The sequence below is a fragment of the Oreochromis aureus genome, linkage group 3, assembly GCF_013358895.1.
Source record: "Oreochromis aureus strain Israel breed Guangdong linkage group 3, ZZ_aureus, whole genome shotgun sequence".
Lineage (NCBI taxonomy): Eukaryota > Metazoa > Chordata > Actinopteri > Cichliformes > Cichlidae > Oreochromis > Oreochromis aureus.
The window spans coordinates 57,798,930-57,871,018 of NC_052944.1; the positions used below are offsets into that span (position 1 = coordinate 57,798,930).

The 72,089-nt window shown below is 39.9% G+C and overlaps 1 protein-coding gene, 1 long non-coding RNA gene and 3 other non-coding genes across 5 annotated transcripts; 1 reads left to right on the forward strand and 4 right to left on the reverse strand.

The window, feature by feature from the left end:
- The first annotated feature begins 17,911 nt into the window (after positions 1–17,911).
- Positions 17,912–33,470, forward strand: cfi (complement factor I). Its single transcript, XM_031759671.2, has 17 exons — positions 17,912–18,176; positions 21,095–21,273; positions 21,976–22,129; positions 23,489–23,552; positions 23,646–23,802; positions 23,948–24,141; positions 25,179–25,280; positions 25,372–25,494; positions 26,169–26,201; positions 26,295–26,315; positions 26,765–26,913; positions 27,596–27,699; positions 27,976–28,080; positions 28,552–28,727; positions 30,892–30,993; positions 31,065–31,213; positions 33,218–33,470. Exons 1-17 carry the CDS (start codon positions 18,117–18,119, stop codon positions 33,284–33,286), a joined length of 1,941 nt encoding a protein of 646 aa, XP_031615531.2. The 5' UTR covers positions 17,912–18,116; the 3' UTR covers positions 33,287–33,470.
- A 1,655-nt stretch (positions 33,471–35,125) lies between these two features.
- Positions 35,126–41,557, reverse strand: LOC120435691. The gene is made up of 2 exons (XR_005609841.1): positions 41,116–41,557; positions 35,126–37,284 (listed from the first exon to the last, which is right to left on the reverse strand). It is a non-coding gene; the product is annotated as an uncharacterized LOC120435691 (long non-coding RNA).
- A 5,368-nt stretch (positions 41,558–46,925) lies between these two features.
- On the reverse strand, positions 46,926–46,997 carry trnat-cgu. Its single transcript has one exon. It is a non-coding gene; the product is annotated as a tRNA-Thr (tRNA).
- Positions 46,998–53,042: 6,045 nt separating this feature from the next.
- Positions 53,043–53,114, reverse strand: trnat-cgu. The gene has a single exon. It is a non-coding gene; the product is annotated as a tRNA-Thr (tRNA).
- A 6,991-nt stretch (positions 53,115–60,105) lies between these two features.
- On the reverse strand, positions 60,106–60,177 carry trnat-ugu. Its single transcript has one exon. It is a non-coding gene; the product is annotated as a tRNA-Thr (tRNA).
- Between the last annotated feature and the right edge of the window lie 11,912 nt (positions 60,178–72,089).

A 72,089-nucleotide genomic window follows, 5' to 3' on the forward strand; every position in this document is an offset into this window, starting at 1 on the left:
TGGCTGTTTTGATATCGCTCTCTCTCTTAACCGATCAAATCTGGCTGTGGTAGCAGCTTTAAACTCGGTATGACCCAGGTTGATGGAGGGTGCCCAGTCTGGATCGCATTCCTGCATTTTGTAGGCTGGTTTTCCTACAAAACACAACAAACATTAGACCACAAAGCCACAGTAAACAAAGCAGCATAGAGCAACGAATTCAATTCAAATCAATATAAGACTTATTTGTAACCTACATCAACAATTATGTTATGATAATTTACGTAATAACTACAACAGAAGACTTACCTTTGTGGAAATGCTTGGAGCAGACTAACATGTGAGCTGGAGTGTTCTGGAACGTTATATTTGGTCTTCGAATGGCTGCAATCCAGGCCATCCGTATGGGCTCAAATTGTGGTCATAAATATTTTGTACTTGTAAATCAGTTTTGTACTTGTAAATCAGGATTTGTATGTGTAAAAAGAATTTGTGTGTGCGTAAAAAAGATTTGTGTGTGGACTAAAAATACGTGTGAAACTCTGCACTCAAGTTTCAAGTTACAAGTACAAATTTTGACCCTATTTTTCTTCCTTTCATCTGATTGGTCAATGTCGTGTCAATCACAAATTTAACTATCCAATCAGAGAATAGATGGGTTTGGTTGTCGGAGGGGTACGGTGGCCCTGAGAGGCCAAACGGACTGCAACTTCAGAAAACACTTGCAAAAAGAAAAATGCTGCAAAAAGAAAAATGCTGCAAAAAGAAAAATGCTGCAAAAAGAAAGTTCTGAATATTATGTCACTTATTTATGTGCAAATGTTTAGTAATGAAAAACGTTACTGTTGTCTGCTACAGAGTTACAAGTATTATACTAATAATATAGCATCCACCATCTCCTGCTTGCATATTTCTGAAAATATCTTAGTGGTGTGGCAGCCGTTGATTGAGCCAGCCCTGCAAACCCTGTGGATGGAGGATGCAGTGGACAGTGGGAAGAAGCATCCTGAAGCTCTTTGCAGACCACCCTGTGTGATTCTCCACTCGCCGACCAGAAAAGACAAACTGCAGGTCTCAGTTGCAGCAGCCCATCCATCCATGTCTGAGCTTGCTCGGGTAGATTCAGCAACACTGCCAGAGACTTCCTGCAATCTATTACAGTTGTTAAAGAAACGGTCCAGGAACAGGTCACTCAGGTTAATCCTGTGTGAACAACTGAAAATATTGTTTTTCCATCTTTACATACTGTGTATTTGAAATATTCTTGTTTAATTGTTATTGTTATTTACTTTATTGCTACCAAATAAATATCCAAGTAATATTGTTCAAAGTTAGCATTATGTTCATACATGTTACAAATGCCTGTAAATCAAATTGAGTTCAGTGACAATTACTGTTTGTTTGAATCAATTTATTAATAACATAAAACCTTTAAACTAATGCAACACATATAACAATGTAACAAATATATTCAAATAAATAGATTTCTCAATACATAACTCATTTGGGAACTAATCTTTCAAGAAGTGAAAACAGTCTGTCCGTCCTCTCCCTGCTCTCCTCTCCTCAGCCTCTCTTTGCTGCCTCATGTCCTCTCTGATGAGGTCTAGCAGCTCATCATCTCTTTTCCTCTTTCTCCCTGTCATAGGTGGCTGAGCCGCTTCGTCATCGCTGTCGTTTTGGTCACCCACTGCTGCGCTTGGCCCTGGAGTGTCCTCAGGGAGAAAGGACATTAAGACAGGAGGCTTAATGGAAGGCATCTGTCCTATCACCTCATCCATGAGGGCAAACCAGGGCCTAGCAGCAGTGGGCTTCCCACTGACCCCCTCTCCTGAGCCTGGATACTTGCAATCCTAAAGGCAGAGGAAATCAAAAATGACAGCAGGCAAATAAAAACACCACAACAACTCTTAGTAATTGCACATTTATTAACTTGTGTTCTTAAGAATTATCTTCTTGATAACACACATACGTACTTTGTATTCTTTAAAGTTATTTCATGTCTTCTGGCCTGCAAGGGGGTGACTTTCCCCTGCAGGCCCATCCTCTCCAGAATTGTCCAGATCACATACAACAAATAAGAGAAGAAAGGACACCATGGCAACTATGTTAATCCCTAAGCCCAAAGTTTTTCACAGCAGAACACCAGAGGAACACCGTCTGGACATCACAGGTTCTGTACAGCAGCAGTCTGTGAGTCGTTTGGTACCGGGCCACGAGAGTTAATGCTCCGGTGTGAAATTTATGGTTTTCAGGGTTTTTATCGTTAACTCGGTTTCCCTGAGTCTTTCCCTTGTTGTAGTTGTGTCTTATTTTGAAAGAAATATTTACACATTACCATAGCGACCAGAGAGCATTAAGCGGCAGAGAGGAGGGTGTTACTCTGTTGTTATTATGTTGGCACATTTTCAGGAGGATGCTGCTTATAAAGTTACACAATTACACAGTACATTCATGTTTATTATTATATTTACAAAATACCACAGTTTTTGTCTTGGTCGGATCATTTTATGTGGTTGTATTTATCCACGATACCTTAAAGGCCGCTCCGTGTCTGACATAAACCGGTCTGTGGTGCAAAAAAGTTTGGGGACCGCTGCTGTACAGCATGAGGGTTAATAGGACCGTACTCATATGAATATGATGTGTAAATTGATTTATTCTTGTACCTCCAGGCCATAGCGGCCCAATTCTTCACCCCAGTGAAGAGGTGATTGTTTTCTCCTCGTTTTAATAAATTAAGCCGTTTGGTCTTTGTTTTCCACAACATATCACCAATTCAAAAAAATCAAAATTAGCTGTATGTAAGCGGCAATACATGAAAAACCGTGGGACCCCCGATACAAGCTGGTTTATGGTTATTTAAATTTAAAAAAAAAAACAACATATCTATGCAGATGCCCAAAGCTTAACAACACAAGCGCTATAACAATTTAACTTTTGTACAACCAGATTTTCATATACTTTCATTTGACAGTGTTTTCCTCTCCTGCTTCGACCACCATCGTTATCAGAAACAAATCTCCTCTATGACCCGCAATGAATCCTGGGATATAGCAGGACACGAAGGATACATCGGACCCATCCTTAAAATTCGGGGCAAAGTAGGACGCATTTGTCGCCACATTTTGAGCACTCTTTGAATTTGGACAGCCTTCGTCGCTTGCTGTGATGTCATTGCCTCTAAATATGGCATTGGTGCATCCTTCCCCTAAATACGGAAAAAAATAACCCTCAAATTCGCGGTGAGGTAGGACGCATTTGTCGCGACATTTTGAGTGCTCTTTGAATTCGGACAGCCTTCGTCGCGTCGCTGTGACGTCATTGCATCCAAATATGGCATTTTAAGCATCCTTCCCCTGAATTCGGACACAGGTAATGTGTCCATTCACACACACTGTGGTTATGTCCCTAAAGTATAGGTACAGGCTGTCTTTGTTTTAGTCAGTTTTCTTTAAGTTTGTTGAAATGCATTTGATGTTTATTAGGGCCCGAGCACTAAAAGTGCGAAGGCCCTATTGTATCTGCTCCGTTTCTTCTTATTATTATTCAGGCAAAACAAGGGCCTTTTTGAGGGCTTTAACATGCTCAAAAACTCATGAAATTTTGCTCACGTGTCAAGTCTGGTGAAAAATTTCGTATTTTAATCGTTTTACATATGAGCATTGGAAAATTACTCTGGAGCTCCACCTATGCATTGTTACATGCAGTCCTATGAACACATAGTTTGAGCTACATGAATGATATTTGGCCCACACATGTATCATGCTGAGACGAACAAAAAAGTCACAGGGACCATTGACTCAAACCCAACAGAAAGTCCGCCATTTTGGATTGAAGGTGACATTTTGGCTCCGATTTTGCCATTTCCAGGCCTTGTACTTTTGCGAACTCCTCTTGGGATTTGATTGAATAAGTGTCATATTTGGTCAGTGTCAACTGCACACCTGGACCATATTAAATTGCGGAGCTTTTGAGTTTTTATAATACGGCGTGGGCGTGGCAGCGCGGCGAACTTTGATCATTCGCCATGAAAATCTTATTGCCTCTCATTCCGATATGAATCATCGGATCTAGACCAAACTTCTTGCATATGATAAGGCTCCACCCCGAACATATTTCAGCTGCCATATTTGATATCAGTGACAGTGCCACCTAGTGGGAACAGGAAATGTAATGTTTTACACTTTGGGATACAGTATAGAGGTGGGTGACCTACATAGCCTCAAATTTCTCCAGGAAAGCCTTAAGGAGGAGTTGGTCTTGGCAATACATTGAAAACTGTGAGTTTTCATGAAACGGAGCTTCCCTCATGATGCTTCAGTGGGAATATTGTGAGTTTAAATTAAACAGCACACCCTGGTGGAATGTGGGTTCACTATAAAAGAGGAAGTAGCTTTTGAGGGGCTTGGAAAGCTCAAAAACTCGTGAAACATGGCCCACACCTCCACTGTGATGAAGGCTTTCTTGTTATATTGTCGTTTTCGTGCAATATTGCAAAATGGCGCCATAGCACCCCCTAAAAAATTTCAAAACACCAGCCCCTGCCCTGTGTTTCATCTATGAGTCTGAAACTTGGTGTGCTTACATAAAATATCAAGACGTACAAAAAAGTCTCCTGGAGCAATATTCCAAATCCAACAAGAAGTCATCCATTTTGAACTGAACATGTAATTTTGGCGACATTTTCCCTTCTTTTCAGGCCTCGTACTTAAACCTCATATTGATTTCATCAGAACAACATGATCTCCGGTGCATGGAATCTAAAGACCTTTGTGATGTTAAATTGCGAAGCGTTTTGCTTTTGGTGAAACGGTGGTCATGGCGTCACGTGGAGTTTCAATCACTCGCCAGGAAGCAGTAAACTGCTGTAACTCAAAGACACATTGTCCAATCTCTCCCAAACTTCACAGGCATGATGAGAGTAGAGCTCTGAAAAGTTTGATATGCAATTTGTAAGCAATGGTTAGAACGCCATCTGGTGGGAAGAGGAAATGTATTATAATCATCATTGAATCATTATTGAAGGAGATTAATTTTTAGCTCCTGATTTCACGCATGAAATCGATAAGTGTGATATCGGATCGGACCTGCTGGGCGTAGGTGTTGGGCGTGGCTCGACGCGCCTGGTTGCGAGGGCCCTCTTAACGCTGCTTGCAACTTTAATTAGGGCCCGAGCACTGAGAGTACGAAGGCCCTATTGTATCTTGCCTTTTTGAGGGCTTTAACATGCTCAAAAACTCTTGAAATTTTGTACACATGCCAGGTGTGGTGAAAAATTTTGTATTTTAATGGTTTTACATATGAGCATTGGGAAATGGCTCTGTAGCGCCACCTATGCCTTGTTAAATGCAGCCCTACGAACACATGGTTTGAGCTACATGTATGAAATCTGGCACACATGTGTATCATGCCAAGACGAACAAAAAAGTCAGTGGGACCATTGTTGCAAACCCAACAGGAAGTCCGCCATTTTGGATTGAAGGTCACATTTTGGCTCTAATTTTGCCATTTCCATGCCTTGAACTTTTTCGAACTCCTCCTTGGGATTTGGTCGTATAAGCTTCATCTTTGGTCAGTTTCAACTACACACCTGGGCCATGTTAAATTGCAGAGCTTTTGAGTTTTCGTGATACTGTGAGGCCGTGGCGCCACGGCGAATTTCGATGACTCGCCATGAAAATCTTATTGTCTCTCATTCCCTCATGCATGGTCTGACCTGGACCAAAGAGCACACATATGATAAGGCTCCACCCCTGAACATATTTCAACTGCCATATTTGACACCAGGGACAGCGCCACCTAGTGGGAACAGGAAATGTCATGTTTTACACTTTGGGGTACAGTATTGTTATGGTTGACATCTGCAGCCTCAAATTTCTCCAGGAAAGCCTTAAGGAGTTGGTCTTGGGTTATAGTGAAAACTGTGACTTTTCGCAAAAGGGTGTGACCCCAGCAGCATGGCGAACATTGATGTCTCGCGATAAAGAAACAAGTTAGTATAACTCAATGAAATCCAGTCTGATCAGTACCAGACTTTAAAGGCATGATGTCAGATCCGCCCTGAACAGATTGATGTGCCTATTTTCAGGAATACGTAGAGCGCCACCTACTGGGAACAGGAAATGTCATGTCTTATATTTTGTTGCACTGATTTTCACAGGTTCATCGTGGCCACTTCAAAAGCGGTGAATATCACCATCAGTCCCTCATGATGCTTCAGTGAGATAATTGTGACTTTAAACTGAACGGCGCACCCTGGTGGCAACGCGGTTCACCATGAACAATGAAGTGGCTTTTGAGGGCCTTGGGAAGTTTAAAATGTCTTGAAATTTAGCGCACACCTCCAATGTGATGAGCGCTTTCTTGTTATTTTACCAGTTTCATTGAATAGCGCAAAATGGCTCCACAGCGCCAAATTTCAAAACAACAGCCCCTGCTCTGTGTTTTATGTATGAGTCTGAAACCTGGTAAGCTTATGGGAGATATCAAGATGTACAAATAAGTCTCTTGGAGCAATATCCCAAATCCAACAGGAAGTCAGCTATTTTAAAATGAATGTGTAATCTTGGAGACATTTTCCCCTCTTTTCAGGCACCGTTCTTTGACTAACTCCTCCAAGGGATTTCATTAGTATGACACGATCTCCTGTGTGTGGAATCTAAAGACCTTTGTGATGTTAAATTGCGAAGCTTTTTACGTTCAGGGAAATGGGGTGGTCATGGCGGCACGTGGAGTTTCAATCACTCGCCAAAAAGCAGTAACCTGCTGTCACTCCAAAACACAATGTCCAATCTCTCCCAAAGGTCGTAGGCGTGATGAGACTCGAGCTCGGAAATGTTTGTTATGCCTTTTGACAGTAATGGTTAGAGCGCCACCTAGTGGGACGACTATAATCATGATTGAATGAGATGACATTTGAGCAGGTGGTTAAATGCATGAAATCCCTCAATGTGACATCAGATCGGACGTGCTGGTTGTAGGTGTTGGACTTGGCTCGACGCGCTGGGGGTGCGAGGTCCCTCATATCGCTGCTTGCAGCTTTAATTGTATTTTGTTTTTAGTAGTGATTTCAGAAGAGACTAAGCAAGTTCTGCAGCAAACATAGTAGTCAGCTGGAGGTAGGGTAATTTAATATATTTGACATTAAAAAAGGATATTTATCCACTGAAATGTAATTTGTACTGTTTTGTCTCCTGCAGGACGGGCTCCACATGTGATAGTGTCACTGTTTTTCCTTTTTTTTCTCCTTTTGTTCCTTTCCTCCCATTTTTTTTAGAGTAAGGGTCACGTTTTAAAACTGATTTTGTTTATTTGGGTTTAGTTGGGTTGGTTTTTGTAAACTAGCTCAGTGCAATACTAGTCAGGCGTTGTGCAATCCCTGAGCTGGGGCTCGTAGCTTATGGAAATTAGGCCTTGCATAGGTGCTCATGGTGAATGGATTTGCTGTGTTTAAGATAACCTGATTGCAGCGATACCAATTATTTTCTTGGGGAAACATTTATGTATATTAGTGCATGGGATAAGTGTTCTGTGAGGTCATATTTATCTAGGGTGGATTTTGTTTTCTGTTTTCTTCTGGTGAGAGCAAGTTACCAGGTGATTGTTACATTACTGGCAGGTTGCACCATTAAAGGTGATTCATTTCTGAACAGCAAAAATGAGTGGAAGAGGCAAGGGAGGCAACGCCTGAGTTTATCCCTTCCCTTCTGCTTGTACCCCCTTGTGTGTTTAATCATGCCCCCCTATGTACCTCTATCCTATACCTCTAAATTTGGCAACCTATGGGTGAGGTTGAAATATGGTGGAAGTAATGACCCACCTTCTCGTGATTATGTGGCAGAGGAACTTCTATTCCAGTCTTCTTGGGTAAATCCGCAGGACATCTATTCTTTCATTTCCTTACCCAATAGAAGAGAGTTTGAGTTGTGCTTTCTCCAAGAAGCCCCCTTACGACAGTTTTTGGAAATTCATCATGCCAACTTAATGCATCCAAAGTGGAAGGAATGGTCTATAGAATCTTCAGTCCAGCTAGAAGTCACAACAATTGTGGTGAAATTTTGGACAGGAAGAGTTCCAGACCAGGATATTGAGCTCTACCTACAAAGGTACTGTAAAGTCTTACAACCTCCTGTTAAGCCGGTCGATAAGTTCGGCTTATGGTATGGAGTGAGAAAATTCAAGGTACGAATGTGGAGAGATGAAGCAGGTCATATTGTTTCCATCCCTAACTCCATTTCTCTGGGACCTTTTAATGGGCGTATTATATATCCTGGACAGGCAAACAGATGTTTTATCTGCCAAGCACTAGACCAGGGGTCTGCAACCTTTTACACCCAAAGAACCATTTGTTGCTCTTATAGTTGCTCTATATAGTTAAAAACATATATGACAAAGTAATATCCGAGAAGATGAGAGATACAGTGTGGCTTATCTCTGTCGGATGTCTCCCAGTAAGAGCTGTGGTTCTGTGGAGTTGCTTCGTTACTACAAAGAAATGCCCTATGGAGAATTGTGATGAGGACGAAACTCTTGATCATCTGTTGATATAATGTTACAGGACGGTTGAAATAAGACAGAAGATAAACTCGGTTTTGATATTGAAAATAATATAAAAGCAGTAAGATATGGTCTGTTTAAAGAAAAGATGAGTGAAAATAAAAGAAAATTGTTTTGGTTGGTGATGTGCATTATAAATGTACACATATGGAAAACAAGGACTAAAGGGGTTATAGAACAAAAAAGGATAAGTAGTTCCGTAGTATGTAAAAATATTGTAGCGGACCTGAGTAGGAGGAAAACTAGAGATATGAAACTATGTAACTACTTGCCGTTGGAGTTTTTATCATTGTAAAATGTAAAACAATATAATGTGAATACTTTGTGTATGGTGTTTATGTGATGTGTATTTGTAATTGTGAATTTGATATTTAAATAAAGTATTTTTAAAAAAAAATAAAAAGTAATAAACTTTAATGTAACCTGGCTGATATTAACCCTTTGTCCAGTTTATTCTGGGCTCGTTCCTGTAAGAGCTTTAGGTCTGGATGTTTGTGCTAGTAGTATAAAGGCCCTTGGCGGTTATTGGGTGGTTTTGATCATTACACAAAGTAGGATAAATTTATGGAGCATAGTATATTACATTACATTACTATATTACATTCTTGTATTTGTGTCAGTGTTGATGGTATACTTGCACATTAACTACTATGTTGGATACTGACATGTTACTGCCACCCACTGGTCATTTAAAGTTACTATAGATGTATGACGTGTTTCATTGTAATTATTGTTATTTAACCCTGTCATGCATGAATTATGACAACCTCAATCAGGATTTTTTCTTAAGTATTTTTATTCATCTTTTCATGATGACTCTTAATGGAAAGGCCATTTTTGACTGGGAAAAAAAATTGTATAACATCAAATAAACACACCATTAGGATTAAAGTCGTTCACTGTCACATCCTTTTGTATAGAAGACTCAATTTCTCATTGTCTCAAAACCCACTCTTTAGCTCTGGGTGAAAAAGATCTTAGAGGAGGATATATATATATATATATATATATATATATATATATATATATATATATATATATATATATATATATATATATATATATATATATATATACATGTATATATACAGGGAGTGCAGAATTATTAGGCAAATGAGTATTTTGTCCACATCATCCTCTTCATGCATGTTGTCTTACTCCAAGCTGTATAGGCTCGAAAGCCCACTACCAATTAAGCATATTAGGTGATGTGCATCTCTGTAATGAGAAGGGGTGTGGTCTAATGACATCAACACCCTATATCAGGTGTGCATAATTATTAGGCAACTTCCTTTCCTTTGGCAAAATGGGTCAAAAGAAGGACTTGACAGGCTCAGAAAAGTCAAAAATAGTGAGATATCTTGCAGAGGGATGCAGCAGTCTTAAAATTGCAAAGCTTCTGAAGCGTGATCATCGAACAATCAAGCGTTTCATTCAAAATAGTCAACAGGGTCGCAAGAAGCGTGTGGAAAAACCAAGGCGCAAAATAACTGCCCATGAACTGAGAAAAGTCAAGCGTGCAGCTGCCAAGATGCCACTTGCCACCAGTTTGGCCATATTTCAGAGCTGCAACATCACTGGAGTGCCCAAAAGCACAAGGTGTGCAATACTCAGAGACATGGCCAAGGTAAGAAAGGCTGAAAGACGATCACCACTGAACAAGACACACAAGCTGAAACGTCAAGACTGGGCCAAGAAATATCTCAAGACTGATTTTTCTAAGGTTTTATGGACTGATGAAATGAGAGTGAGTCTTGATGGGCCAGATGGATGGGCCCGTGGCTGGATTGGTAAAGGGCAGAGAGCTCCAGTCCGACTCAGACGCCAGCAAGGTGGAGGTGGAGTACTGGTTTGGGCTGGTATCATCAAAGATGAGCTTGTGGGGCCTTTTCGGGTTGAGGATGGAGTCAAGCTCAACTCCCAGTCCTACTGCCAGTTTCTGGAAGACACCTTCAAGCAGTGGTACAGGAAGAAGTCTGCATCCTTCAAGAAAAACATGATTTTCATGCAGGACAATGCTCCATCACACGCATCCAAGTACTCCACAGTGTGGCTGGCAAGAAAGGGTATAAAAGAAGAAAAACTAATGACATGGCCTCCTTGTTCACCTGATCTGAACCCCATTGAGAACCTGTGGCCCATCATCAAATGTGAGATTTACAAGGAGGAAAACAGTACACCTCTCTGAACAGTGTCTGGGAGGCTGTGGTTGCTGCTGCACGCAATGTTGATGGTGAACAGATCAAAACACTGACAGAATCCATGGATGGCAGGCTTTTGAGTGTCCTTGCAAAGAAAGGTGGCTATATTGGTCGCTGATTTGTTTTTGTTTTGTTTTTTGAATGTCAGAAATGTATATTTGTGAATGTGGAGATGTTATATTGGTTTCACTGGTAAAAATAAATAATTGAAATGGGTATATATTTGTTTTTTGTTAAGTTGCCTAATAATTATGCACAGTAATAGTCACCTGCACACACAGATATCCCCTAAAATAGCTAAAACTAAAACAAACTACAAACTACTTCCAAAAACATTCAGCTTTGATATTAATGAGTTTTTGGGTTCATTGAGAACATGGTTGTTGTTCAATAATAAAATTATTCCTCAAAAATACAACTTGCCTAATAATTCTGCACTCCTGTATATATATATATATATATATATATATATATATATATATATATATATATATATATATATATATATATATATATATATGACTGCTGTAGTGAAGCCGGAAGGATCGGCTGATTTAACACACTGATGGCTTGAGGATAGAAGCTCCTCTTGAGCCTCTCTGTTTTTGCTCGGATGGTGCAGAACCTTCTGCCCGATTCCAGAAGTTGGAACAGTTTATTGCTGGGATGGGATGGGTCCTCCAATATCTGAGCTGCTCTAAATGTCATGTAGGGAGGGGAGAGCAGCCCTGCATTAGCGTTCTGCTGTACGGATCACTCTCTGATGAGCTTTTTGGTGCCTAACATAGCTGTTTCCATACCAGGATGTGATGTTCTGTGTGAGGATGCTCTCCACTGCCCCTGTATAGAAAGTCCTGAGCATCACTGCAGAGACCCTGAACTTCATCAGTTGTCGAAGATGGTACAGGCGCTGTCTAGCCTTTTTGGACTGGACCTGAATGTGGGTAGACCATGTCAGGTTTGAGGAGATGTGGACACCAAGATACTTGAAGGACTGCACCGTCTCCACTGGAGCTCCATTGATGACAATGGGCTTGTAGTCTCTGTGCTGACTCCTTAATCCACCACCAGCTCCTTGGTCTTGGTCTGAACGCCTAACTGTAATCAACAAACAGCAGTCTCACATAGTTACCATGTTTCTTGTCCAAGTGGCTGATCATGGTGTGCAGGACATGGGCGATGGCATCCTCCATGGATCTGTTGGGTTGGTAGGATAGGTAACTAGAGTGGATCTGCAGTGTTTGGGATGGAAGAAGAGATGATGTTCTTCAGCAGCCTCTCAAACACCTTCACACCTTTAAGCGCCTTGAGGCGACTTTTGTTGTGATTTGGCGCTATATAAATAAAATTGAATTGAATTGAATTACCACTGAAGTCAGGGCAACTGGCCGGTAGTCATTCAAGCATGAGGGCTTGTTGTTGGGCACAGGGACGATGGTGGATCTCTTGAAGCATGTGGGGACCACAGACTTAGCCAGGGACTCGTTGAAGATGGAAGTGAACACACCTGCTAGTTGGTCAGCACAGCAGATGCCCGGTGATGCCATCTGGCCCTGCCACTTTCCTTGTATTCACTCTCCTCAGCGCCGCTAGGACGTCATCACCAGTCCCTCACTGATGACATCACCGTCCTTAGTTTTCAGGCAGTAGTTAGTATTAGCCACCTGACTAACCTTGAAACGGACGTAGAACGTGTTCAGCTCATTGGTGAATGCAGTGTCCCTGGCTTTATAATCTGTGATGGTGCGTAGTCTATGCAACATGCTCCGCATGTCGCTCTGTTGGAAGCGAGACTCCACGCGCTCCCAATACCGGCGTTTGGCATCCCACACCATGCGCCGCATGTCATATGAAGCAGCTTTGTAGGCGCTCATATCACCAGTGGCGAGAGCGGCGTTGTAGGTGGCGTACACTACAGCGCGGATCCATCTGTCAACCAACAGTTTCTGGTTTGGGAACGTCACGACTCTTGCAGTGGGGATGATCTCCGCTTCGACAGTGGATTTGATGTTATTTTAATTTACAAGCTAATATCTATTTCCATCCTGTGCATGTTTCATATTTTAGATGCCATTTTGTACAACAGCACTCAGCCTGTGCCCTTTAGACCTAAACTTACCTGTCTTCCAAGATAAAACATGTAATGAAGCCAATGTGGATTTACCTTAAACTGCATTCTATCTGATGGCCACAACATGGTGATAGCGGTATTGCAAAAATGCTTCCTCGTCCCATGGAAGTCTAGAGAGAAATAGCTCATTGACCTCTGTAAGCAATTAGTTTATAATATCAGTCACTTAGTTTCTCAGTATTCATATTGAACAGAAAAGTAAGCAATTACTCCAAAGTAAAAATAAAAGGCTGAGGGGGGGTGGGGGGGTTCAATGTTTGATAAGAAAAGGCTTGGAGAGTTCTTGAAACAAGTGGTCAGTATAGTTTTTAATCAAGTGTCAGTGAGGATGTGTGACTTTAGTGTATTATCAATAGATTTTGAGCACCAGGGAGTCTAAATACATTAATAACAATGTCTAACATATCCATAGTTTTCCTATGAGTAGCCGGTGGGAGCCGAGCTGAAGTAGAGTGATTTTGAAATGCTGTTTTATTGATTCATCATTTATCATTAACTTGCTTGTACTTCCATCTGTTCTGTCCTTTTTTGGATGGTTTTCCCATCAGGTTCAGCCCCCCCACCCCCCTCCCCCAACGATAACATTTTGACTTGGCAGGACAGAGAAAGGGCATGTGTCACAAAAAGTGTAAAACTGTTGGCTTTGAAGAAGACCTTGTTGGAAATTAGACACATTTTCATACTATTGTAAGGTAAAATGATGACTACAGAATGAAAACTATGGGGACGTCAGCAAGCTGAGAGGGAATATTTGCTCCTGGATTTTGTTGTGAATCAAAGAAAAGTTACGCTCTACACTCTGAATCCAAACAGACTTTTTAATTTATTTTTATTGTGAATAACAATAATTCAAAAGCATTACAACTTATACCAAAACTGTATAGCAGCATGACTCTCACCACCAAGCCAATCATTTCAAAATTTTGACAGTGTTTCTCTAAAAATTATGTACGAGTTATATTGCACATTTCACAATTTGTAAACTCAAGGTGCTTAGCACAGTAGATAAAAACACAAAAGCTCATATAGGTCTTACAATGCAATTTCGCTTAATCAAAATTCTCCTAGAAAGTTCTGCTTACAGGTCTGCATAGGCAATCCTCCTGTGCATGTTTTTAAAGCTGTTATTCAAATGTATGGACAGAATTATAAATTTAATTTCTGTGGACTTTTGCCCCCCCAAAAAACAACAACAACAACAACAACAAAACAGTTTAGAATGCCTTAAAAAAAACCTCTCAAAATAAAACCTTTTTGGCTTGGTTATACTTTTGCTACACATCCTTTAAAAACCAGCTTCATTAACAGCTTCTCTCACAGCAATCCTGATTGGGTCCTGTGCTATGATACAGTAAGCCAAGAAAAACATACTTTTCATTCTACTGCTGTAATAAGCTGGCACAGTCACAATAAAAAAAAAACCAACTAAGCCATCTCCCGTCACAGTGTGCGGAAGCAGATTGTGTAGTGTGAATAGTGAACCCAAACGCAGACACAATGGAATGTGGAACGTAACTTGAATTAACAAAAGGTGAGCCATTTAATAAGGCTGATAAACAGTACAAAGAAAGGACAAAGCAAACTGATGCAAAACTAAACATTTAGCCCTTTATTCTGGAACGTGGTTGCAGGCAGGGTTGCGCAATCTCGCCACTTCTCTTTGATTTATTTATAGAAATATTAGGTCAGTCGATTCGACAAAGTCATAATATTAAGGGTAATGCATTGTCAGGAGTTGAACATAAAGTAGCAATGTTCGTCGATGATGTACTGGTCTGCCTGGGGGAGCTGGAGAGGTCGTTTAGTGAGTTGATGTCTACTTTAACTGATTTTGGGGAGCTATCTGGTTATAAGGTTAACATTTCAAAAACACAGGTGATGACTTTAAATTATACAGCTCCTGCAGCTTTACATAGGAAATTTAAAGTAGATTGGGATAATGAGAAAATTAAGTACCTGGGAATATATCTGGCTGCGGACCTCTCAGGGCTCTTTCAGGCAAACTATGAGCCAATATCTGCAAGTATAAAAGCTGATCTGCACAGATGGAATCTGGTCCCCTTCTTGAGTCTCAGCTACTGAGTAACTGCAATTAAGATGAACATGCTCCCCAGACTGCTTTACCTTTTTAGAAACTTGCCAATAGAAGTGAGCGATTACCAATTCATTGAGTGGGACAAATGGATCTCCAGATTTATCTGGCAGGGCCGAAAGCCAAGGATTAAATATGCCACCCTCCAGCTCCCGAAGGAAAAGGGAGGATTGGGTCTCCCCTGCCTCAGGAATTATTGTTATGCCGCTCAAATAACCCACACCCTTCAAGTTTGGCAGAAGGTAATCAACATTTGCAGGATAGACAAAATGTTAAGAATTTTCAGGTGGTTTGCTTTTGACTCAGATTTTATTCCAAACAGACATGACTCTAACTTTAAATCGTGGATATCTTATGGCCTTACAACATTCCTCTCTCTTACTCATAGAAACATTGTGCTCAGCTTTGAGACCTTGCAAGAAAAACACAACCTGACACAATACGACTTTCACAGATACCTACAGCTGAGATCATATATTGATCATGAGTGCAAGTTGTCCAACTTTACAGATGCCGAGTCGCATTTTTTCCACATCCTAAAAAATGCTACAACCATGACCCCTACAAAATCTATTTCTAAACTATACAAAGCTCTCTCTAGTGCCAGCGAGGATAACACTTTATATTCTACAGAGCCACCATAGAGAGCATCCTAACGTATGGCATAACAACATGGTATGCAGGGTGCTCAGCTGCAGACAGGAAAGCACTGCAGAGGGTCATCAACACAGCCCAGAAGATCTCTGGCTGCTCTCTGCCCAGCCTGGAGGTCATTGCAAACTCCCGGTACCTCAGCAGAGCTGGCAATATCATCAAGGACCATTCTCACCCCAGCAATCAACTGTTTGAACTATTACCGTCAGGCAGACGGTACAGGTCACATAAAACCAGAACAAACAGATTCAGGGATAGCTTCTTTCCCAGAGCTATCACTATTGCAAATAAGCACAAAAACAATTGAACCTGCTTAGCCATACCATACTGTCACTGTCATTATATTATGCTGCTATTCATACTGTCATACTGTCATTATATTAATGCTGCTATCCTGTAAATATCATACTTACTTTTGTTTGAGTACTTATGTTTGTTTTATTGTACCTTTTATATCTTACTATTTTTTATTTATTATATTTATTATTGCATTTTGCACCAAGGGAGTGGCACTCCAATTTCGTTGTACCCTGTACAATGACAATAAAGGCTATTCTATTCTATTCTATTCTATTCTATTCTATGTTATACATTAAAGATAAATGGGAAAGGGAATCAGGGATTGCTCCCTCTGTGGGGGAGTGGGAAAGTTTGGTCCTGCCAGTGGTCCACATCCAGTTCTATGAGCTGGAGGGAACACAGCTGGAAGAATATTATTAGACACTTCAAGACACCATATCAGGAGAGTTATAAAGGTACTCATATGCAATGCTGGAGACAATGCGGCTCAACTGTTGCTAATCATTTTCATGTCTTTTGGGACTGTCCCAGGTTAAAAAATTTCTGGATGGGTGTCCAGGCCTCCTTAAGCGCAGTCTTTAACACTCAAATTCCTCTAGATTTTAAGGTCTTATACATGGGTCTGGTCCCTTTTCTGGAACGTAGGAGTGAGATTAAGTTGGCGCAATTACTCTTGGTGGCAAGTAAAAAAACAATTACAAGAAGATGGTTAAGCCCAGTCCAGCCTACCCTGGATGACGGTTTGGGATCATTTTAGAGATATTTAGGATGGAAAAACTGACATATCTGTTAAGAGATCAAAAGGCCAAATTCTACCAAATTTGGAACAATTGGGTCCTATTCATTACCCCCACAAGAGCTGACTTTACTTGATCTCACTGTTACTTGTACTTTTGTAACCTACTTATTTAATTTCTGACCATTGTTAATTCACTTGTCTTATTTATTTTTTTATTTTTTATTTTTCGCCATGACAGCAGCACGGGCAACCCCCCAGTTCATGTTTATAGTTCCATATAATGTGTTCTATCTTTATGTAATATGAGTCCCCTTCTGAAGAACATGTGAACCTTGTAAAACTTTATTCATCAGGCAACTCTCCTAGTAATATCCATTAGAGGATAATATGCACCTGTCGATCACTGTGTTTGTCATTTGCTCTCCTGGACTTAACTCTAAAAACCTGGAAGGACTCTGTTTTCATGTTATTCATATATTGCTATGTTGATGGATTTTTCTTGTCCATTCCAATTAAATTCCAATTAAAAAAATAAAATGCTGACATGAGGAACTGACATGAACAAACCTGGAAATGAGGACATGAATCCTGGAAACATGGTATGAAACACCATAATGACGCTACAGGGGAAGTGAAACTAGAAACACTGAACATGGACACAAAATCTTCACAATAAAACAGGAAAGATAATGAGACACAGAGATGAAACCCTGCAGATTAAAGCACGCAGACTTAACATAATGAACTGACAAAGGAGGGTATAAGAAACAATGAACTATAATGGAATCCTAGGCATAATAGAAGTGAGCTTAGATTGCCTAATGACCTTAAACATAAACCATAAACATCAAAATATATTAAAACTTAAAACGCTGGGTAAAATGACCCAGGATCATGACATCTCCCACACAACACACACCATAAATATCTAAATAAATCTATTCTATTCCTTTCATTCATCCTTGTTTAACCTTTTAGGCATTACTGCACATCACTGTTTGGTGTCATTACTAGGTTAGGTTCCAGCCCAAGTGATCTATTCAGACTAAAAGAGCAACACCTTCCTGGAATTCTTACTTTAGGCTCATCATGTAAGTTGTGAACTTAGTCATAAAACCCTCCAAACACATATTTGTTATGATTGCTAGAATCTGGGTTTTCCCCAGATGCCCTTAAACAACCCCTCCCCCTATTCTTCATCATTAGCTTGATCAATAATCCTGTGTACTTATGTGTCCACACAGACAAGCTAATGATTGACTGGGGACAACATCAGTGGGCAGAAGAGAGACTGCAAGTTGCTCCCTAATAGAGAAAATAACTCTGTGTAGGGGCAGCTCCTCTTAGGAGATTTATGTAATTTTTGTTATTTTTTTCCCCTGCTGAGACATTTCTGAGGGAACAAGACGATAAAGACAAGAGCATTTTTACCATTTCATCATTGTCGTTACATTTGTCAGGATGAGATCTGCCAAAGTTTCTCTTTCCTTGCTATTTCTTCTCTTCTTTCACTTTGAAATGGTGAGTTGGCCTCTCTTTTATTAGCTTTTTTGTTCTGTTGATCAGTGATGCACTGCAGGGCTAATAAGGCCAGTATTCAGTACAGTGTTGTGTAATAACTGTAACAGAGATGGACCAAACTTACAGTGTTTACAGTTGCTACTTTGAGTTCTGTTTTAAATGGGCTATTATAAACTCACTTTTGTTAAGACAATTTGTGCAAAACTGTTGAACAGTTTTGTAAAGTCATTTGGATCTGAATACATATTTGTAAAAATAACATTTGAGGTTGGGCTTAAGGGGAATTGGAGGTGTCACTGTGGCAAAATGTAGTCAGTCAACATAACTGACTTTGATAAATCTGGACTCTTACAGTAGGAATCAAATAGGCACCTCAAGCCTACCAAGTACTATTAGCAATATGGATATGTGTCATTTACTACTGTCTAATACTGTCAAAGTGCTGCTTACTTTTGTACTGAATTTAGCTTTAATTTTGGGATTTTAGATATTTTGAAACCACAATTTTACCTTTATCGCCAACAGCATCCTGATGTTCTAGACCCAAAAGCGCCCAAACTTGGTTGAAAGCATGGGGTGATCAATTAGCCTGGTTAGCAAGTTGTTGTTTTGACCTTCTACCCACCTGAAGCAACATACTTCCACCAATGAAGCTGCCTGTGTTGCTTTAAAAAGCTGCAGAACATTTTGTAAGCCTTGTAATGGCGCTCATAGGCTAGTATTTCCAATAAGTGTAAGTAAATAAAGTGATTTGATGTGACGTGTGACTAAAATTACATAACTAAATTGCATATCTTCTTTAACTTAGTAATTATTTTCATTATTACCAAATACAGGCTTTAATGAACTTTGCACCTAGCAGCTCTAAAGCTATGCAGTCTTACCTGGGATTGATGAAATTCAAATTATAAGTAGGCTACTTTCATAATAAATACACATACATAAAAATATCTATTGCAACCTAAGAGCTTTAAAAACTGTAAAAAAAAAAAAAATAAATAAATAAAATTAAAAATAAAAATAAAAAATAATAACAAAGAACAAAAAATAAATAAACCATTTGTTTTATGAATTTTGACTAAAGTCCAGTTCCAGACTAAGCACTAAGCAAAAAAAAATAAAATAAAATTTAATCTTTTCACATACTGTTAAATTTATCCAACTTCTATCATGAGCTAGGTGAAGTCTAGACTAAACTTTCATGAAATTAAAAGGTTAAGTGATTGCCGGCCATAGGGAGCTACTGGCGATGGACAGGAGAGCCAAAGGTTTGCCATCTTTACTGATTTCTACTCTCAGGTCCAGTAACAGCTGACAATTTTCAATGAAAAAACCTCAGAAAGATTAGGAAAAGTACTATTTGTTTAAGGAGCCAAACCAAATGAACTTTCATTGGTAATCATCCAGCAGCAGTTTAAACAAACAACACAAAGGGGGTAATAGTCCACAAAAGAAGGGTATGGATTAGTTACTCTGGGTTGTAAAGTGGGGGGAAAGCTTGATATTAGCATAAAAAGTCATATCCTCAAAATTATTTTTCAGAACATACCTGCTGGGCTTCACCTGTGCCCTGGCCCACAATGCACTCAGTGCCTGTCTTTGCAAGTTGTCAACCCATTTGCAGATCCATTTTGATTGTTTGGGTTTTGCCCAGTCCCAGGCATGACTTTAGTTTCCTGCTCATTATCTAGCGACATATTTTCTGTGTCAGTGTGTTTTTTTTAAAAACACTTAGACATACAGACATGAGGCTGAAGCAGTCAGGGAACCATTAACCTTCCAATTAGTAGGTGACCTACTCTTTCCCTGAGCTACAGCCACCCCGAACAAGGAGAATGAGGAGTACAATATACAGTAGCTGCTCCTCTACATCAAGAAGTTAAGGCGGTTCAGGCATCTTATCAGGATGCCTCCCACCCTTTGCAGGTTTTCCGGGCACACAAAACTAGAAGGAGTCCTCATGGGATGGCTGTCTCTCTGGAGGTAGAGCAGGTCATCTACTAACCAAGGTTGGTGGTTCGATCCCTCCCCACTGCAGTCTGCAAGCAGCCTTTCGCAAAATACTGAACCTCAAGTTGCTCTCCGATGTGATGATCAAATTGTGAATCTGTGTGAATGAAGTACTCGGCGGTTTATATGAAAAAGATTTGAATGCTCAAGTTGAGCAAAAAAGTAATATATATATATACACACACATATATGTATATATATATATATATATACATATATTCTGTGTAACATGTTAAATTCAGTCACTTATTTTAAAATGTAATTAATTTTTTTAATTTATACAACTTCTTGTCCCACTTGCACCACCTTCATAGCCGACCAGTGTACAACTATGAAACCACACTTTGGAAACTACAATTTGCACTAAATATGTAATTGATAGAGTAAGGAATATAAATACAGTGGAACCCCGATTTACGAAATTAATTTGTTCCCGAGGGTCTTTCGTAAGTCGAAAACTTTCGTAAGTCGAAGCACCCATCGCGCCTTTTGAGTGAACGATAGGCTATAGGCTAATTGCTAACTGCAACAACAATACGTCGTTCAAGTGGAACAGCGAAGCGCAAGTACGAAAGCCAAGGGGGTTGTCACATGATTTGGAAGGCATTGTGGGCATTGTAGGCAATCTGGGCTCAGCCAATCAGAGCCAGCGGATTTCGTTACGCGGGCATTTTGCCGTAACACGGGCAGAAATATTGCCGTTAAGTGCCTTCGTAACTTGAATTTTTCGTTAAATGGGGTATTCATAAGTCGGGGTTCCACTGTAATGTGATGATTAAACTAAGCTAATGTTAAAATCTTCATTATATCTAGTGTTGTATATGAAGTTGTATATCACCCAGTGTTGCTGTGGATAGATACTACCACATTGTAACTATACTATGTTTGGGTTTTTTTGACTTTTACAGGTAAAACCATCAGACAAAAGTGACCGACCACATGTAGATGATCCGCCCCATATGACTGAACAGGTTGAGCAGAAAATCCAAATACCAAGCTTACCTATCCCATCTCCCACCCTACTGGCTACTACCAAAACCCCCAAGACACCTGAGAGCGATGAGTATCTGGAATCATTTACATGTAGGTATGTGGACTTGTTTGCTTAAGTTATTGAATTTCACCTTGGTTTGAGTTATCTTTTGCAGCTCACCTCCAGTGCTTTCCTCTCTTGATTTTTGAAGGCAAAAGTGATCTTAAGTAGATGAAAACAAATTAATAATGCAGACTTAAAGCCTTAATCCAATTTAAACAGATGTGCTGTAAAAAATATTTCCTATAGCCTGAAAACATGTTTATTTCTGCTGTGAAAGTTGGACATTTTAATATGGGAGTGACTCCCTTTTGGAGCTTAAAGTAGACTTTTGATAAATTAAATTTTTTCCGGTGATTGCAGTTGGCACTTGGTTTCACTTTAGCTACTTATCCTAGGACAAGCCATTTGGTGACTGTGGAAAGGAAACACTTCTTTTTTTATTTTAAATGTTAATGTTAATTTTTCAGCCCTGGAGATTGGGAGATGATTTATTTCTTCCTTATTTTTTTTTGTGTGTGTGTGTGTGTGTGTGTGTGTGTGTGTGCACTTGTGTGTGTGTGTGCACTTGTGTGTGTGTGTGCACTTGTGTGTGTGTGTGTGAACTTTGAAGGTTCTTCAAAGAATAATAAACAAAATAAAAGTGACATGAAGGAAACTCAAAAGACAATTCTGTTCTGCCAGTTTACTATTAATATTTTGCATGGTGATTGTGTGATTTGCAGTCTGGCTGATCTGTTGTTCTACATTTATTAGGAAGAGTCGTGCATCATGTGATGTGGCTTTTTGCCTTCCATGGGAGCGTTGCATTGACGGAAAGTGCACATGTAAACCTCCTTATCTGTGCCCCGTTGAGAATGTGAACCCAGTTTGTGGCCATGACAGCAGGAACTACCGATCCTACTGCCAGGTAACTCATCATAGTCTTAGGTATGACTGCTATATCTTCAGGCAGGAACCAGAACCAAGAGTTGTATTTTCAGAAACTGAACTAAACTACTGGATACTGATATTGGACAAGAAGGCCTAGCTCTTAGTCTTCACTGTAATTCATCCCAAAGGTGTTCTGTCAGGTTGAGGTCAGGAATCCGTGCATACTAGTAAACTTCTTTCACACCAGACTCGCTCATCCATGTCTTTATTGACCTTGTTTTGTGACCTGGGGAACAGGAAGGGGTAATCCCCAAACCGTTCCCACAAAGTTGGGAGCATGAAATTGTCCAAAATGTCTTGGTATGTTGAATAATTAAGAGTCCCTTTCACTGGAACTGAGAAGCTCAGCTCAGCTCCTGAAAAACAACCCCACACCGTAATCCCCCTCCACCACACTTTACTCTTGGCACAGTACAGTCAGACAAGTGCCATTCTCTTGGCAACCGCCAAACCCAGACTTGTCCATTGAATTGACAGATGGAGAAGCATAATTTGTCAATCCAGAGAACACGTCTTCACTGCTCTGGACTGGTGGCTTTACACCACTGAATAAGACTCTCTGTGTTGTGCTTGGTGATGTAAGGCTTGATTGCCATTGCTCGGTCATGGAAACCCATTTGACTAAGTTCTCTACGCATTGTTCCTGAGCTGATCTGAAGGCCACATGGTCTGTAGCTAATGAATCAGCAGAAAATTTGCACACTATGCATGATGTGAACGACCATCTTTGAACAGAGGTGGTGGCTTATGACACCAACTGTCTGCCATCTATAATTCAGTTTTGAGATCCCTTCCCAGACGCCTTAATGCCCACTCACATCCTGGGCCATTTGACTTCAGCAAATCACATGATAGGGTGGGGCTAGGTTTCACAATGGGTTCACCCAAAGCTTTGGCTGATTGTGACCCACACCCGTTTTCACATCTTGGCTCATGTGATTAAACAAAGGATCAATAGGGGGGGTCCATGACCCTCTTGGGGACACTCCCATAGGGCTTAAAATCTGGGACTCTCCACCAATTGCTCTCAGAACTGAAGAAGCTTTTTGGTTGAGAGGTGAAACATCTTCAAGAAACTCAGAGAAGCCCAGATGCTTTTCTTTCCAAGCTCCTTAGACTATGAGGACCTGGATGACTGAGAACCTTCACAGACATGCATTTTCGTTGTACAGTTCTTCTTAAGATTTCCTTCTGTGTATGTCAAATAGCTAAAAATCAAAACTAATCCTGACCCACAGTTGATCTTCTGTATTTTAAAATGTTACACAATATTAGAAAATTATATTGCACATTTAGGTGCCACTATTTTTTAATTGTTATTTAATCTCCTTTCCAGGTGATGGCGCTCTCATGCCGGACTAGAAAATCCTACATGTCCCACTTTGGGGATAACTGTGATGGTTCGCTCTTTCTGATACATTCACAGCTTTGTTATTCTTTCTGACATTCCTACAAATTGTTTATGTTACTTTAACCTCTTTTTCTCACAACAGTAAATGGTCCAAAGTTCAGAACTTCAATAGATGAGGTAACTGGATTAGTCAAGCTGTTTGTTCCTGACAGCAATGGTGGGGAGGAATTACTGGTGTGTAAGAAGCTGTGGAACATGGCAGCTGCTAATGTGGCTTGCAAGGAACAGAAGAAACCACTGTGAGAGAAATTACACAAATTTAGAATAATGAGGCATAAACATGAAGGCTAATTAAACATGCTTATCATCTGCTAGTCAATAAAAATGTCATTCAGCAACAAACCACAGTATTACAGTCAGACACTTTTAACATTGTGTGTACAGGGGTGCAGCATCCAAAGATGTAGTGGAGTACCAGACCTTGGCAGCCTTCATGCAGCTTCCACGCAGATGTGTTAGTATCTACTGCCAAGGTTATGAAATGTCCTTAGCTGAGTGTGTTATCTACGACAAAGTGGAGGTTCACAGAGGATTAGTTGCTACTGCAACCTGTTACCAGGAATCAACAGCACCAACAGGTCAGTATCTAATTCTACTCTATTCTTGTCTGTGGTTAGAAAACAATGTACTCTTACAAATGTGTACAAACTGGTAAGTGGTTTGTAAGGGTACTTTTAAGGTACTTATTATCAGTAAATGCATCAGTAAATAACTTAAAATTGTTCAGGACCAAAGCTATTAAGAGAATGTGTATACATTTATGTCTAATGGTAATGTAATGTAATGTAAGGGGTTTACAGAAGCTAGCTTAAACCTCCTGAACTGCTCGAAGACTAATCTGCTACTGACCCCCGATATTGACCAGTGGGTACTTTAACAACATCTTTTGGTAAACCTTGCCATGATAAATTCTTGCGGAGTCTTCCCATTTGTTTTAGAGGCAAATATTTATATCTCAGATCAACACAGAATAAATCTCTTTGTTGTCGTAGGTTTTTTTAACAGTGTTGGTTTTAAAATTGTCACAAGTTCTGTTTGGAACTTTTATGGACATGACTTCTATCTGTAACCAAGTGGCAGAGGGTTTTCATTCAGGTGACCTCAACTTACTGGTTTTTGGGGAGAATGTGATTCTTCTGCCTTCATCAGAATGTGACCTCCTCTACCTCTACTTGTCCAACCTGGACTTGGATAAGTAGCAGAAGATTAATGGACTGACGGAAAATGCAGGGGAACCTTTAGAACAAACTAATTAATTAATTACTGTTAAAAAAAAAACACCCTCCCCTTAAATTTCATTAATCTTCTCCAAGTACAGCTGCACTCAGGAGGGACTTCTTGTTGGGTATAAATTTGGAACTTAGACATTTATTTGAGCTTTCTCAAAACATTTGAGTCCCTAAATAAATGTTTCTGTATTCACAATCTCAACTGTGTTGTGCTGTGCTTCTTAAACCCAACACTGACATTTTTATCATCATCAGACTCATATGACTCCCTGAATGTGAAAATTTAGAGACAGTGATGATAAGTCTTCATTAAGTACTTTTCTTTGACAGAATCTAATGTTTTCTTCTCTACTCTAAAAGTAGTTTGACTGTTCTATTTGTTTTAGACTGTCCCTTCACCTGTGCAAATGGAAAGTGTGTGACGCTGAATCAGACATGTAATGGAATTGATGACTGTGGCGACCGAAGTGATGAAATGTGCTGCAAAAGTAAAGCTAAACACACACAAACACATTTAGAAATTACCTTAATAGCCCTTTGTGCCCCAAGTTTTACAGTGTGAATTATTGTATCCATCAGAGTGCAAAAAAAATGCTTTCCGCTGTAAAACGGGAGTGTGTATTTATAAAGAAGCACTTGTTGATGACCAGATCGACTGCCTGGATGGCGAGGATGAATCAAACAAAGCTAAGTCAAAGCAAAGTAAGGCACAACATACCTTTACTTCCACACAGTTTTAGAAAAACAGATGTTTGCTTTTGGAAAGGTTTTTTTTTTTTTGCAATTTAGTTTCTTCCACTTGTAAAACTGGTTTCACTCGCGTGAATTACCAAAAGGCTAGTTATCACTTGAAGCAAAATTAATCCAAGAACAATATCCCAGCAGAAATTCCAACTATATCTTACTACTAATTACACAGCCAAGTTTAACATGGACCTTTCTTGAATATTTCAACAGTATTCATCCAACTTAAGTAACTCAAAAGTTCATGTTGTGAGACAGTGTAAGTCTGGAGTATAAGCTAGAAAAAAAATGTTCTACAAACTTTTTTGGGTAAAAGGGGCAAATTTCCTCCAAGACTTATAAGTACTGCGAAAATGCTCCTGCAATCTGAAAGCTCCTTATGATTACCGTAATATAAATTCTTGCAAAAAGTAAATTTAACCGTATCATCTGATCTTTTACATTTGAGTGAACTGCAACACCTTTTCACACCGATAGTGTCATGTGGTTTGCTTCATACAACCACAATAAAAGTAGTCATCACAGTTAAAAAAGACTATTTTCAGGTAAATTACTTTCATAGCTGAAAGTCCACCATCAGTTTGTTTCTATGCACCCAAGTCCTTATAGCGATATGTTTCTGTTTTCTGTAGAATCACTTTCACCGCCACTGCCCCAAAATTCAGGTAAATGAAATCCTCACAGCAGCTGTTTGAATGTTTTACTGTTTTAATTAGTGATGATGATGATAGTAATTATGTTTTCTTGCTTTATTTCAGAGTACATCTCTCCCATGAATGGTATGTAGATTAAAAGTGACTTATCAGAGTTGGTGTCACATCTTATTTTATATACAATGATGAGATATCCTTGATGCTACAATAGACTATGCTATTTTTGACAGCAGTTTTCTTCTAGCTACAGTTTAGGATACCTTTTATCATTGGTATAAGAGAACCTCACATGGATTCCATGGATTCCAAAGCTTAATCTGATCCAGTTGGCATATACTGGACTGCCACTTGCAATCCAGAATTAGTCACTCATATTAGTGTGTAACCCTCTCACATACTATATGATTAGAACAGTAGGAAGTCTACCTACTGTAAACCTCATTTCAATTTGCATATGTTCTTGAAGCCAGTCCTAAGGTCTCAAGATCACCTTATATACAGGGATATCTAGTTCCCAGGATAATTTGAACAAAATTCTTTGTTATGTAACTTTGTGTGTTGTTAACTGTGCCCAGAAACGAAGGCCGACAGAAAAACTCTGGAGGCCAAGCTGTTCTGTGGCATCCCAAATGCTACCACAGTGGATGATGATGAAGTGGTGCATCGAGGAAAGAGTACCCATGGACGAGTCAAGAGGGTAGTCGGGGGAGTACCAGCAAAGCCGGTGAGCAGGAATCAACTTAGCTTTCTGAGTAAAGCTACTGGCCCTCTGTGGGGGGTTTTCATTCTTACAATGTAGCATAAGAATCTGCCTCTGATGTTTTGGTGCTAAATACCCATAGGGATTTTTTAAGGTCCTGTAGCTCCTCAGATGCTCCGCTTGTTTGAAGCCCTAGAAGTCCAAGAAAATAGACCTCTCGCCTAGTGTATAATAGCCCTGTTGGTTAAATCCAAAATGTTATGTCAGTGGCATGCTTGCCTTGCTTAGACATACAAATTTAAATCAAAACATGATATTCTCCCAAACCTAACCAAGTCATTTTGGTGGGTAAAACTAATCAAACAACAAGTGACAAAGACTAAAAGAAAAGAAAAGAAACTCCAGTTTCTCTCATGATAGTTCTGTTACTCTAGCAAAAGTCCACGAGTTCAAATCCCAGCTGAGTATCATCACACAGAGTACATACTGTACATCCATTGGGAACATAACAAAGAATTCCATTACCTTTCCTCTCAAGAAAGAGGATAATGCCATGTCTGTTTTTGTGATAGCATTGTTTTAATGGAAGGTCTTGCTTATTTCAGCAAGAAAATGCCACACCTCATTTGGTACAAATGAATGATAATTGTCACAGTAAGAAGCAACAAATGAATAAGCTGCCACATATCTTCCTGTTGGTATGTAGACACAGATCCAGTGGCAGGTTGCTCTGGAGGAGAACAAGAGAATTGACTGTGGAGGAGCTTATATCGGAGGCTGCTGGGTCATCACTGCTGCTCACTGTGTCAGGTCGGGCAAATCACTCACTCCATTCCCCCTTCCTAACATCAACGTGTTGAAGGTTTTAAAGCACTTTTTTTTAAGACAAAGCATTGCTTTGAAAGTCCTCACCCATTAGGGTTTTTCTCTCCTGGCACCTTCACTTTCAAAAGTAGTGTAAATTGGATACAATTTCCAGAAAGATTCAGCCCATATTCAGGTCAGTGCAGTTAAAAGTCTGCACTGACCATGCTGTGCCTTGGTAGTCAGTAATAACCATATTTTTTTCTCCCTTGCTGTTTACAGACCCAGCCCTCGTGCCTTCAGAGTGAAGTTTTCTCTTTGGAAAAAATCTCGAGCTCAAGACACAACTGATATTGTTCCTGTTGAGGACATCCTTATCCACCCAAAGTATGAAAAACACTATCTATCATAGATACATAAATGTATTCTCTTCATTTACACATCCATATTTTTAATCTTTCATTCTTCTAGAGCAGTTTTGCATGAGTCACACTTCACAGTTAGAAAAACTCATTTTTCTCATACTGGGCCTTAGTTAGGACACTTTATTCTGTCAATCCTCTGTCTCGCAACTTTCTTCTGATTCAGTGGGTAGGTGGGCTTCTGCACCTGAGATGACCATATTTGGGATTTCCATTGTGGGTATATGATATCATAAAGATCCAATAACAGAAGAAAGATGAGTGAAACTGATTTTTGAGAGAAGTCTTAAGTCTGAGCTTATGGCTCGCAGGGATTACTTATGCTTACATATGAACATCAATCATTGGAACAGCAGCTATCTCACAGAAATAAGAAAAAGCAAAATAGGGTTAATGTGTAATTAAATAGGAACAAATCTTTTTGAATGTCTCACAGTTATGTTGCCAACACATATGAAAACGACATCGCTCTGGTGAAACTCCAGAAGCTTCCATTCACAGAGAAATGTCTGGTGGACAATCCAGCAATAAGCGCAGTCTGTGTTCCCTGGTCCACGCAACTCTTCCAGCCCAACCACACCTGCAGCATCTCTGGGTGGGGACGAACCGCAGGTATGGACAAAATACTCTTGTTTCCAGTTGCAAGAAGAACAGTAATGTTGTTCAATCCAGGTTAAAAATGTAAGGGGATCTTATTTTTTGTCACTTTATAATTTGTCCACTTTTAAATTGATACTTGGTTTTTCATTGAGCTAGGTTTGAGACTTATTTGTTTTGCTTAATTATAAATAAGCAAATTAAAATCTATTACTTTATATTGTATATCTATTTTTATATTGCACTATAACTGTATAATATGAAAGGCTTAATGAGTTTTAGGTTGAGGTTTAATGACCCCCACTGTATATTTTACTTCCCTTTAGCTAAAAAGCAAGAAAAAAACACACAAAAAAAACAAAAAACTAATTTCAACAGTACATACAATACCACATAATTTACAAACACAATTCCAAACATAAGATAACAATGACGTTTCAAATGTCACAAACCATATTTCATTTACAATAGAATTTTTTTAAACAAATCTTTACAATGGGAAAATGTACCATTTTAATTTAAAAAAAAAAAAAAATGGTCATTTTGAATTTGATGGGAATTAGGTTAATTGGCAAGTGGTCCTTAATATGAATGTGTATTAAAATAGCATTTTAGATTGGCATTGATTCTCAAAAAAAAAAAAAAAAATTGTTTCTATAAAATGTGGAACAGTTTCACAATATTGTTCCTCAATGTAAAAGTGCAACATCTTTGAATCTACCATACATAATGTCATCAAATAATTCTGAGAATCTGGAGAAATTTCTCCATACAAAAGGAGAAGGTCAAAAATCATTACACTATGTTCAGGCTATCAGGCAGCACAACATTAAAACCAGGTGTGATTCATAAAAATCATTGCATGGGCTTGGGAACACTTCAAGAAATCACCGTTTGTGAACACGGTTCAACATCCCATCCATGAATGCAGGTTCATGTTAATGAAGAAGCCAGATGTGAACATGATCCAGAAACACTGCTGTCTTCTCCAAGCCAAAGTTCTGTTCACACTGTTGTGTGGACTGATAAATTTGAATGTGTTTTGGGAAAAAAAAAAAATCCCTTGGGCTTAAAAAAAAAAGAGAGAGAGAGAGAGAACATCTGATTTGTTGCCAGCGCTTAGGTCAAAAGCCTGCATCTCTGATGGTATGGAAGTGCATTAGTGCCTGATGTCAAGGTTTGATAGCTGCAGGACTGGTAAAAAGTGAAAGGGGTTTTATTTACAGATGCACACCAGGTGAAATATACACATATATGCAGTGAAGACAGAGAGGGGAGCTCCAAGGAATCCAGGGGAGAAGGTCCAGGGAAGGAGATATTCACACTCCTCTTCACACAGTCCGTGACTCACAAGGGGTTCAAGTCCAATCCACGAGAAGCTCACTCATGCTCATTCACATCCATTCGGGGTCCACAAAGCAGGGGTCCAGGGAAGCCTGTACAAGGAGAGCAGATAGATGTTAGAGAGAAGCACTAGGAAATACAAACAAATCACTAAGAAACCCAGAGCTACACTGACACAGGTTAGCACAACGATCCAACAAAAAAGCAGACACCACTGAGGGCTTATGTGGTGCAGGGGTAATCATCCATAATGAGTGGCAGGTGAGTAATCACTGTAAATGGGTAACAGGTGAGTAATGCTGTGTAGGTGAGCACAGAGGCGGGGACTATAGTCTGACTCCACCCTGGCGAGGAGGGGTGAAACAGCAAAACAACAACATCCTAGAGATCCTGGAGACCATGACCCCTAAGGAGTTTGTACTAATGGAAGGACACAATTAATGCTGAAAGATATATACAAGTTTTAGAGCAACATGCTCTTTTATTCATGCTCTTTTATGCATTTTTCTTTTTCAAGAAAAAATGTATAATTGACCAAAACAATGCTAAACAGAACACTGTAGCTGTTACTACAGCACGACTTCATAGTACAACAGTGCAGCTGTTGAACGGGTCTGCTGGCAGTCTTACACAAGCTGAATATATTTGGAACATCATGAAGTGAAAAACAGGACAAAGAAGACTTCTATCAGACAAGAATGCAACAGCATGGATCTATATCTACTTTGTATATTAAAATGTTTACATTTACTTCATATGTTTTTTGTGAAATTGTTATCCCATCAGCTGGTTTGATTAATGATCAAAGATTAAATATTGCTGCCTTTGTGTCCAGAGGGGAGGTCAGCTTCAGTGTTGCTCTGGGCCAACGTTTCTCTGATCGACGATTGCGGCAGATTCTATGGAAACCGCTTCAAACCAGGCATGATGTGTGCAGGTGAGTTATCTATACACAGCCTGTCCACTGCTACCTGGATATAGTACAGCTTTAAATGTGTTTATCTGCAGGTGATGTGGAGGGCAGCGTTGACTCCTGTCAGGGTGACAGTGGAGGTCCTCTGGTTTGTGTGGATGAGTTGGGAGTTTCCTACCTGTGGGGCATCGTCAGCTGGGGTGAGAGGTGCGGACAGCCAGGATTCCCTGGAGTTTATACACAGGTACAGTACACAAAGACAATACTATATCATACACAGCAGAAATTTATTACAAAGGGGCATATACTGTGTACATATGCTGTGGAACTCCATAATTAACCTTAGTGTGTGAAGAGGACTCTCCATTTACATGAACAAATTGGAATCTATTAGAAAGATATGATTCAAACCACTGTAGTGCAGTATTGAACGCTGCACTGAGATCTAGCAGGACAAGCACAGAGATGAGTCCACTGTCAGAGGCCATAAGAAGATCATTTGTAACCTTCACTAAAGCTGTTTCTGTGCTGTGATGAGCTCTGAAACCTGACTGAAGACAGCAGGGTCTGGAGATGGCTTTTTAAGAAACGGTTTAACTACTGAAGGCCAGTGGTACATAGCCAATTAATAGAGATAGGTTGATCATATTTACGATTGAAGATTTAATTAATGAAGTTATTACTAGTTAAGGTTAAAGCCTCTGATTTGAGGCTTGCTTTTTCAGAGGACCTACAGTATCCAGAGTTGTACACAGTAAAGAAGTACAATTATTAACAAGATAATCAACTTCTGTTGGATCAGCATTCAGGTAGCTGTTCTGCTCTGTGCAGGCACCGGTTATTGAAGATGATAACAGTGGGTGAATTACATCCTTAAACTTAGTTACAGCACTGTCAGAAAGACATCTACTGTGGTGAAGTCTACTCCCCACTGTTGTGTATCCATTATTGTAAATTTAAATGTTATCAGGAAATGATCAGACAATTGGGGGTTTTTAGGAAACACTCTTAAATGTTCAGTTTCTATGTCATGTTAGGACAAGATCTTGAGTGTGATTAAAGTGTTGGGTGGATTCTTTTACATTTTGAGAGAAGTTGAGTCTAATAATAGATTACATTTTGTGTTCAGGCCAAGGTGGATGATAGACAATAACAAGTTTTTAAGGTAGGGTGGCCAAAGCTAAGAATCAGGCTTAGCTCGTCAGGTGGACCCGGGAGAAACACTGCCAGCACCGAAGACACGCAGACCACTCACTCAGATCCTAACACTTGGCCTGTGTTTTGAGGATTCTGACCGATAGTATAACTCAGGGGTGTTAATTCAGTTAAACTAACATAATCATCCTGCTGTAACCAGGTTTTTGTAAAAATCTTTTGAGGAGTTTTGGGGAATAACTGTCACGGCTGCGAAGGCAGACGTGTTGGGTTATGAGTAAGGACCCAAGATGCAGGCACTGCTGATGTGAATGAGCTTTATTGTGGATAGGGACATACAACAAAAGGCGGGGGTGGCGAGAACAGAACCGAGAAATAACCTAAACTGGAAAAAACTAAGAATTAAACAACAAACCGGAACACAAGGAGAGCTTAGGTACATGAAACACAGAGGAACACAGAGAGACTCGGGGAGAAAACACAGACAGACCAGCAACATGCAACAGGAAACACAGGGCTTAAACACAGTAGAGTAATCAGGGAATAGAAGACAGGAGGGAAAAACAGCATGGAGAATCAAGGCTAACAAGACTAGGGAAGCAAAACTAGACACATTCACATAAGACATGGACTTTCAAAGTAAAACAGGAAATACAGGATAGACACAGAGATCCAGACTAGACACTGAACTTAACAGACAGACTCCCGAGCAGACACTATGACATCATGGACAGACAGAGGGAACACAGAGAAGTGGGAGCAGGGCAGGCACAGAACAGAAACCTAACAAATGGCAAATCTTAACAAAAGGCATAACCAGAATAAACAAGAACATAGAATATTATAGGGAAACACAAAACACTGAGTTGTCAGACTCAGGACCATGACAATAACAGCTGTATAGCTTTCATCAGTTGTCAATAGGCCTTCCTCTCACCATGTTTTTTCTATGTTTTATTTTATTTTTTCATGTATAGTTATTGGTGATTTAGTGACTATTATGTATTGTGTATATTTTGTATGACTTGTATAGTACTTGTTTCATATTTCAACATTATTAGAAACAATAACATTGTGTGCCTCTGTCTGTCAGGTCGCTCATTACTTCGAGTGGATTAGGCTTCACACAGGTTGGCCTGCAGTCACCAAATTCAACTCATAATATGGCAAACTCACAGCACATTTCAATATAGTTGTGCCATTTTATTTTGGCTAAAACTGAAATGAAAGATGATAAAAGCTGCTTTCATTGTTTGATGTCACTGCTTGGATTTACTGTTTGTACTGGTATAATACCACCTTGTATCCAGTAAAGCACCAATAAAATCTGCTTGTGAACATACTAATGAGACTTACTTTTTACTTTTAAACATCTCTAAACTAAATTTAAGCCTCAACACACACTTGCTGAGGTTTATCTAAATTTCTGGAATGTCTGATTGCTTTAATAGCATCTTGTTCTTAAATGGGAAAAAATGTGGAAGGATGAAAAAGGGAATAGAGCGGAATGAACACAGTCAAAAAAACAAACAGCACAGACAGAGAAGAACTGAAACAGACCCACAAACAGATATCTGATCTACCTGTGTTGCTTGTGCTGTTTGAGTGTCTGTGTATGTGCATTTGTCATGAAGTAAGAGGGACTCCACAGATGGAGTGCCCATAGCCAAAGGGCAAGAGTCAAAGACAAGTGGAATCAGTGGGCAGCCAAATCCTGCCAAAGGACAGTCACTCCAGCACAAGTCGAGCACAGGGCCCAAGGCACCTGAGAACATCACCTGGCAAAGCACCTGGTAGAACCCCTGCCAGCTTCGATCACAACCTCCAGAAAACATGTCCAAACATCCAGCCATGTGCCCTTGCACCACCAAACTCTGGATAACATGTTGTAGATTTTCTTTTAATCCTTTTGTAATACAATTCAGCATTTTCTTTTTCTGATGCATATCTGGATTGTTCCAAATGGGTGTTAGTTTACATAGGATAAGTGAAGATTTAAAAGATATTTTTTTAAATTCCCACCAAACTGCCAAGGAGCTGCTTTTGCTAAGGCTTTTAAAGCAATTGTGATGCTTAATACAGGAGCTAATATAAAGCGGATCATTTTTTCATAGAATGCTAGCTCTAGGTCCAACCATGAGGTGTCTAATAAGCTTAATTTGATCCATTTTAAAACACACAGTAATCTATTTTATAAGAAGAGGCGATTAAAAGAGTGTTGAAACTCATTCGTGATGGGTTTTTTTTTTGGGTTAGAATAGAATAGAATGCCTTTATAATCACTATACAGTTGTATTTTGAAATGTTTGAATCTAGTGACTTATATCAAGCAGTAGCGGGTTTATTAGGGATCAGTGAGAACATATAGTTGAATTTCAGCAGTACCATCCTTTTAATGGTGGCAACTCTCCCCATGACTAATATGGTTAAAGTTTTCCAACGTGTGAGATCATCCTCTACCATTTTTAGTAGAGGAATATGATTCAGCCATACCAAGTCAATGAACCTTTCTGAAAAATCTAAATATCTAATGTTACTGACCATACCCGAGGGGTGGAGATATTCTGAAAATTACAATTCAGTGGCAGAACTGTTGAATTACTCCAGTTGATGGAGTAGTCTGATGGAGATAAGAATTTATTTTAGAATTAAATTCTTCAGAAGAAAGGTTTGTGAGGTCCTATGAAATAGTAATACATCATCAGCATATACGCATATCTTATGGTCTTTGTTGTCAGTTTGAATGTTTCTATTGCATTAGATTTCTTCTGCTATTGGGTCAACAAAAATGACAAAAAGTTAGCAGGAAAATGGGAAGCCTACCTAGGGCCTTTCTGCAGACTGAAGCTCATTTGAAGATATAGCTTATTAGAGTCAGTTTTATAGTTCATGAATGAGTTGTAGTTTTTTTTTTTAGTTCCAGGTTTCAGTGGGCTGTGTCATGATTCGGCTGTGTGGCAGGCAGGAAGTGGACCCAAACGCAAGCTCACAGAGGCAGGAATGAACTCAAAACACAGCTTTATTGCTGGAGGGAAATGGTGAAACAAACTACACTGGGAAACGATACACTGGTACACAGAGAAACACACGGCCATGAATGAGGTAGAACACGATGCTGAACTGAGGGAGACATGCACATTAATACACAGAGGGTTAACGAAGGAAGTGGGAACACACGGGGAACACAGCTGACACAGATAATCATAACGAGACATGGCAGGGGTAAACATAACACTGACGGGAGACTGTCAAAGTAACACAGGAAGTACAGAGGTGCAGACAGGAGGAGAGAGAGCACAGGCATAGTGGGCTTGGGAAACATGGAATAAAACACAAGGAGGGGAGATGAGGGCTCACAGACACACAGAGGGGCACACAGGGGGTAAAGGTCACAAGGGGAAGTCAAAATAAGGGACAACTTAACAGAACAACCTAGGAACCACGGCATAAATAAAGAACAAAATACAAAACACACGAAAACTAAGAATACTGGGCCAACATGGCCCAGGATCATGACAGGCTGATTATTTAATTATTCAATAATTATTTCAATTTCTGAATATAGTTTGTAGGAAATCAGACTGCTGAAGTAACAGCTATAATGACTGATAAAAACTTTGAAGATTAACTAATGCTAAAGCTCTGACATGAGTTGTGACTGAAACATCCCTTTCACCATTACATGAGCTATATATTCTTTGGTACTTTAAGAGGACTCTGCCAGTGAAGCATTTCCCTCCTCCTGACTTAGTTTCTCTTCACTCTGAGTTTGCTTTTTCAAAGTTTTTACATGTGTTTGTACACACTGGTGATGAAGCTGAATGTTTTTTTTTACCTGTTACAACACGAAAGTAAAATACAAAACAATGCTTCAAAGTTTATTCCTAGTAATAAAAATTTCTCAGAGCAATTACACTTTTTTTCATTTGATGTAATTGTGATGTAAATCTTACATAACTGAAAAAAGAAATAGTGTTTTTATTGTCCTTACTAGCAAAACAGACATTAAAGAATCAGCAGCTACAGAAAAGCTTCAGGACTGCGCCCTGAAAGTCAAAAACACAACCAAGACAAAGCTAGACGAAGCAGTTGAGTTGAGTCAGTTTGAAATTATTTAATTTGTTTATTCATTTACATGTTTCAAGTGAAATAAAACTTTAGTGTAAAAGTGCTGTAGTGAAACAGAAATCCATCTGGTTGCCTAATGTCACCCTAGAGCGCAGGCTGGCAATCTCTTTGAGAATTAGAAACAATGTTGGGTCCCCAGTGATTTTATTGAAAACTTTTACATTAGATAACAAATTGCAAATCATTGCAGTGACCAGCTGTTAACCCATGAGGCTGCAGGTGTTCATGGCAAAGTGAGAGGCAAGTGCCTGGTGAGAGGCAACTGGTCTCCAACCAGTTGCAGTCTGACTTAGACTCACTGCATCTTCTTCAGTTGTCTGTGTTGTATCTCATTGCAACAGGCCACTTGACTCATGTGTTTGTGTTCTGGTTATATTCCTATATTTAAGCAAGGTTGCTGAGTGATTGTGTCATTTGGCAGTTAAATCGCGATCCTGCAACAACTATGTTACTATTTGTGGAGGATTTCCAAATCTCTCTTTCAGATTTATGAGGTTCTGCCTGGACTCTGAATGCAAGTACCTGATGTGAATTTCTATTTTTACAGACGACAACAGATTTGCGATTGTCATCAGTTTACCATAGTTGCTTGATGTTTTATCAAAGATGGAATGGAATTGCCCACTTGATCCCATACAAGTGTAAACTGATGGAGAAACCATGCTGACTCTATTTTTTTTTGTTTGTTTGTTTGTTTTCTTATATTTTGTTGTTTTGAAGTAGCTTTCAAGATGGCAGCTGACTGTGAGTGGTCACAGACCTGGTACCTGTCTTCAACGAGCAACAAGTTTGCAAAATCATTGCACGTAGTCACAACATTTTTAATTGTGCCAGTGTTTTCCCCAGTGTGACTATAGCATACAATCTAGAAAAACAAAGAAAAAAAAGAAAAACTGGAGCAGTCACCACCCAGAAATTCCAGTTTCCAGTTAGAAATGTTAACTGTTAAACACTGGCTCTTTGAGGCTGGATCTGATCCACTGGCAGCTGCAGCTTGATAGCGTTCCTCAGCTTCCTCAGATCAGCGTCCACCTAAGAACAAAAATACCAGAGGACATCAAAAATATTGATCAGACACAATATGCAAGATTATATATGAACATTTTCCCTACATTTGGATGACATAGTTGTCATTATCCTGGTTCTGTGACTCACCTTTTGAGCTTATTTGGCTTTGCGAGTCATTCGTTTGGATTTATGAGATTTTCATATTGTAGTTCTGTATTAGTTAGATCTACTAGAGAATACAAAACTAGAGACTGAGTTTGTTAGTTCAAGTTCTTGGGTCTCATTTTTAGTTCCCCGTGTCTAGTATGTTTCTGATCACATCTTGTGATCAGAAACATACTAGACATCACACTATCTTGTGATTTCCATGAATTCCAAGAATTTCCAAGAGAATTATGTCATTATGTAATAGAAGCCCAGCATCACAATGCTGGCAGCATTGCAACAAGGATGTAGGTGGGGAATCAATCAATATCCACTCTTTAAGTCTGACATCATTAGCTGTTTCCAGGTCCAAAATCCTCTTCATGTCCCAAAGTCAAATGAACTCTGCGGCATCACTGACAGTTAAAAACTGTCTAAATTCATTCATCTTTAATACAATGATCAGTGTGGCTGCTGCACCAGGTATAACAATTAAGTTTAACATTCAGGGACTTACAAAAACAGAATTTATTAAGTGTAACAGAGTTTGAAGTTAGCAGGTAGTTAGCTCGGTAGTTTCTATCTAAAGATTATATACCATGTTCTGACTGAGGGATTTCTGAAAAATTAAAACGTACAGCTCGGCTATCACTTCCAACATAAATGAAGACAGAAAACTAAACAGCAGTGACGTTTGTAGGGTTACTGAAGTTGGGCTAGCTGGTATATAATGATGTGCTATGTGGTGGCTAGCTACAGGGTTATGGTTAGCATAACATAAACACGGTGAAGCTGGAGGACAAACGATAACTTTTTTCCACTCAATAAAAGTTAACATGAGGGTTCCAGATGGTTAGAGTCAAATGCAATTGCATGGCAGGATGCTGTAAACGGACCAAACTTAAGTCAGGAGAACAACTGAGATAATCCATCCACAATACGAGGTTAGTCATTAATATACTGCTGCATGGGCTGGGCTGTAGTTACATCGTAAGGTTTTAAAAAACTGAGCTTTAAAATGTGCTGCCAATGATTAGTGGTAATTTTTTTAGGGGTTGTTCAGATTAAATAGAACAAGAGCCAAAGCATTAAAACATGTTAAAAACACAACAGCCTTAATCAACGCAGAGGGGTTTGGGCCCAGAAGCAGGATTCATACATCATCACTTAAGTGAGGGTATTAATTATAATTGTGTGAATTATGTGTGTAAAATTAATTTGTTTTGTTTGATGTAATATCATATGTGTTGTTATGCAAATATGTATTGTAAAGTGATGTTGTTCTATGAAGCATTCTTTGTCTCTCTATACTGCATGTTAATTACTGAATACAGTGTACAAAATTATGTGATACTGAAGAAGAGAATACTGTGTTTAACACTCTACTGTTACTACTGTTAAATTGAATTACATTAGTAACTAAATTGGTAACTCAAAATATCTCACATTTTTGTGATTAAACAAGTGTTGCAGGCTTGGCAAAACCTGCAAAATATATAAATATATATATATATATATATATATATATATATATATATATTTATATATTGTTGTCAGCATTAATCTCGTTAAAATGATGTTAACGCCATAACCGCATTAACGTGGCAAATCTCCGTACGCGAGTTAATGCGGATAGCTCCATGCTTGGGGCTGCACGGCGCTAACACATTAACGAGCTAACCACGCTAATCCGCATTAACTCACTAAAAGAGATTTGCCGCATTAATGCGGTTATGGCGTCATTTTAACGAGATTAACGCTCACAGCACTAATATATCTATATATACATGCTTACTAAAATAAAAATGTATGGAATTATTTTTGCAATCACACTCACAAACTTGACATTTATTGTTTGTTAAAGTAACACACGCTAGAACATACAGTGCTAACAAAGAGGTGCAAATTATGGGTCATTGCTAGTATGTGTGTGTTAATAAACAGTGTTGGGAAGGTTAGTTTTAAAATGTATTCCACTACAGATTACAGAATACATGCCCCAAAATGTATTTTGTAACGTATTCCATTACGTTACTCAATGAGAGTAATGTATTCTGAATACTTTGGATTACTTAAAATATTAATCATGCTTTTTACAACTAAATGAATGTGCTATTGCTGTGATTTGTCTGTGAAGGTTCTCAGTCATCCAGGTCATCGTAGTCAAAGGAGTTTGCGAAGAAAAGCGTCTGGACTTCTTTAAGTTGCTTGAAGACGTTTCACCTCTCATCCGAGAAGCTTCTTCAGTTCTAAGGTCAAATGGCGAGAGTCCCAGATTTAAACCCAGTGGGAGTATCCCCAAAGAGGGACAAAGGACCCCTGGTGATCCTCTAATCACATGAGCCAAGGTGTGAAAGCGGGTGTGGGACCTAATCAGCCAGGGTTTCGGGTGAGCTCTTGGCTCATGTGATTAGAGGATCACCAGGGGGTCCTTTGTCCCTCTTTGGGGGGAAACTCCCACTGGGTTTAAATCTGGGACTCTCGGCCATTTGACCTTAGAACTGAAGAAGCTTCTCGGATGAGAGGTGAAACATCTTCAAGCAACTTAAAGAAGTCCAGACGCTTTTCTTCGCAAACTCCTTTGACATTGCTGTGATTTATTACTATTATGGATGGCTATTCGCCATACCAATATAAACTAGATTTTTAAATCTTAATATAAATTGAGTAACAGTAGGGTGGACATTAGGTAAGGCTCCACTTTTTGCTCATATAGAAAACTATTCCGAGCGTATATAAAACAGGTCCGTGGCTCCGAACCGCAAAGCCGTAAAACCATAAAGGGACCTCTGGCTAATACGTCAGGTTCCATGTCGGGCTCGTAGCCGAAAACTAGCTTTACTTTGTTGTCTGGGTCAACTTTGCTAGTGAGAGACAGAGAGAGGCGTTGAAAGGCTGCTCCAACAGAACTTATTGTTTCGGAGGAAAACACGAACACAGTGTACAGTCGAGTCTTGATAGCTTACTTAAATCTGGGCTCATCAGGCACTCTTTTTGGCTGCGGTGGTTATTATTATATTTACATGCTTCCAGCTCCCGTTTCTGGTCAGTGACAACTGGTACTTTTGGACTCTCCTTTTTCTCCCTCCCTCACTCACAGACACATAACGTGTATGGCAGTCCATTCTCCCTGCAGCACGGACTACACTGCCCATGAGGCTACATTCTTTAGGGCTATGACTGTAACACTCTGCCTATTGCCTTCATATTAAATAACTTTTTGAATAATAATTTAAAAAAATATTTCTTCACGTCATTATGCGGGCTGCAAGTAGGGGTGACATGGACCGTGAGATTGAGACACAGGCATTAGAGCCTCTTAATGCGTGTTTTGTTTGGGTTTCCACCGGCGTGGAATTACCAAAAATAGAGAGGGCACAGCCTAACATATGAAACAGGAAAACACCGCCGTGTAATCCATTTATATCAACAAAGTAACTGTATTCTAAATATCACCTTTTTAAACGGTAATACAGTTACTAATATTTTGTATTTTAAAAACATAACGCTGGTACATGTATTCCGTTACTCCCCAACACTGTTTATAAAATATATATGAATTACTGCAATACAAACAGAGGAAATTAATTCTCTGGATTAGATTTAAGATAATAAAAATGAACAGTTATTTTTTCTTTTTGTCGAATGACAACTCACAATGAAACTATCACTATTTAAAGCCTAAAAACATCAGTGCTGTGTCTTCATCACCTTGCTAGCTCGTCTCTGAGCTCATTGTACTTTTTAATGTCAAATCTCTGTCCTGAGGCTTTCTTGTGGAAGTAGTGGAGTAACTGACGATCCCTCACCTGTGGACAGATGAAGTCCTGCAAACACACGAAAGCTGTCAGTGACACACTTCTAACCTGAACTTCTAACCTTTCTGTCATACATATCCCATTCTAATTGTGGACGTTAATATTAATCATGACCAAAGTTTCATATAATAAAGTCAGTCATCCCTGTTAACCAAAAACTCAGGCTTCAGACTGCTCTAATCACTCTGATTATGTTAATTTGGCACAGATTTTCTTGTATGGTCACCGACACAGTCAGTCAGAATGAAGGTGGGTTTTTCATACATGTGAGTTGTAAAGAAACAGGAACTTATTTCTGACAAAACTGCAGCAATGCCCAGTATGAGATAAATATGGATTATTGTGAATTGTGAATCATGCAAAGTTACTCTAAAAGAGTTCAGGATTATAAAAATAAAGAACTGAAAATAAACAGAACAAACTCATCTTGATGCATGCTCAATCATCCAGGTAAGTAAATCCCCAAAAGTTGCGGATTTAAAAGTATCTGGATGTAGCGTTTTCAGTGGGAGAAATGTTTCATCACTCATCCAAGTGACTTCTTCAGTCTCAGCTGACTGCAGGATTGGGGAAACCTGCAGTCAGCAGGCTGACTGTGAACCACACCTGTTTTCACACCTTGGCTTGTGTGAATAGGCAGAGGATCAAAAGGGGTCCATGACCCTCTTAGGGACACTCCCATAGAGCTTAAAATCTGGGACTCTCCACCAATGGCTCTTAGAACTTAAGAAGCTTCTCGGATGAAAGGTGAAAAGTCTTCAAGAAACCTAAAGAAGTCCAGGTGCTTTTCTTTCCAAGCTCCTTAGACCAGAGGTTCCCAAGGTGTGGGGCCCGCCCCCTAGGGGGGGTGCAGAGCCATTGCAGGGGGGGGCGCGGTATGAAAAGAAAAAAAAAAAAAAGAACGCTTAAACACTGCTAGCATAATGGACAGGTTTTTGACGGGGCTCCCACACAAATGCAAAGCAGGAGATGAAGCATCGCCAAATATGTTTCCAAACCAACTTCCTTCCAAGCCAAAGACTAGAAAATATGGTGAAGCATATCTTCCCTTTGGCTTCACCTGCACAAGTGCCGAGGTAGGTCTCCCCTGCAAATAGTTTTCCCTGCGTCGGGAGCAGCGCTGGGCTCTCCAAATCACGGCGAAACAGTATCCCACATTCTTGATTTTTAGTTCACAAACACTTCTTGTAATAACTAACTACTCCTGACATTTTGGACATGTTAGCTCTTTATGCAGTAAAGTTACAGTGGGATACAAATAATATCAGGCTGATCCTGCCGTAATTTGTTCCCCCTGTTCAAATCACGGACAAACAGTATCCCACAGTTGTTTATGTGTTTAAACCCATTTTGCACAGAGAGGCATTTTTTGAAAAATGTATTGACAGCAATGTTGAATATTATTACACAGGAAAACAACAACTACACGTAAAATAATCACACCATGACGCGTCTGCCTTTCTAAATGGAGGGACAGTAACTGCGTGTGTATATGTAAGCGTGTAAAACCTGAAGATAGTCAGATTAACAGTAACAGTATTTTGTCTCTATCTGCCATTCTGCAATTCATCTCATGTAAACAATAACGTGGCGCACAGCGTGACGTGAAAAGAGGCACATACCTTTGACGTTGCGTGACGAACTCTGTATTCCTCGTCCACACATTTTTCTTGTAAAACAAAGGGGGGCCTGGCAAAAAAAGTTTGGGAACCACTGATCTATAGTAACATTAAACGACCAGTGGGTGGCAAGGTATGGAGTGACACATCAGTGTCCAATGTAGTGGTTTATGTGCAAGTATACCATCAACACTGACACAAATACAAGAAAACAGCCTTTGAATAGCTGCCCACGGTAGTGATCACTATGCATGACAGGGTTAACCTCAACTGGTGCAATGGGTTGCTTCTCATTTCTTAAACAACCATGTCGAAAGACACATCTTGTGGTCGTGGAAAAGATATTAGTGTATTTGAGAAGGGTCAAATCATTGGCAGCCATCAAGCAGAGAAAACATCTAAGGCACAGGTGTCGAAGTCCAGGCCTCGAGGGCCGGTGTCCTGCAGGTTTTGGATGTGACCTTGATCCAACACAGCTGATTCAAATGGCTAAATTACCTCCTCAACATGTCTTGTAGTTCTCCAGAGGCCTGGTAATGAACTACTCATTTGATTCAGGTGTGTTCACCCAGGGTGTTATCTAAAACCTGCAGGACACCGGCCCTCGAGGCCTGGACTTCGACACCCCTGATCTAAGGAGATTGCAGAAACTACTAAAATTGGGTTAAGAACTGTCCAGTGCATTATTAAAAAGTGGAAGGATAGTGGGGACCCATTGTATTCATGGAAGAAATGTGGCTGGAAAAAAATCCTGAATGATCATGATCGGCGATCACTTAAACATTTGGTGAAATCAAATCGAAGAAAAACAACAGTAGAACTCAGGGCTATGTTTAATACTGAAAGTAAGAGCATTTCCACACGTACAATGCGAAGGGTACTCAAGGGATTGGGACTGAACAGCTGTGTAGCCATAAGAAAACCACTAATCAGTAAGGTAAACAGGAAAAAAGGCTTCAATTTGCTAGGGACCATGAAGATTGGACTCAGAAGCAATGGAAGGTCATGTGGTCTGATGAGTCCAAATTTATCCTGCTCCAGAGTGATGGTCGCATCAGGGTAAGAAGTGAGTCAGATGAAGTGATGCACCCATAATGCCTAGTGCCTACTGTACAAGCCTGTGGGGGTAGTGCTACGATCTGGGGTTGCTGCAGTTGGTCAGGTCTAGGTTCAGCAACAGAATGTGCTCCAAGAATGAGGTCAGCTGACTATCTGACTATACAAGGTTATTCCATCAATGGGTTTTTTCTTCCCTGATGGTACGGGCATATTCCAAGATGACAATGCCAGGATTCATCAGGCTCAAATTGTGAAAGAGTGTGATGGCCAACCCATGTGTGAAAATTATGTGTCATGCTCCCAGAACCAGAGTCCAGACCTTAACCCCATTGAGAATCTTTGGGATGTGCTGGAGAAGGCTTAAACTCTACTATCATCACTGCAAGTTCTTGGTGAAAAATTAATGCAACATGGAAATAAATTGTGTGACATTGCAGAAGCTTATCGGAACAATGCCACAGTGAATGCGTGCCGTAATCAAAGCTAAAGGCAGTCCTGTCATGGTCCCCGTGCCTGCCCGGCTGGCCCTGTGTTGCTACATGTGTTTTGCTTTTGTCTCTCTCTCCTTTCACTCTCTCTACACGCTGCCTGGGCGGAGCTCATTGTGGGCTCCCGCCCCTGGCCTTCACCACCTGCAAGCAATCACCTGTGGCTCCTCACCTCGTTTGCTCTCACTACTTAAGGCAGTGACTGAGAGCACCTCGCCGCTGGACTATTGAGTAACGCTCGTCAGTGCTACTTTAGCCTAAGCCAATTTTGAGTTCTCTTCGTGAAAATTCTCCATGTTAATGTTAATTCTTGATCTCTATGTACAGATTCTTCGTGCTCGGTTTGGAAGTTTGGACACCGAAGCCTGTTCGTGAGTGCAGCAGTGAGAGTGGCGTGTGTGAGAAAAGGACCTTTCCAAGTGAATTGTGCTGTTCGTGTGGAGCTGAGCAAGAGAGGACGCTTTCCTGATTCTTCCCTGTACCCCTGGGAACCTTGGACCCTTTTCCCCTCACCTGTATATAGTGCACCGGGAGTGTGTAAATAAAATTCAGTTTTCTGTAATTTCAGTCTGCGCCTGAGTCCTCCCTGTTCCTTCGTGACAAGTCCAATGAAATATTAGAGTGTGTGACTTTTTTTTGGTGGCAACTTTTTTTTGGGCCCTGCAGTGTATGTTCCGATCATTAGTATGATTCCTGGTACTCCTAAAAATATTTGTCTTTAACAATCTTATAAGGATCAAAGTGATGACAGTATCTAATACAACTGCTGAGCTACCCCAATTCAGCTGCTATATCCAGTTATGGGAAACACAGTATATTAAATTTTATTTATATAGCACCTATCAAGACAAAGATCACAAAGTGCTTCAAAACAACAACAAAAAGCATAAAAAAAAAGAAAAGAAAAAAGAGTTAACTACATGCCAGTCTGAAAAGATGAGTCTTTAGTTGTTTCTTAAAAGAGACCATGGAGTCTACAGATCTCAGGTTCAGGAAGGAGAGAGTTCCTGAGTCTGGGGTGACAGGATGATACTTAACTTGGCAATATTTCCCAAGTGTTAAAAACAAGATTGAACCAGAGATTGACATGATATGAATTTCCAAAGTGAGAGCAGAGTCAAAACTTACCCCAAAATTCCTCATAGCAGATTTAGCAAATGTTGCAAGAGGATCGAGAGCTTTAATTACCTTAGGTACAAATCTTCCAGGTGCACAGACATTGACTTCCATTTTTGTTTTTTTGTTTTTTTCATTTAGTTGGAGAAAGTTGTCAGCCATCCAACGTTTAATTCAGTCTAAGCAGCGATTTAGAATCTGCAGCTTAGAAACATCTTGGCCTTAAACGAGATAGATTACTGAAGTCATCTCCATAACAGTGATAGCAAATGCTTTTAAAGGTGCTCAACATATGTTGAATAGGGAGCAGATATAATAGAAATAATAAGGGCACCAAAACAGAACCTTGTGGCACACCAAAAAAATAAAAGAAGAAGGAAAAGACCTGTACTTAAAAATAGCCACAGAAAAGCCTTAGGATAAGTCGTTATTTGGCAAATGTTAAAGTTCAAGACAGCAAAATTAGAAAACAATTACACTGAATGACTATGGTTTTTTTGAAAGGGTTGCAAAGAGAAAACCTCTAAAGAGAGTGTGACAGCACAGCTTAGGCTTGCAAAGTTGTATCGTAACAAACCACAAGACCTCTGGAAAAACCTGTGCTGCCAGAGGACCCTTGCACCTTGCAATTTTTTAGACAACCATGAATTCCTCTGTAGTATTCTTGAGTATTCTAGAGTCAAATGTGAGGCCATCTGTCTGACTGCTAAAGCTTGGATAAAACTGAGTGATGGAGCAGGACAGCAGCAAATCAGGCAGAATGGTCACAGTGTTGCAATGGCTCATTGAAAGTCCAGACCTCAACCCAACTGCAATGCTTAACACAATACGAATGCCTACAAACCTAAATTAACTGATCCAAAGAAGAGTGGGCCAAAATTACTCCGCAATGTAGTGAGAGACATGGGGTAAGTCATAAAAAAAGGACTGTGTGATTGTCCTCCATACATACATACATTTTGTGCCATTTCATCGAGGAGCATTCTAAGCAGAAAAGCCCAGTTCTCCCTCTCCCAAGACACCTCCTCCAACTTAAGTGACGAAACCCTGAAGCTTTTGTTGGCCTGCAAAAAACCCCCATCCATGCCTTCAGTATGAGCTTGAGCGGTACATATAAGTAATTGTAAAAGACTGGAAATGTGTATACTCGTGTTTCTATGTATCTATTCTGACTGACCAGTTTAAAGACTCACTGAGACTTGCATCTATGTTAGTATTGGAAACTAAAGATCATCAACTTTTGAATTAATTTGGCCTACGTCTAGTGTAATTTTGATCATTAGCAGTGGTCACTCATGTTTGTATAAGGATTGAAGATACTCCATGACTCAAACTACGACCTTGTCCAGGTAGCTCATTTGATAGTGACTCTATTATCAGTGTGGACAGATGATTGTAAGTGAGCAAGCATGTAACAGGAAAGGCATGGATGGGGATTGAACCCATGACCTTTAGTTTACGAGACCAACGCCTTACCCCTTGGCCACCATGCCTTGTCTGCTGTATATACACTTGCACATATACAGAGACTCTTTCCCTTGAAATTTTGTCAAATCAGATTAAATCAGAGGGCAGTTATAATTATAACAAAGTATGAGGACACAGAATACTGAGTTCAGAGCCAGATCTAAAGAATGGGCCAAACCAAACGCCTGTCTAACACTTTGTGTTCATACTAAAGGCATGAATGGGGATTAAACCCATGATCGTTGGTTGACAAGACCAACACCTTACCACTTGGTTACCACACCTAACCCCTAACCCTTTAACACCTTCTAACAAAATTCATTATGTGTCAAATACTTATTTTACCTGCTATAGTGGAAAGACCAGCCTAAAGTTCTGTGAAAACTAAGTTTTTTCAGAACTGAATGAACACAAGTATTTTTTCCATTACATATATGCCTAAGCAATGGCTGAAATGTAAACAGTAAATCTACTAAAACAACTTGTCTTTTAGTGCTAAACTGGTCTCTAATTGGACTCATTAATTTGTCATAGTTAAGTCTGCCTTTATCGTCAAACTGGAGCTTCATGCTTTAGGTATCATGTATGATTTTAATAATTAATAGTGTGCCCAAGAATAAAAAAGTAAAAAAAATAATAATAATGCATGTGAAATATTAATAACTCACAATTTTAAAAAGTTAGTTTGACTTCACTATTCAGCCTTTACAGTGAAGTCTCCAGCCTGGTAGACAGCAAAGGCACACTTGAAACCTGCACACTGGAGAATTTTTCAAAAAGTGCAATTTCAATTACAGTGTGTGCAAGCAGAATTTTTGAAAAAAACAAAAAATAGGCATCTCAAATAAAGTCCAAAAATTCAAATAACATATAATATTATTAACATAAAAGTGTTAAAAAGTAAGCTGACCTCAAACCTAAGAAGTTGATGCCAGCCCAGCAGACAGCAGTTTCACACTTGACTTCAACAACTTAACAAATTTTTTAATGTGGGACTAGCAGCATTACAGAGACCATTACAGATAACATCCAAAACTACAAGTAAAAGAAATGAAGTATTTTCAGGCACCAGCTTATCAAGATGCGTCTGACTATCAGACTTTCTAGTCTCAAATGTGAACACGGTGGTTCAGCATATTGCATCTTCACATCTAATCCTCAAATATTTAATTATATGATTCATGTTTAACTTGATTTCTCCAACAAAAGGCTAGGGGTGGGCTAGATATCGAATAAACTCAATATATAAACTATATAAACTGGTATTGCAAGTTTTTCCACGCAGAATGGTTTAAAGGGCTTTATCGCAGCCATCGAGTATAAGTTGCCATGGAAATATTAAAATTCTGGGGTCAACGGATGCCAAATCACATGACTAATTTAAGACACAGAAACAACATGCAGCCACCCTGACTCTAAATTTAAACTTGTGTTGAAAGTGCAGACATCAAACTATAGAATAATTTTTAAATTGTGTTGATAGGTCACGTAAAATCAGAGTTATGATAAAAAAAAAATAGCCACATGTGACTACGATACGGATTGCATTGCTTAACACCAGGTCATTAATGAACAATTCCTTCGTCCTAAATGACTTTTTTCTTTCATCAAGGCGAGATTTCTTGTTCCTGACGGAGACTTGGATACGCCCCGGGGAGTCCTTTTCCTTTTCAGAACTTCTTCCCCTGGGCTGTGCCTTTCTGAGCTCTCCCAGGACCTCGGGTAGAGGTGGAGGGCTAGCCTTGTCATATGACAAGAACTCTACAGAACTCCAAAATCTTATCCATGTCTTCATCACTTCTAGATTGAACTATTGCAACTCTCTTTACCTTGGCCTCCAACTCACCCTTCTTCAGCGCCTGCAATTAGTCCAAAATGCGGCAGGATGCCTCTTAACCGGCACCAGAAGGCATGAGCATATCACCCCTGTCCTCGCTAACTTACACTGGCTTCCCGTCAAATATCACATTGATTTCAAAATCCTTCTGTTCACTTTTAAATTTCTAAATAACCTGGCCCCTAGCTACTTAACTGATCTCCTTGATCTGTACAACCCAAAGAGAGCACTAAGATCCTCCAGCCAACTGCTCCTAATGCAACCAAGGTCTCGTTTAAAAACCAGGTGTGACCATGCTTTGGCAATTGCCGCCCCTAGACTCTGGAATACTCTTCCAGTCGATATCCGTACATCGGAATCAATTCAATCGTTCAAATCACACTTAAAAACACACCTGTTCAACTTAGCTTTTGAAGCAAATTAGTTTGACTTTCATTCGGCCTGCACTACACCATGTAAATGTAATTTTAATCATAATTGTACTATTTGTACCTTGTTCTGCCCGCATTGTGGTTTTATTGTGAAGCACTTTGATGTACACTAGTCTTTTAAATGTGCTATAGAAATAAACTTTGACTTGACTTGACTTGCAAAACTTGTACATAGGTTATTAAAATGCTCAATTTATGTTTTCAATTTCAAGTCATAAAAATGATTCATTAAACAGAAGAGCAGCGACATGGCTGCAGGTCTCCACAACTCCGGCCATACAGGTGCAGTGGGCGGCTTCAACCTTCCCTGTGATGCTCACAATGACCCATGGCTGCAATGCCGGTTCATTCAGTCTTTGAGAGTGCAGTACCTGAAACACACACAAAGTTCATTTAATGACAAGAACTAATGAGTCAAGGCCGACACAGATGTGTTTTATCTACTTTATCATAAATGTAACAAAGTGTTTAGAAAGTTAGCACATACATGTAATTTTTCATTTTTTTTATGCATCCATCTATACAACGCTGCATGTTATATTCTAAATCAGCCTGTTCTCTCTCAGAAACCTGCCTGCAGAAAGTCAAAGGAGTTTGCAAAGAAAAGCGTCTGGACTTCTTTAAGTTGCTTGAAGACGTTTCACCTCTCATCCGAGAAGCTTCTTCAGTTGGACTCTTCAACTGAAGAAGCTCGGATGAGAGGTGAAACGTCTTCAAGCAACTTAAAGAAGTCCAGACGCTTTTCTTTGCAAACTCCTTTGACTACGATGACCTGGATGACTGAGAACCTTCACAGACATATTGCCTGCAGAAAATGAACCTAAAGTATGTAATGCAAGGATGTAATCACTTTCAAGATGGAGAAAGCATAAAGTGACAATTATGAATCACTTAATATGATAAGGAGATTCTGCAGGTCATTAATCAATGTATAAAATTAAAATAAAATGTATTTTTAGTGACACAGGATACAAATATGGAAGCAAGATGTATAATTAGAATTATTTATAATAAATATGAATAAATTATTGCAATTTCTTTGACCATAAAGAATAACTAAATCCTTCAGGACAATGTCACATCAATGCACTGAACTCACTATGTTATCCCTCTAACAGCCTCCACATGTTCTCACTGTAATTTCCGCCTCATGAATGAATTTATGCTGCACTAATCTGAATGTTTGCAGTGAAATCAAACGCATTTCACACGCAGTACTCGAGCTGACTTACCTTTGTTTGAATGACGACTTGTATGCGCTGACTCCACAGATAAGGTACACAGATAAGACACCTTGGACACTCATCCCCCCACCTCCCCCTCTCCCACCACCACAGACCCATCACCACCATCAAAGACTTCAACCACAACACCCCCCTCCTCATCCCACACCAAGGAGGATTTCTCACCACCTTCTCCCACCACAACCCTTCATATTCATGAAGCCGATCTGAGGAAGCAGTTTAAGAGCCTGAATGCTTGGAAAGCTCCTGGCCCAGACGGTGTGTCTCCTGCCACTCTCAGACAGTGTGCAAACGAGCTGGCCCCGGTGTTTTCTGGCATTTTCAACTCCTCACTGCAGGCATATCATGTGCCTGCCTGCTTCAAGTCCTCCACCATAATCCCTGTCCCCAAGAAGTCAAGGATCTCTGGACTAAATGACTACAGACCTGTGGCTCTGACATCTGTGCTCATGAAGTCATTTGGGCGCCTGGTTCTCTCCTACCTCAAGACCCTCACGGCCCCCCTCCTGGACCCCCAGCAGTTTACATACAGAGCCAACAGGTCTGTAGATGATGCTATCAACATGGCTCTACACTTCATCCTGCAGCATCTGGACTCCCCAGGAACCTACGCCAGGATCCTGTTTGTGGACTTGAGCTCTGCCATCAACACCATCCTTCCAGACCATCTCCAAGGCAAGCTTTCCCAGATGAATGTGCCTGATCCCATCTGCCGTTGGATCGCTGACTTCCTGACGGACAGGAAGCAGCATGTGAGGCTGGGGAAGAATGTCTCGGACTCCCGGACCATCAGCACCGGCTCCCCTCAGGGCTGTGTTCTTTCTCCTCTGCTCTTCTCCTTGTACACTAACTGCTGCACCTCCACCCACCAGTCTGTCAAGCTAATTAAGTTTGCAGATGACACCATCATTATTGGACTCATCTCAGACGGGGATGAGTCTGCCTACAGGAGGGAGGTTGAACATCTGATGTCATGGTGCAGGCACAACAATCTGGTGCTGAACGCCCAGAAGACAGTGGGGATTATTGTGGACTTCAGGAAGCACACAGCCCCCAATCATCCTGACTGACACCCTTATCACCACTGTGGACTCATTCCACTTCCTGGGTACCACCATCACCCAGGGACTTAGGTGGGAGCCCACCATCACCTCCGTCACAAAGAAGGCGCAGCAGAGGATGTACTTCCTGAGGCATCTGAAGAAATTCTACCTGCCAACATGGACGATGCGATTATGCAATTCTACACTGCAATCATCGAGTCCATCCTCACCTTCTCCATCACCGTGTGGTACGCTGGAGCCACTATCAGGGACAAACAGAGACTGCAGCGTGTTGTGCGCTCTGCTGAGAAGGTGATTGGCTGCAGACTCCCATCTCTGCAGGACCTGTACACCTCCAGGACACTGGGGCGTGCAGCTCGGATCACGGCTGACCCTTCTCACCCTGGACACAGTCTGTTTGACCTGCTCCCCTCAGGCAGGAGGCTCCGGTCCATTCACACCAGAACCTCTCGCCATAAGAACAGTTTCTTCCCCTCTGCTGTTGGACTCATGAACAATAACCACATGACTGTTCCCACCACAAACACATGACCCTATACTGTGTTGTCTACACCTGTTCCATTTTTGCCCCACAGGGCTGTGTGCTGAGCCCCCTCCTGTATTCTCTCTACACCCACGACTGCAGTTCGACCCACAACGACAATCTTATCATCAAGTTTGCTGATGACACCACGGTAGTCGGACTCATCTCAAAGGGAGACGAGGCAGAGTACAGAGAGAAAGCCCTGAAGCTGGCAGCCTGGTGTTCAGAAAACAACCTGGCACTGAACACTAAGAAAACCAAAGAGCTCATTGTCGACTTCAGGAGACACAGCACCGACTTAGCCCCCCTTTAGGTCAACGGGGAGTGAACTCACACATGCACCGATAACACAGCCCCCCACCCCCAATTTTTTTCTTCCCATTTCCTCTATGAACCACCACTGTGCAATACCAATTCTATGTGCAATAACCCAACTGTATATACACAACACTATTTATTACATATTACTTTTTTAAAACCGGCTTGTATATTTGTACATTTTATACATATATATATATATATATATATATGTATTTTTTTTCCCTCTGTTAATACTGGCCATATGTATATAGCGCTGCAGAACTGTACCCCCCTCCCCAGCATGTTTGCACTGAGTAGGAGATGCTCTGTATCTCATTGTACAACTGTATAGTGACAATAAAGGCATTCTATTCTATTCCATTCTATTCTAATTACCTGCGTACATGTATATATCAATCTGCTTAGCACTTTTAACTTTTACTTTTATGTTTATTTAAGTGTTTTTCTTACAGTATGTTTTGCACTAAGTACAGCAGCATTTTCCTAATGTTATTAACCTATTCAGCATTTGGCAATAAAACCCTTTCTGATTCTGATTAACAGACATCATTAGTGAACTGTCGTGCTGTTACTGAGTCTAAAAAAAAAATCAGTACTTTGCCTACCTCAAGCCTTGCATATAGGCATGTGTACTATTCAGGCTCATAGGAACGGCACGGATGGGGATCGAACCCATGATCTTTGGTTTACGAGACCAACGCCTTACCACTTGGCCACCATGCCTCATTTTGGCCACATACACTTGCACACATACAGAGACTCTTTTTCTTAAAATTTTATCAAATCAGATTAAATCGCCTTCCAGTTATAATTGTAAGAAACTCTGGCGACACAAAATGGAGAGTTCAGAGCCAGATCTGAAGAATGGGCCAAACAGAAACTGACCAATGCATATGACTTAGATAGGAATCATTGCTCACTACAAACACTTTGTCTCGTACTAAAGGCCTGTACGGGGATTGAACCCATGAGCTTTGGTTTACAAGACCAATGCCTTACCACTTGGCCACCATGCCTCAAAACTTGCTGATGTTCATATGTTGAGAGAAGCATCACACTTGAGGCATAAATCTAATTCCGTGTCCTCATCAAATATGCTTCCAAACCAAGTTCCTTCTAAGCCAAAGACTAGAAAATATGATGAAGCATATCTTGCCTTTGGTTTCACCTGCACAACGGTGTGTAGTGAGGAGAGGCTGGGGTGTGTTCTCTGTCTTAAAGTGCTAGCTTCTGACAGTTTAAAGCTTAACAAGCTAAGACGACACTTGGAGACAAAACATCCAGAGCACAAAGACAAGACAGTGGATTTTTTTTTTTTTTTTTTTTTTTACACAAAAACTTTTCAATTGTCATGCTCAACCAGGGCACTAGACTAACTTTTTCCAGTTGTGCCTAACTTTTTTCTTAGGTGCACCAGCACAAAAGTAAGGTACAGCATCCTGCGTTGCCATTGCTCCTGACTACGGTAGCCGTAATTCTCCAACAATCCATCAAGCGGTGCGGCTTCGTAGCTTACCAAAGTCATACTAAAACATTTTTTGACAGATTTGTGAGCACCGTGTACCACATAAAATCGGTTCAAGGTCAGTAAGCACAAACAGAATTCATACATAAGGCGCACTGTTGATTTTGGAGAAAATTAAAGGAATTAATACTTCCCTGTGCTATGGATATGGTTTCAACTATGATTGATGACACAATAGCCAGCAAACTGCGGGCCACTCCTCTGTCCAATAATACCATTACATTGCAGGTACATTTATAATATGTCAAAGGACATAGAAGAGCAGTTTAATGATAAAGAGCGTGACAGCCGCTTTTCTCTCTAGATGGATGAAGAACTCTTTAAAATCACTGACTCTTACTTGAAAGAGGCTGAGCTGAAATGGGAGGACTGCGTGGGATCTGCACAGACAGGGCACGGGCTATGGCTGAGAAACAAGGAGGGCTGCAAGCATTCATCAAGCACGTCTCCCCCAATGTGCAGTGGATGCACTGTATCATACACCACGAAGCACTGGCGTCTAAACAGCTGAGTCCTGAGCTGAATGACGTAGGGGTGGCTGTAGCTCAGGTGGCAGAGCAGGTCAGCCACTAATCAGAAGGTCGGTGGTTCGATCCCAGGCTGCATCCTGGCTGCATGCCAAATATCCTTGGGCAAGATACTAACCCCATGTTTGCCTACTGGTGGTGGTCAGAGGGCCCGGTGGGGCGAGCCACACAGCCATTTAGTAGAGCTCGATGTCTCGAGGCCACTTTTATGTGGTCTTGTCTTGGTCTCGGTCTTGTCTTGGTCTCGGATCCCTCGGTCTTGTCTTGGTCTCGCTGTCTCGGTCTTTCTTTCTCAGATCGACATAGTGGTCAGGAGATTTGGAGTGAACCATCTGCAGAGCGGGAGGGGGGGCTTAAGCCCGGGTCATTTTTTCAGAAGCCCGGGGTCTTTTGGAGTGTAATTTGTTTCATAGTTAGATGTCTGACTGACAACTGTATAAAACAAAAACTACACACATTATTCGAAGCACATGGCGCACAATCGTAAATTCCCCCAAATTTTGGTATGATCCGAGCTCAGGCACTAGGCGACTGAGCACAGCACTTACGCATGTGAGCGAGGGGGGAGAAGCTGCTGCTTGCGAGTTTGCTGTGGGAGAAGTGCAGCCAGGCAGACAGAAGAGAGCTTAAGTTTGACCAGGTACCAAAGCAAATCATTCCTACTGTACAAATAATGTAAATATGACGGTGTATCACAAAAGATTGATGTCAAACTGATCACTTGACCCATATTACATTACTTGCTCTTCGAGTGAATCAACAAATGGCGAAATGAAAAGCTGAACAACAATGCTGCTGTTTTTTTAGAGAGTCTTAGCTTACATGTGTGTTTATTTCATATTTTCAGTTGTTACCCTCCACGGCTAAATAAAGCACGAAATCAGTTTCAGTTATGTACTGATGAACACAACAATGGACATAAGGAGCTTCTTTCAAAGAAAAAACTCAGGTAGATGTTATTTTACATATTATGCTTTGTTGTTCAGTATATTTCTATGCAAAACAAGAGGAATTTCAATACACAGCAGTATATTCACAGTTTAAACCAGATATTTACATACACTTTATGGAAAACACAAGAACATTTTTTTACTGTACAACATCAATTTAGAGTAAACTTGTTTTGTTTTAGATAAATAAATATTGAAATATCTTTTGAATTAGTTAAATGACAGAATAAAGAGAGACAGAGCTGTCTATTTTTTATCACTTTCATCAAATTTAGGAGTACATATACACTAAGTTTATTGTTAATTAATAAGAAAACTGCAGACGATTCCATTCTGAGCTTAAGAAGCTTCTGATAGGTTAGTAGAGTCCATGTGAGTAAATTGGTGGCACACCTGTGGATGCATATAAGGCAAAACACAGAGCCTGTTTCTGTGACATGTGAAAATCAAGAGATGTCAACAAAACACCAGGAAAAGAATTGTGGAGCTCCATAAGTGTGGCTCAATTTTGAATACAATTTGGTGCCATTTACAATTAAGAAATACAGATAGTTTCTCTCTTTACTCTGAAAGTTAACAAATATGTTTTTTATATTTATCAATATAAAAAAAATAAACATTTATTCTGATTTGATGTTACAATTAAAAAAGTGTTTGTGTTTTTATCTGGTTTCAACTGTATATTTGATGACGCTGGTGTTTGGCTTGATTGTCAGCATAAAAAGGGAGAGAGAGGAACAGAGAGAGAGATGGGAATGAGGACAGAACAGAGATGGAACAAGAGCAGGTGAGACACACATGTTAGTCAAATGGTTGTTTGCCAAAACTCATCAGAACATGTATCTAGTACCTAGTGTATATTTTTAGATACCATTTGTTACTTTTCAAATTCTACATTTATTAAGTTATGCAGGCTTGTTTGCACAACAAGGCTAAATAATTATATAAACTTTTCTGAATCTAAATAGTGTACTTTGGTAGAATAAAAAATAAGTGTAGTGCAGGTCTATGATGATTTTTAGTGCTACTATCATCTAGTTTTGATTCTGGTTCTGTCTTGGTTAAGTCCTAAGTAGTCCTGATGTTGAACTGTTGTAGTCCTGTTTTAATTCCAGATCTGTTCTGGGTCTGGTTGAATTGGGATTTAGTCCTCGTGTCTTGATACAGCCCTGATTTTGTTCTGCCTTGCTGCTTAATTAAAAAACTAGTTTAAGGTGTCCCGCATATGTGATATATATTTTTTTCCTATATTAAGTCATTCTTTTTTGAACAAAACTCAAAACACAGCATAATATATCTTTCAGTCATTTCAAAAGCATCAGCTCTCAGAGCCGTGCTTAGAGAGTGCTTTGTAGTGAATCAGAAGAGTCGACTCCCATTGAGCGAGAGCCGGCTCCTCACTTAATTTCCTTTCGCTGCTCAGCTCTCACACAGTGGCTCAGCTATGCTCCAATCCCTCCATATTGTGGCCAATCACATGCGAGGATATAGGATAATATCGTTATGTGAAAAACAGAGAGGGTGAGAGACGCGACAGTCAAGTGGAGCGTGCGTCTGTCCTCTCAGTAAGTGAGTGAGACAGTAGACAGCGGTGAGGAGTGCATCGCAAAAACACATGAATATGCCTGATACCCGTAAACGAAGCAGCATCTGGCTGCAGTTTAAAGACTTTTTTGTGTCGGTCTTGGTCTCGGTCTTGGTCTCATTTGACTTGGTCTTGGTCTTGTCTTGGTCTCGATACCCTCTGGTCTTGATATTGTCTTGGTCTCAGTGGTCTTGACTACAAGTCTACCATTCGGTATCACAGCGAGTCCTGATGGCTGTCACGTAGGAAGGTGCTGTCCCCAGTCTTTGAACGGCGAGATGAGACATGCATCTTTTTTGATGACTAAAATCGACTAAAATCGTTTTAGAAAGTCTGCGTTTTCGAGTGTCCACACTGCTCCATTTTGAAATGTATGCATTTTCGAGAGCATTTCTTAAACGCTGCATTTTTCCTTGAGGAAAACGCCATCTCAGTGTAGACCAAAACGGAGAGAAAACGATGCGTTCTCAAATGAAAACGCATTAGTGTGGACGTAGCCTGAGAGAGGTAGAGAGAAGTGTGATTTTATCGTGGTGGAAGCAAAACAGCAAAAGTAAGAGGGAATTCATGACGATGTTTCTGTGAAGCGAAATGTGAAGCGTAGTTTGGATCTTCTTTTGCTGCTAGTTCAATCAATTTTGGTTGGAGAGTGATGAAACCTGCAGCTTCAGAATCTAGTGCAAAAAGACGTAAACACAAAGTGCGGACCCACCGACGCATCAGAATCAGTGAGCTGTTGGCTTTGAGCCCCGACAGCGTGTCCACGTGCATACCGTCGTGAGAAAGGCGACAACTAACTGATTCTGATGCGTCGGTGGGTCCGCACTTTGTGTTTACGTCTTTGTGCAGAATCCACTTACCTGCTCTCATTTATTGTTTTAGCTGTTTGGTGGTTGTTGAAATTTTGTGAGGTTTAACCTGAAATTCTGGCATTTTGGGTAAAATAAATTTGTATTTATAAATCAATTCAGGATTTTGTTGAATTGATATCACGTTATTCAAGCTAGAATCGATTTTAATCGGAAAATCGATAATCAAACCAACCCCTATATGAGACACTGGAGTTATCCACAATAACTAAAACTAAAAGTGCAACTCTAATCGGGAAAACTGCATCTGCAGTGCTCTCTCTTGACATGAAGCTTTAATTTTTCGTCACCTCTCTTCTTAACCTAGCTAAAGCATACCTCTCCCATGTCTTCATGCAATGCCTTATTCACATTTAACACCATGGTATTAAAAATTTAAAACATATCAGTCACATAAACATGCACACATACAGACCTAGTTCAAATCAGACGTACATTTTAAACTACTGTCAATTTCGAGTCTTCAAGAAATCCAACACCATGTTGTGAGACCTTACAACATTCTCAACTCTGCTCACTCTGAAACCTGGCTGATATTAGGTAAATAACGACAGGACCCAAAAACTAGAGATGGCACGATACCACTTTTTTATGTCCGATACCGATATCAAAAATTTGGATATCTGCCGATACCGATATGAATCCGACATAGTGTATTTTTTAATCAATAAAACTGTTTTTTTAATATCTTGCAGCACTTTTTTAATTTTTCAATATCTTGCTGCGCACTGACAGAGGCGCGCCCCAGGGCAGCTGTGGCTACAATGTAGCTTGCCATCGCCAGTGTGTGAATGTGTGTGTGAATGGGTGAATGACTGAATGTAGTGTAAAGCGCTTTGGGGTCCTTAGGGACTGAATAAAGCGCTATACAAATGCAGGCCATTTACCATTTACCATTTTGTATAAGTTCATACTCAAGTTTTAAAGAACAAAACACTAAAGCTATTCTGTTATACCTGTATGCAAAAAATACACTGCACCCAAAATATTTCATAGTTCACCAATACTGATCAATCTAATAAACTTAAACCTGCTCCATCCTCCCTATTCTGGTATTTTAAAGAGTACTTAGCAGAAATATTAAGCAACCTAACTAATAGGGTTGCAAACTCCCAGCAAATAAAATATGGAACCACCCCCCACCCTCCACCTTGTGATGCTTAATCGACGTAAGCAACTTTAATTTTAATGCACTTGTAAAAAAAAGAAATAATGCACAGAAATCAATTATTTTTCTACAATAATTAAATAGATTCAACATCTTTCTTCAACAGAATTGCAGACTGTACAGATGGTATCTTCCCAAAGGAAAAAGTACTATAGCTTACTAGGGTATAATAAACTTAATAGTTACTATATACAGTAATGGACTTGTATACATTTTACATCAGATTAAAACTTTGTGTGTAAGATTCAGATAATTATTTATTAAAAGCTAGATATTTTAAATGAGAATAAGAAAGAAAAGTATGTCTTTGTGCCCCCTTTTCCCTGTTCATGCCCTACCTGCCCCCCTGGCTAAACTTTGCTAGATCCGCCCCTGCACAGTTACCAGCCGTCAGCTACGTAGAAAAGGATCCCGGTGTAGAAACTAATATTAAAAAAATTCTAACAACAGCTTATCAAGCTTAAACGTGCTGCTGTTGTTTAGCCGCTGGTTTCCTCTTTCTGGTGCAAAGTGGGCCAAAAACAAAGAAGAGAGACGGACTCGCGACAGAAAAGCCGATCAGCTGATCATTGATCAGTTTCATGACTGAAGTAGCAGCAGGAGAGGGAGAGAGAGAAAAGAGGCAGTCGCTCCATATATCGGTTTTAAGCTTAACGTGGGAATGCTTTACAAACATTCAGAGATGAACTTACACACTTGCTTTACTTCTCTCTGGGATAACTTCCTCGGAGATGAAATGCTGGTTTGGTAGTGAGGCTCCAAATGCTCAACCAGACCACCAAGAGGCCTCGCATGCCCTATCTCTATCACGTGACGCATAGGCTACTGCTCCGACATGCTAAGGTTATGAGCTGAGTTACACCATGTCGCAAGTTTTGTGAGGTGCTTTTGTGATATTTAATGGATCGGATTACATTTTTTAGTTCTCTCCAATATCCGACCCAGTAATTTAGGTCAGTATCGGACCGATACCGATACATAATATTGGTCCATCCCTACCAAAAACTACTTGCAGCTATTTAGACCATGTATGACAAGAGGCACGCTGAAAACATCCTTTTCATGTATAACCTTACGCCATGCATCCTAAAGGCATGGATTGGGTTTGAACCCATGACCGTTGATTTACAAGACCAACACCTTTCCACTTGGCCACCATGCCCCACTTAGCTTTAGGGCAGTCATGTAGTGACAGTGCTTCCCTGATGCCTCCAGCTATCATTGCTGCTCCTGTATGGTCGTCAGGAAATAAGCCTGTCTGCAGACATCAACTGCAGATTGTCCAGTCTCTAATTAAGTGTTAAAGATCCCACAGGGATCACATATCTATTGTTGCATTGTATTATGCTATGATTTCCTCCAATACTTTGGCCCGACAATATAAACAAACCAACTTGACTTGTGTGAAGTGTTTTCGGCTGGGCATTGTGCATCTTTTGACCAGTGTATTAAACCATATATTTAATGATAAAAGTTATAATGGACGCTATTATTATTATGAGTCTTTATTATATGGCATGTTGCGGGGAAAAGCCCTTTCTTACGTTTGAGTCTGAGGTTTATTTTAAGCACTTTTTTGCTTCTGATTTGTAAACTGTTTGCATACTCTTTCACATGATTCTTGCTTAGGTGGCAGAAGAGGTTTGCTGCATCAATGTCTGTGTTTCATATCGTCATCCGTAGGGATGGGAATCAAGAACCAGTTCTTGTAGAGCACGGGTGTCAAACTCAATTGCACAGGGGGCCAAAACTCAAGGCACATTTTAGGTCGTGGGCCAAACAAGATAAATATTTATTGAACACACTAAAACAATGTTTTTTAAAGATAAATATGAATAAAAACAGACAGGAATATTATTCCAGATTAAATAAATGTAAAAAAATAAACTTTAACTTTAAATATTTTGCTCTTCAAAAAAAAATATCCTGTCAAAATTATGCAAGTTAGAAATATGAACATGCTGCCAAAAACCCCCAGAAAAAATAAATGAAAGCAAACACAAGGTTGGAGCCGCATGTAGACGGAGCTGGGCATTGCTTCAGGAATGGAACTAATAAACTGTGCGGGCCATTCAGTGTCGTACTTTCCCTTGAGTGTATCATTACACTGCAGCTCCATCTGAATCTGCACAGGTGCAGTTCAGCAAAGTCCGCTGACTTAGTTCAACATTACTTGGCAACAGGGAAAGTGAGGCAGGTTGCACTGGTGCATTTGTGACAGCTTCACTTGAAATGCCTTCACTGCATCATACATGTCCATGAACTGACAGATTTCCTTGCTGAGCTCAAAAACTCTATTGAGAGCTTTTCCCCAACTCAGCCAACGGACCTCTGTATGATGAGGAATGTCGGCAAACTCTGAATCTATTTCCCACATAAAAGACTGAAATTTACGGTGATTTAAACTTTTAGCTCAGATAAAATTTACGGTTTGCGTTACGGTGATCATTACATGCTCCATTTTTAGGACTTTACCACACAGCCTTTCCTGGTGTATGATGCAGTGATATGCTGTTAACTCACCGGTACAGTTCTCCTCCTGCATCTTTACTCGCATCCTGCTGACTAGTCCGCTTTTTTCACTGCACAACACCGGCGCTCCATCTGTTGTAAGTCCAACAAGTTTGTCCCAGGGCAGTTTCATGTCGGTTACACTTTGACATACGTTTTAAAAAATGTCTTTTCCTGTCGTTGTCCCGTGCATCGATTTAATGTCCAATATTTACACTCCACGGATGAAGATGGCCAGCTGTGCAATGTCCATCATGTCTAGACTTTCATCCACAGCAAGAGAGTATGCAATAGTTTTACAACTGTGTTCTTAAATCTGTGGCCATCTCACAAACCCGATCAGCAATCGTATTTCTCCTCAGGCTCACATTTGCCAAAATCTGCGTTTTGTCTGGACACAAGACGTCGCACACCTTCATCATGCAGCTCTTCAGAGTGGTACCGGGCTGATTTGGCTATCTCCTCTGCTACAATAAAACTTGCTTTCAGCTTCACTTTGTGATTTTGCTCTGGTGAAAAGAGTCTGCTGAAATGTCAGATTCTTCTTTAGCTCTTCTACTTTCTGTAGTTTCTGCTCTGCATTTAGGTTTTTCAGCTTATCCTGATGTTTTGTCTCGTAGTGCCGTCTTAAATTAAATTCCTTAATTACAGCCACATTAGCTCCACTAATAAAACACACGGGTTTACCAGCAATGTCTGTAAACATATATTCAGTCACCCACTGGCGCTGAAAGGCTCTGCTTTCAGAATCAACTTTTCTCTCCACCATTGTGCGCGGCTAGCTTTGCAATAACACAAGTTTGACTTGATTGACGCGGGAATGTTCCCAGTTAGCCTAGCGTTCAGCAAGGAGGCTGCAGCGCTGCATTATGGGATCTGTAGTTTGTATATTATTAGTGCCTCATATCGCCAGGCCATGCATAACAATAATAATACAGTACATCTATATAAAATGATCTCACGGGCCGAATATAAATGTACGCCGGGCTGGATGTGGCCCGCGGGCCTTGACTTTGACACATGTTGTAGAGAATCGGTTCCCAGTAGTTCAATTCCTTGAAATGGATAGTCTAATAAAGGTAACAAACTGATAATCAGTTGGGCTGCAGCCTCCATTTCTACTTCTTTATATTTCTAAACTAGAGTCACTGCGTAAATCACTTTGAAGTCTCTTTTTGCTGGTTTTCATCTTTGCATTGTGTTGTTGACTCTGTGTTAATACCTAATACTAAGAGAAATATCACGATCGAGATAATGTTGTCTTCCTCTTAGGTGTAATTAAATATCATACGGCATTACTTTTAAGAAAAGTGTTCTGTGTAATATCTGTAATAATGTTTTAACTTTTTTTTTGCGTAATGACCCCAACACTGCTCACAAAAAAGAGGGGAAATAACTTCAACATCCACAAACATGCGACCACGCAGCATGTAATTAGTTTGCATGAATGTGATGTCTTTGATAAGCTGTTTAGAGATGGTGGTGACTCTCAAAGTGGAGCCAATGCGAATCGATAAGGGAATCGATAAGGAATCAAATTTATAAATGATATTAATAATGGAATTGGAATCGCTAAATTCTTATCAATTCCCATCTCTAGTCATCCGATTTTTTTTTTTTTTTTTAAATCGCACAGACCTAAAGAACACACAGGTTTACAGCTGAAAGGTTTCATTTCCTTCCATTTTCCTTTTTTATCAGTTGAGACCTTCTTCTGGTCATCAGTACTTCCTGAGGCAAATGCAACGCATTTTCACTATCAGGTCTTTTTCTTAGTTATAACGGAAGAAGGCCTCAAGTGTCTCAGAAAAATGGTGAAAACTGTGCCTGTTTAATATCTTGTTTGAATTCTCTTCCACAATGTAGAAGGTAGTTTATAAAAACCCTTGAATGAGTCTGTGTGTTACTCATTCGGCTAATATGTTGTTTTCAAAATAACTGACGATCTTTCCAGACTAATAGAGCAGCAGAGAGGAACTGCAACACACAAACAGAAAATAACAACATGTAAAGAACAAACTAACCTCACAACATTTATCTGCAGCTGGGACTTCCTGTTTGAGACACCTGACTAAAACTGAAACCTCTTTTAGTTTCAAGAGACTTCTGCAGCCCAGCAGCTGCTCACTGACTTTAAATTATATTTGAGAATGTAAGGACAGTGAACATTGTTTCTGAGTCCCCATTTAACCACCCTACCATGTTTTATTAGGGACACTCCCTCTGACTCACTGTTGTTAACGGATAACTTAGCAGGTCGTGAGTCACTTCTTCTTCCCTGTCTGACAGCATGGAATTACCACAGTACCAAAAGACTTTTATTTTCTTTACAGTAAAATCCAACCTCTCAGTAGGCTGTTATTACAATGTAAAGCTTCAAAAGTATCCCTGGCATAGATTTATTTGTAAAATGTGACACAAACAGCTTCTCTCAAGTAGATGCCAAAAAAAGCAAATAAATCTACAAGATATACTTGTGCTCTGCTGTCCAAACGTCTTGAGACATAACTGATTTATTTATATTTGTTGTAATATTTTAAAAGTTCTCCAGCCTGGACTGGATATATTTCAAAGTCCTTTGGACACAGGCTGTTTTAGTCACTAATTTTAACTCCACGTCACTAAAAAGGTAAACAAGTGTGTCTACGAATTAGGGCTGCCACAAACGATTATTTTGATAGTCGACTAGTCAACGATTATTTTTGCGATTAGTTGACTAATCAGATCATGCATCCATTGGACGTAAAAGTACAGCTTATCGCACCAGCATGCGTCTGCTCTTATATAACTATCATTAGCTTACAGCTTGAAGTGTTTAAGGTGTGTGCTAACCAAAAATAAAGACAAGATGATAGTTTATTAAATTTTAATGAAATTTGCAGATTGTTTCGGTGGAGTTTAATAAACTCAGCCGTCTGCTCCTTGCTATCTAAAATATAACAGGACACCGGAGTATATTCTCGAGCATGTCACACTTCTGATAATCAGCTGTCTGCTTGACGTTTATTCAGCTGTGTAAAAACTATAACTTTAATCTCAGCCAAACCGATTTACTCAGGAACAAATAAAATACTGAAAAAAGCCAAACAATAACATTTTTAAGTTATCTAAGTGACTTATATATCATGTTTAATCTGAGTAGTGAAAGACAGCGGTGGGTTTGAAAACGATTTGCCATGAGACCGGTGTTCTCACCGGCCTTGAACCCCGGCTAGCTATCGAGCTGGTGGGTAACAGACATCTCCGAAAACGTCGGAGCGCTTTTGAAAATATGTGGCATCTTGATAAACCAAGCAGATATTTGAGGTTTACACAGCTACATTCTCGCCTGAAAATATGTTAAATGTTTATTTTGTGACCCAGAAAGAATAATAAGAGTAATATTAAAACTAACTAGCTGCCGCCATTGTTGGAAATTGAGCAGGGCCGCGCTATGAATTCTGGGATAGGTTGGGCCACGCCGTATACACCCGACCCATCCTTCAAATCTGGGGAAATGAAGGGCGCATTTGTTGGCTGCATTTGTGGGAGTCTTCGAATTTGGACAGTCTTCGTCGTGTCACTGTAACGTAATCGGCCTACAAATGCGGGCACAGGAGGATGCGGTTCCTGAATTTGGACACAGCTACGATACCGGACACTGCTTCTTCTTCGAGGTTTAACGGCAGCTGGCATCCTTGTACATGCAGTGCTGCCATCTTCTGTTTCAGTCTCTTATTACACTCTTAAGTCCTACTACTTATTCCTGCCTCTTTTGGGATCTTACAAAGCTTCAAACGACGCGTCGACTATTAAATTAGTAGTCGACGATTTTAATAGTCGACGTAATCGTGACTAGTCAACTAATCGTGGCAGCCCTACTACGAAGAGCAGATAACTTGATTTGATCTTAAAAATTCCAAAGGTAACACAGATTAACAGGCATAAAATAATGACTGTACCAATCAATGTGCTTCCTAGAGTGCTACTAGCCAAAAACTTAAAGTCTTAGCATGCTGTGCACTGTGTCTGAGGAAACTGGACAAGTGGAAGACAAAGTGGAATAAAATAGTTTTTCTTTAAGGCCTGTCATTACAAAAATGGAAAAAGATCCAGCAAAGACCTGACACAGGACCTGAGAGATGCATCTGGCCCTTTAGTTGATCCAGAGACTGACTTTAAATAGGGCCATCAATTTCCCTCCAATTGCCCAGCCAGTACCACTCACTCAAACTGAGGGATCTAAAACTCTACACAGATGATTTAAAAACACAAAACCTCTTCACACTTCTAATATGCACATTTACACAACTAAATGGCGGTATTAACAAAAAGAAAAACATTCAACAAATTCCTTTAAACCTTAACACAAACAAAAGGAAGTATCTCTATGGAAAAAGAAACCCCTCCACTTGGTTTGACCTGCTGATGTCATGTTTGACATCATCAGGATTTTAAAATGAGGAAATGCCAGGCGGGCGTTTCCCCACACCTGACCCTCATGAAGACTGAAAAGACAAACAAAGTAAGTATGAACAAATGACTTAATCTGTAACATAATAAAATATAAAGAAACATAACTAAGTATTTGTCTTAATTTGCAGAATGTTTGATTTGCCGGCAACAGAACGCTTACACAAACAAACTCGGGATAGTGAGTGAAGCAATGTTACTTGACAAATAGCAAATCATAGCAAATACATAGAAACAGAATAATGTGTACAATGTGCAAAAAAAGGTAAACACATATGGGACAAATGAGAGCTTTACAACTGCTCCTCCACTTTGTCACACATCCAAAAAAGAGCTTTGAATGTCCTTCAATAAGTTTGGGGAACTATTCCTGAAAACTCCTTAACCCTCTGGAATCTGGGGTATAATTGGCCGTGTTTTTTACTTATCTTGCCTTGTTTTGGTATCATTCTGTCCAGCACAACCTTACATGTCTGAATTTAGAGATGATTTTTCACTTTGACATACTGTATTAACACAACTGACCAAAAATCATACACACACTTTGAAAATCACAAACATGTTTTACGAATTGTTTTCATAACTTGAAATACAAAATTGTCAATTTCAAAAACTTATGCACATATTTTGCAAACAACCAACTTATACATAATTATTTACATGCATATAAATGCAGCCAATGCCATTTCTTGCACAACTATTGAAACTACTTACAGAACAATCAGGTGTCACATTAAAATGCCACAAAAATTATTTGTGCAATTCCAAAAAAAATTGTTCCTGTCCACCACAAGACAAAGGAGCACATCACAGACCTGATCCAATTTTTTGATGGGTTGGTGCACTTTCTCACCAATAAGGAAGGGGGTGGGGGTCTTGTTTGTTTTTTTTTCCTTGTCCTTTAAAAATCGCATTTTTAATGACTATACCTTCAGTAAACTTGACAACAGTATTCAGGAAAAAACATGGTGTAAATTCTTTATCATAACTCTGGTTTTACTTGGTCGATCAACACAATTCAAACACGGTTATACAGTTTAAAGTCCCCACTTTCAAACAAAATGGAACAGACACTAAGAATCTTTCTGCTATATCATCATAAATCGGTGATGTGATTTGCATGTGCCAGCACCGAAGTTGACTACAAAGGGTTAAAGAAATTACAGAAAAGCTACAGGAGTTCAAGCTGCGTTGAAGATAAAGGTGCTCATATCAAATATTGACCATCAAGCTGGTTATATTTGTACAAACTCTGCATGCAACATGTTTATACATGTTTCGAGATTACTGCACTTATACCCATTGTCATCAAGACTTTTGCACAGTACTGCATATAGATTTCAAAATCAAACAAATGCAGTGGAAAACTGAAATCACTGCCTCCAGTCAGGTGATTGTTAGAAATCTCAGGTGTTCTGATAATATACCTAGCTAAAGGTTTGCACAGAAACAGATGATAAACAGAATATGTTTAGGGAACTAACTGAGATAAAATATAAAGAGATAACTGCCAACTTATAAATTTTAAACAAAAACAAGGTTAATAAAATTTTGAACAAGCACGTGCATCCCACTTATTACTGTCAAAGTCGCAAGTCTATCGCAGGGCTAACACATAGAGTAGGAGTAGCCGGAGAGAACACGAAAACTCCACACAGAAAGGCCAGAAAAACCTGAAATTGAACTCAAGACCTTCTTCCTGTGAGGGAACAGTGGTAACCACCATGCTGCCTTTGAACAAGCACATTACACCAGAAATGTCACATTATGCAGATTAATAACAAGCTACATTTCCTACCAGTGGCTTGAACGGGACATACATTTTGGCAGATTTGGACTTCCATACATTGCGCCTGTTTTACCGGTGAAAACGGCTCGCTGTGATTTGAAAGTCATGTAATGAAGCGGGTTTTTTGTTTTTTTGTTTGTTTGTTTGTTTGTTTGTTTTACTCGTCCTAGAAATGTGTCACGGCGACGAAGGCGTCTGGTCCAGTTTTCAGAGGTAATTATTCAGACAAAACCTCAATCGATCTCAGATCCTGCCTTTAATGAGCAATACCCTTCACAAACTTTCCCACAGACCCAAAAACAGAACGGCAAGTAAATAAACTCCGTTTCTTGAGCTCACACCAGAAACACTGCACAGCCGCAGAGGGCTGGCCGTTACAGCCACAGCGAACTAGCTGGACGGAACCAGTTATTAAGGGAACGAAGACTCCCTGTAAGTAAGCACAAATGACTAAATATACGGTTTTTAGGAGTCCGCAACCTGGAGGCAGTTTCCTAAAGCCGATGCGATTATAAAACAAACAGGGATTAAACATAAAATGATTTTTTTTTTTAAAATCCCTTACATGGTCCAGTCGGCGGGCAGAACTGAGTCACTCCAGACTTGTCAGCAGCGTTTTCGTTAAAACACTGTCCGACTGAAAAAGCCAGGAGCCTAAAATGGCTGCTGTGAGGCAACAGATTTACCCAGAAACACCGAAAATAGTCGGCGTGATACTCCAGAAATATGACTCGTACTTACAGCCAAGATGCGACGACGTCTTTCCTGTTCACGACCACAGTGACTCGATTCTTTCTCTTCCTCCTCCCTCTGTCTCTCTCTCTGCATGGGCCTGTAGACCGCTTTCTTACCACCAAGGAGGCGCACTCATAAAAAAGTCGCCCCGAGTATGTGTGGAGAGGCTTAATAAACCTATAAAACATTTGTAACCTATAAAGGTTTCAGTTCTTCAAGCCTGAGGTACATTTAAAGTTATTCTAAGTGTTTTTAAGCTAAAAACAACAACAACAACAACAACAACAACAACAACAACAAAAAACACCTGACTCCTTAATAAACAGCCTGAGGATAAAGTCAGTCTGAGCTCGGCAGCAGCTTTCCACCCTCTAACGTTTCACCTGACCTGTTTACACATTTCACTACACCTCTGGGAGTGTTCTCACCCTGAGCGTATTCGGCTAGGCTCGATCCCCTTGGACCAACAAGTCCTTTAAACGAAAGGACAAAAGGCACAGAACAATACAAACACACAACTGGGGAGACATAAAAATGACATAACCAACACAAGTTGCTATAAAATAACATTATAACAACCACAAAGTGAAGTAAAGTTTCTACAAAAAAACACAAAGGCTGCAGATAGAAATAAAGAAGTAAAATAAGTACAAACAAGAGTTAAATAACCATAATGAGGCCAAAATACTACCACAGCACACCAATAAGGGACGAGAAAGAAACATAAAATTACCACACACAAAAAAAACCAAAAACTGGTAAATTATCATTGGGAATCACTAGTTAAACAAGGACAAACGTGTTGTAATTTGAACCATCAAATACCCCCCTAAGTTCCATGGACTTGTAATTGTTTTTCTTGTTGAGCATAAAATTAAATGTAATGTTTTATGTCTGTGTACAAAACATTACAGCTGGTTATGGGTGAGTTGCATGCATTATGTTTATTTAAAATATTCTATAACCATTTAGGTGGCTATTCGCCATAGTGTTGGTGTAAATCAGCTGTTTATTCAGATAAGTGATGCAACGATCCAGATCCACTCTATCAGGGCAAACAAGACAACCACTGCTTGCCCAGTAAATCAGTGGTCCCCAACCCCCGGGCCACGGATCAGTACCCGTCAGTGAGTCGTTTGGTACCGGGCCGCGAGAGTTGAGGCCCGGGTGTGAAATTTATGTTTTTCGGGGGGTTTTATCATTATCTCGGTTTCCCATGTTGTAGTTGTGTGTCTTATTTTGAAAGAAATATTACGCGTTACCATAGCAACCAGAGAGCACTAAGGGGCAGAGAGGAGGATGTTACTCTCAATGTTGCTGGCGCATTTCAGGAGGACGCTGGTAATGAAGTTATGCAATTACACAGTGAATTTGCGTTTATTATTATATTTACAAAATACCACTTGGCCGTATCATTTTATTTTGTTGTATTTATCCGCGACACCTTAAAGGCCAGTCCGTGAAAATATTGTCTGACATTAAACTGGTCCTTGGCGCAAAAAAGGTTGGGGACCGCAGCACTAAATGATATTTTAGTAACAACCAGTTGCTCTAGCAGGTAGCACCACTTTTGGTTTGGTAGAGGTTTTACACTTGATGCCATGTTGCAACTCCAAAAGCATTTGTTTCTTCTCATCATAGAATCGGACTGGGAATACTTCATTTGTTAGACAAACATGTAAACCCTTATATGATGTCAGTTTTTAAAGATAAAAAGACACATTAAAACCAAAGTGAAAGCAAGCTTTTTCCCTGCAACTTAAACAGGGTTCTGTCCCATAAGCTTTTTTCATTGTGTGTTTACATCATCTTTTAAATTACTGGCATTGCAGTTGACTATTGTCTCTGGAAACAAGATTAACCGTGCTTGCTGATTCCACTGAAATCCGTACTGCATGTTGATTTATTTGGCGTCTCTGTGTTCCGTCAACAATGGCTTTAGGAAGCCAAGAAGAAAGCTGCTTTTTCTGGTTGGTTGCACATTGTGGATAAACCTCTGGTCTTTGACATGAGCTTGATAGGAAACCAGAGTACTAGACAAGCTGCTGCTGGCTGCTCAGCTACTCAGTCATCGAGCGCACACACCTGCAAGATGACTCTATTGTAGGATAACTTGGACAGACAAGGCAAGTCGGGCTCAAATGTCTAAAAGCGCTGGTGAAAAGACCATGGTTGGTACTGGCCCACTGATGGGAGGCTGTTGTTTGTCGTGTGTCCTTCATAATTTTCAGATATTTTCTGTTTTTATATCAAACCTACGCTGCATTGCAATGTTGATATATAAATGGAACTTCAGTATAACCCCAGCTCCAACACAGTTGGAATTTTGTGTACAATGCAAATAAAAACAGAAAATTATGAAACCTTTATATGAGCTTATTAATATAATTATTAAACTCTTATTTTATTTGACTAGAACATTGAAACCATATTAGATGTTTAAGAAGAAAAATATTAGCTAATTTTGAATTTGATGGCAGCAACACATCTACAAAAAAGTTGGGAAAGAGGCAACAAAATGTTAAAAAACTAAGTGGTACTAAAAAGAAACAGCTGGAGCAGCAATTTGCAAATTACTAGGTTAACTGGGAAGAGGTTAATAACATGTTTGTTTACAAAAATCATCTACAGTACATTATGTCTTCCCACCTCTAGAAAACATTCATTCATTGCAGCAGCTGCTGCTCTTGTTTCCCAGAGATGCTGCCATCAAATTCAAAATTAGCACTTATATATTTGGTGTGTTTTATGTGTTCTAGTGTGAATATAATATGAATTTATGAGATTTGTAAAGCATTACATTCTGTTTTTTAATTTACATTTTACACAGTGTCCCAACTTTTTCAGATTGTTTAATACATACATACAGCTTCAGTCCATAAGAAGTTACATCTCAGCTGAATCACTCATATATGTCTAACAAAAGTCCAGTTAAATGTCTGGAAGTGAGAGTTAACTTGATACTGATTGATTTTTGTTGTTGTTGCTGTTTGGGGGGGGTTATGAAAAGTGGAAATGGAGGTGTTCTCAGAAACCATTCTACTATTATAATTTGACGGTTACTTCTGACTAAACCTAACCATAATCCTCATCATAACCATAACAAATATTAACAATGGGTTAAAAAAATGAAGTAAATTTGGGTTTTCTGTTCGATGTTTTGTGAGGTAGGATGGATTCCCACAACACCGGAAAGCATCAGGCGATCAAACATAACATGATCTCAGGAAATCACAGAAACGAAATGATTCACTCACTGTAAATTTAACCAGTGCCATATTGTAGTGCCATTATTCTTGGCCCTCGTGTCTGCTTGTTGCAGTTACAGATGTCATCCTAAGGGTGGAGCCATTGTTCTGTCACTTTAACTTCCAACGGTGAGTCACAGCATTACATTCAGCCTTCATAACTGAATGTTATAAAGGCTGAACGTGAGGCTGAATGCACAGCAATGCAACACAACTAATTACTGGGGCTACTTTTTTTTTTTAATACAAATATGTAAAAAGGGTTGTCTTTATGGCCTGTCAAAGGCCACAAATAAAACACAATTTTCTTGTTGAGAGTCATCTGGTAGAAGTACAGAG

Bases quoted from the DNA above. Each gene is read 5' to 3' on its own strand.
- cfi (XM_031759671.2), top strand. From the start codon at position 18,117: ATGAGATCTGCCAAAGTTTCTCTTTCCTTGCTATTTCTTCTCTTCTTT. The intron at 23,553-23,645 runs GTTCGCTCTTTC...TTCTCACAACAG, and splicing joins CTTTGGGGATAACTGTGATG to TAAATGGTCCAAAGTTCAGA. The intron at 26,316-26,764 runs GTATGTAGATTA...AACTGTGCCCAG, and splicing joins GTACATCTCTCCCATGAATG to AAACGAAGGCCGACAGAAAA.